The 72,089-nt window shown below is 38.2% G+C and overlaps 2 protein-coding genes across 2 annotated transcripts in view; one reads left to right on the forward strand and one right to left on the reverse strand.

Annotated features, from left to right (window-relative positions):
* Positions 1-16,918: 16,918 nt before the first annotated feature.
* hacd2 (3-hydroxyacyl-CoA dehydratase 2) lies at positions 16,919-54,530 on the reverse strand. Its single transcript, XM_030125725.1, has 7 exons — positions 54,321-54,530; positions 48,332-48,449; positions 39,588-39,606; positions 33,761-33,849; positions 33,119-33,240; positions 28,463-28,641; positions 16,919-17,693 (listed from the first exon to the last, which is right to left on the reverse strand). Exons 1-7 carry the CDS (start codon positions 54,443-54,445, stop codon positions 17,611-17,613), a joined length of 735 nt encoding a protein of 244 aa, XP_029981585.1. The 5' UTR covers positions 54,446-54,530; the 3' UTR covers positions 16,919-17,610.
* A 1,766-nt stretch (positions 54,531-56,296) lies between these two features.
* stam2 (signal transducing adaptor molecule (SH3 domain and ITAM motif) 2) overlaps positions 56,297-72,089 on the forward strand; it is a 46,542-nt gene continuing 30,749 nt past the window's right edge. Inside the window, exons 1-5 of the mRNA XM_030125216.1 lie at positions 56,297-56,474; positions 57,577-57,661; positions 59,060-59,135; positions 61,334-61,429; positions 62,132-62,278. Coding sequence (XP_029981076.1) covers positions 56,435-56,474; positions 57,577-57,661; positions 59,060-59,135; positions 61,334-61,429; positions 62,132-62,278 — 444 coding nt within the window. The 5' untranslated portion in view covers positions 56,297-56,434. The remainder of the gene's footprint in view (positions 56,475-57,576; positions 57,662-59,059; positions 59,136-61,333; positions 61,430-62,131; positions 62,279-72,089) is intronic.

Genomic DNA, 72,089 nt, shown 5'->3' on the forward strand with positions numbered 1-72,089 from the left:
GCGTGGGCTAGCTTTCAAGAGTGATAGCCACAGGTTTGGAGACACCAACAATGGAAATTATTTGGGCAGTATGGAACTGATCAGCCAGTTTGATCCTTTTTTAAAGGCTCATTTTGAAAAATATGGAAACGCTGGCAGAGGAACTCCATCCAACCTTTCTCTAAATGTGTGTGAGGATTTCATACAGCTGATGGCACAGAAGGTGCTGGATGAAAATATCAGTCGAGTGAAAGTTGCAAAGTATTTTGCTTTCAGTGTGGACCCCACACCAGATATTCCTCATTTGGACCAGCTGACTTTCATTCTGTGCTATGTATTGCCAGAGGGCTGTATAGAAGAGCACTTTGTAAAGTTGCTCCCCATTGAAAGCCATACAGGAGAAGCACTCTATCTCCATGTCACTGTCCATGGTGCTGTGTGTGTTTGTGTGAGCTGGGGGGGGGGTTGTGTTTACGCCTATGTGCAGGTGCATGGGTTCTCAGGCTTTATAGTTTGATCTGTTGCTGCTGTTAAATAATTGTTTTTCCTGACAGTTGATGGTTGGTGACAATAATTTTTATCATGAAGTCAAACTTCCATCCATCTTGGTTACAATCTACTCGCTGTTGTAGATTACCAAGATATTATATTTTATAATGAGGCTTGGTAATTTTGAAGGATGGGACAGGGGGGCCTACAACACCTCCCTCAGCCCCGGGGCCTACCATTAGGTTAAGGTGGCCCTGGCCATCAGACATTTCTGATGACTCCGGACATTCAAAACAGAGACTTTTTTTTGCTGAAATTAAAGTATTTTTGATCATGTAATGTTTGTTATACTATGTTGCAAATAAATGTTAATTTTAGACGACATTTAGGCTATATAATATATATTATCATGGACGGAGGCAGAAAAGCCAGGTGTAGATTACTGCACAAAGTGAGAATTTTATTTTCCTTGGTCAGGATATGTACAGTCAGTCCAGCTTGTATTTACAAGGCTGACAATTAATACTGAACAAACAATAACTCAAACTATAAATTATGAAAGAGCTGCAGCATCTTAAACTGACCACAATGAACATTTGATAGATGTTTATGCATTTGGCAGACAGATAAACAGTTCCACAATGCTTCAGTTTCAGCTTCACAGTTTGTCATGTCTTTTACGGATTCTGATTGTTTCTCTCAACTCACCATATATTTTTTATTAGTTAATTTTCATTTTTATTTTTATAAATTACTAGAAATTTCAGATGACCCCATTTGAATTCCAGACGACCCCACGTGGGGTCCTGACCCCAAGGTTGAAAAACACTGATTTAATCACATGGTTCTTTAAGGTCATATTTGAGTATTTTAAAATAGAAACACTACATATTACTCCTTTAAACTATGTAAAGCCTCTTTAGTGTTGCATGTAATTATTATCTAAGTATTAGTTCATACAAATTTCTTCCTTGCCAGACAAAAAAATGTTTTTGCCTTATCAATGTCAAACTGTAAATGTGACTCTATTAAGTTAAATTACACATTGTAATGTGACCAGGGCTACAACTAATGGCTTTATACGCCATTCTGTTCAACACATAATAAGCATTCTTAGATGTTTTTTGCTAGAGGCAGAGGCTTCTTGTGTTTTTTTTTTTTTTTTACCAATCAATAACATCTAGGCAGGAAATTAGACCCACACTAAACATGTCCAGGCAAAGTTGTCTATCCCATCTCCTCTGAGGAGACATGAGGTTAGTACAGGTCTTAAACCTCAAAGAATCTACAGCTGTTGAAGCTCTTCTGTGGAATATGTCTGTTATCTGACATGTCCAAAACACATACACATTATCTGTTTGTGTGAAGGTGTCTGGAGTCAAGGCGGTCAGTTTATGATACCGCTTTCATAGCAGAACAATGCTGCCATCATCTGAGTGGTACATGAACTTTCTCAACTCATCACATGTGTGAACATACACAGCCCAGCCCCCCCCCAAAAAAATCCTCTACCTGGATTTAGCAAAGGAGATAATTCAGATCCTTCTGATGGATAATAACTGTGGTGATCAATATGTTTGAGCTGCAAGAAGTTCTTTAATCCCAAGTGATGCAGTGCTTAAACAACCATCAGTTTGAGCGCGAGACATCATTTTCACACATGGATTGTCTGGACCTGAGTCCAGACCTGAACCACATTGAGAATCTTTGGGATGTGATGGAGCAGACTTTACACGATGGTCTGACTGTCCTGTCATCAATACAAAATCTTGGCCAAAAAATTAATGCAACTATGCACATAAATAAATGTTGCTACAGTTATTGCGATGTTGCATAAACATTACGTCCATTAAACAATGTCGCAGTGAATGCATCTTTTGATCAAAGCTAAAGGCGGTCCAGCAAAATATTGTGTAGAGCTTTTTTTTTTGGTGATCAGGCTGTGTATATGTCTAGATCAACACACATGTGCAGTTTCAATGACAAAACCAAACGCATGATGCAACATTCAAACACAACTTACATTTATCCACTTTATTACATATTCAATTTTCAATTAAATATAGACACTTAAAGGAGTGATATTTTGCTTTTTTAAAATGGAATTATGCATTTTAAAACATTTCCCTGTGGTCTACATAAACTGTAAATGTATTGCTTGGATCTGAATTCTTCATTAATTCAACTCCACAGGTCCATCTTCAACACTATTTCTGAGTAATGACACCAGAAAGGTTGTTTTGAGTGCTGGCCCTTTAAATGCAAATGAGCCACTTCACACCCCGACCCCCTCCAGGTTGTTGACTGTGCTGGTCTGTCCCACTCAACCAACAGCTGAACATTTTAGGTAATCGGCTTGAAGTTTGGACACATTTTCAGTTTTTACTACAACCGCTGTTGCTGATAAACAATTATGACGTAGTCGGAGAAATGTTCGTCAGAAGTTTTGACCTTATGTGCAAATGTCGTGATGTAACTGGTTATAAAATGTAATAAATTACGCAGAAATTTAAACAGGTTGTAGAAATCCACTCAATTTTTGCCGGAATGAATATACAGATAGCTTTGCAGCACCTGGAGGGTTCAAATTCAAACTTCTTGAACTATTAGGGTCCCCAAATACACAAATAAATGTACCAAAGACCACTAAAAGTGTGTTAGCAAAATATGACCCCTTTAAAGGGTACCTGTAGTGAATTTTCATTGCTAGCTATTTCAAAAGATCACATATAATACTAACGGTTCCGTTCAGTAACTTACATTATAGCCCATTGTTAAATATGTGCCAGTACTAAGTCACTGCTCCTTCAGTCAGACATGGTCAGTGACATGTGTCCTCCTTCATGGGCTGTTCCAGCACCAATAGTAACGCAGACCTGTATTATCTGGGCTGCGATGGACAAGTCACTGACCCCGTGCGGTAGACACCAGTCTAAGATAGCACATCATTGAATGGAACAGGTAATCATTTACACCAATTTCTTAAAAATTGCTAGCCATAATTTGCTTCTTGAACATGTGCTTTCCACTCAGTCTTGCTCACTGACTGCTGCTTGTTTACTCACACTTGATCACCTGGAATCAATGTGGGTATGTCACTTCTGGCCAGCAATGGCTGCTCCCCATAGGTTCTACCCCTGTGCAAAATTCACGTAATAAAAAGGTCCAGTGTGGTGCATTTATAGCCATTTTTACTGGATTTATGCCTCCCTTGCTTATAAATAACACACAAAGCACAATTAATGCCATAAGCATGATCAGTACAGGTACACTTTAAAGCATAATTTTCTCGCACACTTTGTTTGTCATGTAGCTGCAGAACATCTTCATCCTCCCAAATACAATGGAAGTAAAGGAAATATCAAGACTTTAAATGAGAAACACCAATGTTTTTTTCTTTTTAGACTATTTTCTTAAGAACTAAAAAACAAAGATAATAAAAACATGACAACAAACAGATAATATTACTGAGCAGATATAAAGTAAATTTAAAGGAAAATAATGACTGAAATGTACTGAGAGTTAATTTACAGCAGGTCACCTACATATTTAACATAACCAGATGCATTTAACATGTCAATGGGTAATTATAATCACAATTTGGTTTAAAAGCAGCATCCAGAAAATGTCCTTTAGGAGCAAAGATGTCAAGCTGTACAAGATGGTGTTACATCGACAAATGACAGTTCAACCCAAAATGAAGCATTATGTTACCTGTGTGCAGAAGTGCTCTGGACTTCTCTGGGTTCAGAGGCAGGGAATGGATGTCATGTGCTCCAGAGTAAAGAAAAGTACCATTCAGACTGTTACCACGTCCAGAAACCAAGGTTTGTCATGATCTGTGGGAGCTCTTTTAGAACAACACATACTGCCCTCAAGACTTCTCCAGGGATGTACAAGCATATTTCAACAAGATAATACAAAACCAGATATTTCACATACTCCAAAAGTCTGGTGTTGGACTACCTTGAGAATGTGTGAAACATCTTGAAACACACAATGCAACAGCAAAGACCCCACACTGTTGCACACCTCAACACTTGCTTCCGCGAAAAATGGAAACACAAATTATTCCTACTTGATATAGATTGTCCTTAATAATCGCACAAAGAAACTATATGATAAATATGATAAACATTTTTTTTTACATCACTAAATGTTACTTTTTTTTTTTTTTTTTTTTTTAATAATTCACCCTAATCTGCTTTCCTGCAGTGTATACACAGAGATTGTATGGGGAAGAATGCATCTGAGATGGGAAAAGAGGGAAAATGCATTTGTAAAGGACATGGTAATGTGAAGACTTTGAAGTAAGATGCACAAATACACCAGAGGCAATTTCTCAAAGACTGCAAGGGAAGCTCAGCTAAAATTACGAAAATTAAATGGTCAGATATGTACGGTTGTACGGACATTTCATTGACTACAAATGTGTTAGAACACGTTCATCTCAAAGATGAGTTCGTTCAGAATCAGCTTTATCACAAATCAATGGACTCGATGTTGTTAACTTCTCATTCTTTCCTGTTGCGCTGTTTTCTTATATGATCTATGGTAAATACATTTGCCCGTAGACGCTCAGCGTCCATGCACTTCAATGGGACTTCATGGAACAGTTTTTTTCATTGCCTCAAAACTGGACGGTAATTGGATAAATACCACGATGTTGTCCCAACCCCGGATGCTCAGTGTCTCTGAGGGTGAATGGAGCTGTGGATGGACCTCGGCTGGGCAGGACGCTGAGCTTCCACGTGCTGATTGGACGTGCTGAATTCCGTTTGATTGACAGCTATTTTGAGATATACTCCTTCACTTGACAGAGTTCAATTTAATACCATTGCGCATTCTGCTTGTGAAATCGAGAGAGAAACCACTACGAAATTACTTGTTCATTTCTTGCACTGTAAATAAAACACACTCATTGTACTTCCTTGTTTCAATTTAACATAATTTCAACATTTAAAGGTCCCGTAATATGCAAATCTCACTTTGTGAAAGTTTTCTTATAGTAGTGTGTGTTGCAGTAGCCTCATTATGAGGTTGGAATTTGAAAACTGTCTGTTTCCTCCCTGCCTTGCAACACCACATTTTGTGAAAATGCCTGCTCAAACGGCCGAGTTTGAGTTGGGTCCGCTTATGATGACATAAGCGGATTTAACTCCTCCCCCCTCTGACTGTGCCCCCACCCTGCATGAAAAGGTAAGCCCCACCCTGGCAAAGCAAGCCCCGCCCTGGCAAAGTACCTCTTGGACAACAAACATGGCGAAGGCGAGACAGGCGAGTTGTGGTGTTGTTGGCTGCACACGCCAACACGATAGTTTATTTTTGCTCCCCACTTCCGAGCCTCTCCGTAAAAAGTGGCTGGATTATATCTGTGATGGTCATATACCAAACAACATTCCCAAACGCTTGTATGTGTGTGCCCGGCATTTCACGGACGAGTGTTTTTTTAACATGGGCCCATACAGCTCCGGCTTAGCACAAAGACTCCGAATCAAGAAGGACGCAGTACCAACGCTTCGTGACCCAAGTACAAGTGTGGGAGATGTAAGTTTTGATCATGTTTTTGTATCTTTACTGCATAACCCTACATTACGGATAAGCTGGTGGTTGTTGATGTGTACGTCTAACGTTAGCATGGCAGCTAACATAGCTCGGTTACTGCTGCTAACGTTTGCGTCCCCGTTAACATGCAAGAGCTGATAATATCAAGAGACATTCAACATAACTACTTTGAACACGGGCCTTTTGTGGTTGGCATCAGTATAGTTAGCATCAAGCTTGTTAGTAGCTGCCTGCATTAGTGGCGGCAGGCGTCTTTCCGTGTCAGGTCCACGAACCCGACACAACACCGCCGTTTTCCGTCGGGGCTCAATCACGCCTCAAGGTAAAGAAAGCCAGTGTTTGGAAAGACGTTCTGTCTGAGACATGTGTATTGTAGATGAGAGAGGGGCATTTCAGACAGGTGACTTGTGTATTCAGAACAGATAAGTAGTACTGCTAGCGTAAGCCGCGTCCTCTCCCAGAGAGGGGAGGGGGAGTGGGCGTGGACAGATGCGTTCATTTGCATACCCGGAAGCAGGCCCAGAAACAGCCTGTTCTGAGGAGGGCTGGTGAGAGTGACTTTTTCGACTGCTGAAACTCCGAACAAAGGATGATTTTGGGGCGAACAAACTTAAATACAATGTTTTTGGGCTTCTGAGACCTATGTGACGTGACTGAAAAATAGCATAATACGGGGCCATTCAGAGGACACTGGTCAAGTCCCTGGAAAAGATGCCTACTTGGTCACAGACCATTTTCTTAAAAAGGAACGGAGGGCCAAATTTGTGTTTAAATAATTTGACAATTTTTTTGATGTAAGCCGACAATGAGCTTCCCCTCTCTGAAAGATGAGCAGCTGCCACTGAAATACACAATGCTCTGCACAGTACGCCAGCTCTGCACAATAGGACGTTTGATCCTCTCATGGTTTTATTTTCTGGTTCTTCTGAAATGGTTGCATATAAAAGAAGATAAAAGCAGAATATAATGCCCATACTGCTGCTGGTTTCCATAGAAATGGGAACACTGTGATGCATCAGCATGTATAGCACAGTTTACATTGAAACCCTCTTCAGTAACTTATTTACCTTAAAAGCAGGTCTTGTAGTCAAAGCACTTTGTAGTTTAATAACTTTGTTTATTTGTGTGATGGCTGCAATGATGTCTCTTGTCTCTCTCCAGTTGTCAGTGTCCCTGAGGGGCAGGACTGTAGGCCATGTGGTCTTATGGGTGTGGCTTACAATTATAAAATGGCCACCTCAACAGGTGTGCTATTATCTCCCTTCATCTGATTGGCTGAGATGCCTGTTGACTTCATGGCTGACATTTGAAATTGTTTGGTTGTTGCTGGAATCACATTTTAAGTGGATTTGGTTAAATAAAGCATTTTTTTTTGTTACCGGAGAGAGTTGTTTGGTCTTATGTTACAGTCTTTGAGCCATGTTTGTAACAATGCGCAATAACTAAATACCCACTACCTTAAAAGAAGTACAGTGCTTGAGTACCTGCATCAGCACTGATCCTGAGTGCAGCCCATACAAAGACATTTTGAACAGAATTCAACATTCATGTTTCTTTTAAGCTTAAAGTTTTTGTCTGTTTTATCTGTTTACCGGCTTTTTTAGTTTTTTTTTTCTCATGCCTATACTTTTTATTGCTTCCCTGCTGTAATGCTTTTAATGTTTTATGTAAAGTACTTTGAATTGTCTTGTACATGAAATGTGCTACATAAATAAAGCTGCCTTACCTTGTCTTCCATTAAACATACAGTGCATAAAAAGTAAAAGACATGAAGCCAACTTTCCTCTCTGTCACAGTGAAGTGATTTTGGGGATATTCTAAGTGATCTTTATGTCACTCTCACACTTAACAACCAGGAAGTGTCGAAGAACTGACTCAAACTGTGATATATGATATATACGTCTGTGGCAAGTGGCTGCACATTCCAAAGTTCTGCTCAAATTCTTACTGATCCTGGCCCAGGCAAGATCTATTTTAACTATTCACCATCACATATATCACCAGTATGACAATGTGAGTCAGTGAAGTGAAGGATGTCCTCACCCACAGCAGCCTGTGCACCACTGTGGAGACACAGAAGGAAAACAGCCCAGTCTACTGTCTAGCTCTATTCTCACCTTCTGATAAAGGAGACAGTCATGTACTGTATGTGGGCTACACTGCAGTCCTGTGACTCATCCTGCTGGAGAGGAGGGTTTAGACAACCTAACAAACAACCATACCATCATTTCATCATTCATAACCCAGCTATATATAAAGGCTGGGCCTGTATGCCCGAGCATACATCCAAGTAAAGCAAAAATACATCACCGTTTAGTCTTATTCTGATCCTGAAGACTCTTCTGGCCAAATAATAATAATAAAAAAAAACAACTCAGGAAATATTTTTAACACATTTCCTGAGTTGTGGCTCTGTTTTTTTTTTTTTTTTTTTTTTAAATTTTGTTTTGTTTTTTTATAAAATTACAAGGTTTTGTATAGTGGATACATAAGCTTTGAAGGGGCAGGAGGTGAACTTGCTAGGCTAGCTGCCACCTCAGGGCTGTCGGCAGTTGAATTCAAGTCCGTGACCATACTATCTCCAAAACCAAAAGTCAATTAATGTAAATTGTAGAAATCTAGAAAAATTGGAGTGAAGATAAGGGGAAGGGGAAGGGGAGGGGGGGGGGGTTTCTGTCACTATTATTGTATTTGGGATTAGTGATTTTGCTTGTTTTTTTTGTTTTTTTTTCCCCTAAGGTTCTTTCTATACTATTATTTAAAACCCTTCTCTGATTTCTCACTACTGTATACTCATAGCCTTTAACCCTTTTACTTATTAGACTGGCAATTTTGTTCCCATTCCCTCTTCTGTTTCCACCTGGATATGCACACCCTGCACAAAAAATCATAAATAATCACACATTTACCCCCCCCCCCCCCCCCCCCCCCACACACACACACACACACACACTTGTGCACTTGTAAATAGCCCTTTGTTTGCACCCATCTTTGTTTTACTTAATGTCTGTCTTATGAATTCTCTTTTGTTTGTTTGTTTATTTGTCTTTGTTACCCCTGTCACAATATTTTGTCTAGCACTAAATAAAAAAAAATAATTAAAAAAAAAGTGGATACATAAATTTTTTTTACAGTGCAAATCTACAAAAACACACCTGGTTACATCCGCACATTGAGAAAGTGCACATGCCTATGTGTGTTTTTTGTAATAGTTTTGTTTTTTAAAAAGCCAAAATTGCCTCCCCCCTCTCTCTCAAAATGTAATTGACCTGTGACGTTAAGGGGGGGTTGAACTTACCTCTGCTCGGGGGGACATGGCTAATGCTTGACTTGATCTCAGTGCTGTCTAGTATTGGTTAAACATACAGTGCATAAAAAGTAAAAGACATGAAGCCAACTTTCCTCTCCGTCACAGTGAAGTGATTTTGGGGATACTCTAAGTGATCTTTATGTCACTCTCCCACTTAACAACCAGGAAGTGTCGAAGAACTGACTCAAACTATGATATATGATATACACGTCTGTGGCAAGTGGCTGCACATTCCAAAGTCTCAGTTTAGGTGGTCTTGACCTTAGCCCACAGACCTGTAAGATGGATGAAGGCACCGTTACATCACCAGCTGGCCTCTGAATTGCTGTATCAAAGCTTATAGTGCTGACTGTTTCAGAGCTTGAAGTGATTATATTTGGACAAATAGGAGGAGCTTCAGGTCTGCAGGCATAAGGTTTTGGGGTAGCTAATGCTAACTTACTGACATTGCAAAGTAAATTTCATCAAGCATTTGTATCACAATGTCACTTTACAGTCTTATTAGAGCAAATTATCTACTAGAAACTAAAGTTCAAGTGTCTATCAAGAAAATTATATTTAATTCAATAAGAGCAAGCTGTTCTACAGACCTGTCAATCAGCACAGCACAGCAGACATCACAATCTTATATTTGACCCAAAAGCTTGTTACTGGAGAAATATTTCCACGAGGGAACAGAACGCTTATCAGAGGGTCCAAATACAATAAATAGAATGACTAATGGGAAAAAAAAAAATACTGATTCAGTATTTTTAGTAGGATGCTCAGTGTAAGTTTGTGGGAGCCGGGGTTTTTCAAGGCAAACATGTAGTCACTATATCATACTACTATAACTTAATGGTTTGTTTGCAATGACTTCATTTTGGAGCCAATGTCATTGCCTTTTTGTCTCGACTAGAACATTAGTATCTATTTGCTGTAATTTAAGTACTTTTAGATGTTTGAGTGTAATAGTTTGTCCTTGTCTGCCCATGTTTACAGAATGAGATATATTTTCTGTTAATGGCACCTGAGCCTGTGAAGTGTTTGCACTATGTAGGCTATAGGTGTGTTGGTACCTTCAATTAAAGCCCAGTGACATAATGATAAAAGACCCAGTGGGAGTGAGAAGTGTACATCATGACCTGAAACATGCACACCACATCTATTTTCATTCCAGTCCGAATACGTGTTACTAATGGATTTCGAGATGCTTTGGCAATGGCTTGTATTTCACTGGTAAAGCTTTACAGTGCAGCTAAATTGTACAACAGTGTTCCCACCCACATGGTGCATGAGGACATGAGTCATTGTGACAGTTTTGACACACACAGGGAAACCAGCCCTATTTGTGCCACATTTCTTTTTTGGTACACTCACAAAACCTTCAAAACTCTCCATTGGATGTCCACTTCAGTCAGCATCAGGGTTAAAGCTAATAAATAAATCATAAATGTACTTTCCATATTATAGGTTTATTGTAAATATATACTCATTATTCATACCGGTACAAAGTCTCCTGGCCCCATGCAAAATATTTGTATCAAAAACTTTATTCATTAGAACCAGTTCTGGAGTAACATATGCCATGCTTCTGTATTTTTTTCTTTTCTTTTTTTTGCTTTTATGTAAGTTATGTTGTAACACAGATCATCATTCCAGGCATCCAGGTTTTTCCTCTTTCATGCACTTCTGCAAGACAGTCTCTGACAAAGAAAAAAATAAAAACAACAACAAAACAGAATCATGCTCAAGAATCTAAAGGCAGAGGAAAGAGCATAAAGGAGGGATTTGACATTTTACAGCCACCTGGTCACCTTGCTACACAAGAAAGTGGAGGACAGGGTTTTAGTGTCGTGGCAGCTACAGCTGAAATGACATAAGACTTGAGACTGGGCTACAAATATGAAATTAACATGTTGAATCTAATTTAAAAAGTACATTTCAAATCAAGTGGGATGATGTTTGATGTTATCTCTTCTTGAAAGTGTTCAAAGAGAGAAATATTTGTGGAACTCACAGAATTAAAATTTAAGTGATGAGGAACTGATAAGGAACTGTTTCTTCAGTATAAAGTTCCGTTACAAATTCTCACAGATTAGAGCTCAGCAGGGTTATTATACTTAACGAAAACAAGACTTTAACAAAAAAATAGCAGTGAAAACAATAAAGGAGCTTCAACATGGGTTTGCATATGATGCTTGAAATGATTTGCATGCCCTTGTATGCTTTCGTGAGTTTACGTTAGCTGATAGCATTTCGAAGCTAACAGTAGCTAATGTTGCACACTGTTTCTGCCAAAGAGGCACAAGAAAGAAGCACTGAAGAACTTGAGAGCACATGCGAGGATTTTCTCTTAAAATGCAACCTGCGTCTTCTTAGTAGAAAGGCCACTATCATGGATGTAGGCAACTGAGGCACTAGTTAGCTAGAAATGGAATAAGCTAACGTTTTCAGCACAGATTCCAACATAAACTTCATAAAAGCGCACAAGCAAAGTGCAAATCTTATATACTGAACTTTTAGCCGAAATGATGAATAAAATTGTATTTATATGGTTAAAAATGAACTGAAATGAAAATGATAGTTTTCCAAAAAACAAACAAACAACTGCTGCGAACAACATAAAATTAACTAAAACTGAGTAAGACTGGAGGTAAAATCCATTTTTTGGTCTTCACTTCAATTTGATAAAAAAAAAAAATATTTGAAACTGTGTGATAATTTTAAATAACAGCTTTGGAGAAAAAAGTGAACTTTACTCAACAATGTAAACTCAAAATCACTTTTGATGTTATGCATTGTTTCTTAAGGCTTTCCATATAATACCCGAAAACCTACATAAAAAATTAACTAAACCTAGTCAGTCCCACATACTCAAAATAAAAAAAACAATCTAAAATAATAATAATGACAATAATAATAGTAAGAAGACCCATTTCTGTACTCAGAGCATTATTCTTACAGGGCCAGGTAATCTAATAGCAACAGTAACACTTTGAAAAGAAGTATCTGGTGTGAGCATATACTTTTTCTACTTCTGTTTCCCTCTAGTGGTCACTGTTCTCTCTGTGATGTAGTAATGGAAATATGGCCTTGGATGTATTTGAAGGTGTAGCAGGCTTCAGCATGTCAGTTCAGGTCAGTAAAACTGTACTTAGGCTTTAAACAGAGCAGCTTCCAACTTTGCACAACTAAACACTCCAGCGTTAAAGCTCCAACATATAACATGGGTGCAACATTGTCAGAACCAATTTGCTAACATTATGAACTGTTCAACTCTTTTCATCAAGTAGAGACCTGTATAATTACTGTATTTTGTGCTGTCTGTTCTTTTTTGCGTCATGTTGTAACTTTTAATAAAAGGTTTTTGGGTGATTAATGAAAAATAAACTAATGCTTATTCTAATGAGGAGAAAGACCAAAAGAAAACTGAAAGTAGGGCTGGGTATCATGGCCAATTTCCATGATCGATTCGATTTCGATTCATACGGTTCTGAATCGATTAATCACGATTCGATTCGATTCAGTATTAATTGATTGATTCAGAGTAATGTAGTGATACCAAAGTACAATTTTGAGTTGTAACCTGATTATTTGAGTATTTGAGTAACACATCAATACTGTTATCAATATTGATATTAGAAAGGAAATAAATATGACATTTCAACAGTGCATTGCTGAATGTGCTCTTAAATAATGAACAGGACAGAAACATTGCCATGTTTGTACAGTGGATCAGAACGGACTTCGTCATCGTTATTCTGTTTTATGGCTGGAGGCTTCTACTCACTGGCAAGGCCGCCTTAATGCACGGGCTAACCGGGGCTGAAGCCCAGGGGCCTACTGACTTAAGGGGCCTATCATTTTTACGTACTCCATAAGCATAAAAACTACCATCGATTTGTAATTTGTCAGTTTTCCTGTCTATCTTTTTATACATACTGCACGCACGTCTGAAGCTGCATATTGATCCCAATTGGTAAGCCCAGCCCCGCCCCCATGTGTCAAGAGGTCAGTTCAGTTACAAAATGTTGGGGAAGAAGAAATTTGAGAGCGGTGCCCATGAAAGAAAACTGGCACGAGAAAAGCATGATCGAGAGTCAGAATTATTAAAGACCATGTCGAAGCTGACAGGGTTCTTTAAATCAACCTCACATGACAGTGGAGAAAGGCCCCAAATGAAACCAGTGGAGGAAGCAGCTGAGCCAGGGCCCATGCAGGTGGAGTTAACAGCCACAGAGGGGGAGAAGGAGGGGGAGACAGAAGCATCAGGGCGGGGGAGGAGAGCCAGATGAGCCCTTCAGCAGTGACCCGGGTCGTTGGGGAAACAACTTTGACCAGCAACAGGTACACGCATACTGGGTGAAAATGGGACCAGAGACGAGCCAAAATCCAGACACTGTGTGCATCAGAGCGTGTATACAAGCATCAGAGACGGGATTGTTCTAGAACTCATTTCAGCCGCAAGCTAAATAACGGAGAGTGTGTTAGTAGAGAATGGCTGTTATTCACCATCAGCAGGCAGTGTGTTTTGTTTTGCATGCAAGATATTTGGTGAGAAAAATGAAAAGTCGGTATTTGTTAATGGGGGATATTCAGATTGGAAACATGCAGGTGATCGCACAGCAGAACACGAAACTGGTGACACCCACAGAAAGGCCATGATCGCTTATATCAATCAAGCAGCTGGCCGTGGGACAGTGGACTCAGAACTAAAAAAACAGTTGGATGAGGAGTGTGAGTATTGGACACAGGTTCTACAGAGGGTTGTCGCTGTTGTGAAGTATTTAGCTGAGCGTGGGCTAGCTTTCAAGAGTGATAGCCACAGGTTTGGAGACACCAACTATGGAAATGATTTGGGCAGTATGGAACTGATCAGCCAGTTTGATCATTTTTTAAAGGCTCATTTTGAAAAATATGGAAACACTGACAGAGGAACTCCATCCAACCTTTCTCTAAATGTGTGTGAGGAATTCATACAGCTGATGGCACAGAAGGTGCTGGATGAAAATATCAGTCGAGTGAAAGTTGCAAAGTATTTTGCTTTCAGTGTGGACCCCACACCAGATATTCCACATCTGGACCAGCTGACTTTCATTCTGTGCTATGTATCGCCAGAGGGCTGTATAGAAGAGCACTTTGTAAAGTTCCTCCCCATTGAAAGCCATACAGGAGAAGCACTTTATCTCCATGTCACTGTCCATGGTGCTGTGTGTGTTTGTGTGAGCTGGGGGGGGTTGTGTTTACACCTATGTGCAGGTGCATGGGTTCTCAGGCTTTATAGTTTGATCTGTTGCTGCTGTTAAATAATTGTTTTTCCTGACAGTTGATGGTTGGTGACAATAATTTTTATCATGAAGTCAAACTTCCATCCATCTTGGTTACAATCTACTCGCTGTTGTAGATTACCAAGATATTATATTTTATAATGAGGCTTGGTAATTTTGAAGGATGGGACAGGGGGGCCTACAACACCTCCCTCAGCCCCGGGGCCTACCATTAGGTTAAGGTGGCCCTGCTCACTGGGGGTGGGGGGTGCGCTCCATGATTGTTGGTCGGAGAGGAGCGGGTCTGGGGGGGTATGCACGTGCTCCGTGAATGTTGGGCGGGGCGAGGCGGGGGTTAGGGCCACGTTGTCGCTATACTCTTCCTCAAACTCCATACTCAGCCATAGGGGATAGTATGGATGCAAGTGATTATTCCAAGAACGACCGGCTTCCGCGACTCGCCAGACGGCCACTTCCTTCACACTGCGGGTTCGAGTTTTAGGCTGGAGGACCTCCAGCGGAGAGGTTTTCCTCACCGCGTCTTTTTTGCAAGCGAGACCAAGTTCTCCCCAGGGCTTCGCAAGACGGAGCCGCCCGCGGTTCCGCATACTCCCGGTCCTGCTCTTAAAAATCGATCTCATCCACTATTAATTGATTACGCAAAATTATAATGAGATCGATCTAAGATTGATTAAATCGATTTTTATACCCAGCCCTAACTGAAAGCATACTATTTCTGGAATTATTTTACACATTTCCCTTCACCCAAATACTACATCATCTACTTCAGGTATATGTATAAACCATCAAAACAATGACAAAACCTAACACAACTCACAATACTCATGAAATCTGTGAAGTTTAACTTAAAGGTTCAGTGCATAATATTTAGTGACATCTACTGGTGATGTTAGACTGAACACCACCTCACCCTCCCCTTTGGTGGCCACACAAATGAAAGTAGAAGTTCTTTGTTGAAGTCAGTAGGTGGGTTTCCAAGAAGGTATTTTAATGCAGTTTGAGTTTTGGATTGGAAAATGTTCATGGAGACAGCAAAATAAAAAAAAAAAAAATAAAAGTTTGTACACTCAATTGAGGTGTTTTTTAAAAAGAGATCATGTGTATAATGGAAAATGTTAACACTTCTTTTAAATAAGTTCTGATGTTATGTAAAGCTATGGTATATTTTTTCAATTTTTGTCTTAGTTGGAAATGAGTGTCTTTTCATTGAGGCATCCCGATCAAACCTTTCTCTAAACTCCTCCCTTACTCTGTCAAGATTGTTGTTTGTTCAGTGTACCTTTACACAATGAATTCTCTCTGAGCAGGATAAGTTGCTAACCAACCATACCGAATTTGCAGTTTGAGTATTGGATAGGTAAGAAAGTGAAATGTTTGTCAACAGCTGTTAGCTTCTTAGGGAACAAATGCAAAATGATAATTGAGAGATCAATACATCTTTCACCAACAAAACCTCACGAGTGCACACCATTGATATAATGTTATGCACAGAATTTGAATTTGTTAGTTGCTCTGCCAGTTGTGAGCAAAATATTTTCATTCATATGGATGCCAAGAGCATCCAAGTGCTAAACTTGGAAGAAATGAACCCATGACATGCTTTACAAAGATCCACATTTCTCCTTGACCATGGAACCAAATTAAATGTGGTTTTCTGTAAGAAGTAGGTAACAAGTTATAGTTTAATACCCTGAAAAAGCATTTAGATTAATTATTTTGAAAAGTATCAATGCAGGAAGTCTGATTTTCCTTTTTTTTTGGAACATACGTTAGTTTATTTGCTTCATCCTGTTTACAGGAAAAAATCATATTACTCAGATTTCTTTTAGTGTGATTTTTCAGAAGTTCACTTAGAATTTGCCTGATATTTTATGGAAATGGGGCTACTGTTTGTTCTGTCCAATCAGAGATTTGTAATAAAGGGGATAATGACTCTGGTCCCCATTAAAATGTAAAAGGTGATGGTAATGCACCTTAACACTGGACGCCACCTCCTATAAAATGGAAAAAGGAGAAAGGCAGAACAATATGGCGGACTTTGTAGATGGGAACTGCTCCCACTGTAGATCTAAACGACTCATTCTGAGTTATGAAAACACCATACTTCTCATTTTTGTTCCATTCGATACTAATCAAAACATAATTATGAACATTAGCTCCTATTTCTGTTATTAGATCCTTCTAAATCTTACATCCTGGACCTTCAAAATGCATATCAAACCACTACAAATGCACCTGAGGAAAAAAAAGGTCAAGCAGACACTGAAACTAACGCAAAAGAAAAACAGAAAGAAAGCCATGCAAATACAGAATGAAAAAAGGTTTATTGAACTAAGTAAGGAATGTTATCAACCTCTGAGTGTAATGGATGAAAGAACACAAAAAGACACTTCAAAAATCTGGACCACAGTTTGCACCAATGAACACAACCTAGTTTCAATTCTATAGCCATCTTCACGTTATTCTTTCTACACTGCAGTAAAAGGAAAGAGAATGTTTCTAACTAGAGGCCTATAACTGCGGATCAGCATGGTGAGGAATCTACTGGGGATGTTCTACTTGGTGTTGTTTAGTAAAAGGAGGTTGTTGATTGTATCAGTGCATCTTTCCAGTCAATGCACTGCTGTGTCGGAGTTCTGCTCACCACTCACACTGCAGCTCCATAAACCAAAATACAAGGTTTTTTTTGTTTATTCTGTTTGTTTTTTTTGTTTTTTGTTTTTTTACAGTTGCGGCCAAAGAAACTGCAGATTGTTCATAAATAAAACAATAACAACAACAAAAAAAGACAGTTTGTGGAGGTTTTGTGAGCATCTATAATCACCCAGACAACAGCTGGAAAAGGAAGTTAACTGGGATCAATTTGCCGGTGCAGTTCTGGCAGTTTGAGAACTGGTCGGGCTTTTGTGTTTACGCTAAGCAGACGTTGTTGTTGTTGAGTTGGAAATGCTCTCTCTTCTTTTGGCTGGTTGCTCTGCGTCTGAATGTTTGACCAGCTCACTCCACTTTGCTGTAGTCCTCTGCGTGGCCTAGAACCTTCTTCCTCTGACGGATCATGTGGAAGTAGAGCTGGGGGAACACTGGAGGGGTGATAACAACAAGGACAACATCAGACCAGCCTGTTTTCTCAGCTGGCTTTTCACTGACACATCGGTTATTAAATATTAAATGTGGGGTGCGAGATGTTTTCCTGGAGCATTTTTTACTATGTTGCTTAAAATCCCCTTCACACCCCAATTACAACCAATTAATTAAATGCTCTAACTCAAAAATACAAAAATGTTGACACCTGTGGAACAGACAGGATTGAAAAAACACCATCCAATCATTTTAAGCGCCCAATCGAAATGATTGAACGGTGATATGTCATAAAACTCAACTGCCATTTGTCCCTCCCCCTCCCCCCTCTGCGCATACCCCTCTTTGTGCATGAATCGAGCATTCTCAGAGGTTTGGAGCACTTGTACAGGAAACAAAGCCTGAGCCAGAGCTTGGTTATATTAGCTATATTAGAATGGAAAGTTCACCGGCAAACTGTTTTGTCACTAACATAAATCCCTAGGAAATGTAACGTTAGCCAGATAGGTATGAACGGGGGCTATTCTGTAAGAGCAGGGGTGTTGGAGGAGACTGAATGAGGTATGCATGGATCGGGGCCAGGGCTGCCGGAGCCGGGTGAATTGTTGCTGTGCAGTGCTCGTGAACCTTCGAGAACAAGCATTGCGCGTGCCAGTACTCTGGAGGCGTGGCTTTGGGGGGATGTCTAAAGAAAGGGGTTTGGACTTTTGAATTGAGTATTTTCAAAATGTAGCTTGCTTGAACCGTTTTTCTAAGATCTCATACCCCACCTTTAATTAATAAAGACATATAGCATTGGGATTAAACACACTGCCTGGCCAAAAAAAAAGTTGCACATGCAATATTTGACTGCACCACCTTTGGTTTTGATAACAGGAGACATTCACTGTGACATCTTTTTTGCCACATAATGCTTATGTCATGTCACAATAAGGTTAATAATATTTTTTCCATCCATAGTTGCATTAATTTTGATTATTGATGATGGAGAATCGGACCACTGCATCAAGTCTTCATCACATCTTAATTTAGAGTCTGGACTTTATGGAGGCTAATCTGTCTCATTCTCCCTGAACCCTTCTGTCACAAGCCTGATGATACTGATCAGTCCTGGTATTGTCCAGGCTTTATGACATTAACCCTTAGGGGTCTGAGCCTATTTTGGCCATTTTTGAGTACTTTTGATTTTGCCTTTATATACTACATAAAGAAATGTTTATTATACCCATGTTGGGTATCTTTTTTTTTCAGCACAACTTCATCTATCTCATCTGCCTATTATTTTTTTCACTTTAACCTACTATGTCAACACAAAAGGCCAAAAGACACACAAAAAATATAAAATCCGATTTGAAAAATGTATATAATTTATTGCATAAATAACACAAAGATGCTTAACGAACCTTTTCAAAGACTTTAAAAGTTAATGTTGGTTCCAAATATTAGGTCTATAAAATTAAAATTGTAATGAATTAAATCTATACTCAAATATTTGACATAAAAGCATATCTTTACATAGGCGTTTTCTCCGGTTTTCTGATTCAGGTGGGGGTCATTCACACCCTTACCTGTAATGCTAATGCAGTCATGGATGAAAATCAGCAGATTCAGCCAGTTTTTTTTTTATGTTTTGAAAAAGGACAAAAAACGACAAAGATATGGTCAGAAATACAACACACCCCCACCTCATTTTCATACTTTTATTCATGTTTGTTTGCTCCGAGTTCCAACTGTCATATCTCTGGTTGTATTTGCTCTATCAACATCAAATAAAAAATGGGAGAGTGTTTCAAGTCTGCACTTTTGAATGCAATTCTCTCCAGTGGTCTATGTGACTGACTTCTGACACTATGACATGTTGAATATGTCATGTAATTCAGTCACAGGGCCATGACCATGGACCCTTAAGGGTTAAAGACATGAGAGGACACTTACTGCGTCAGAGTTAAATGAACAGCCTAGACAAAAAAAGGAACTGTCTGGATTTAACGAAACAAATAGTTCAGATCCTTCCATGGGTAAGTACTGCAGTGGTTAATAATGTTTCAGCTGGAACAGGTTATTGAACTCTGACTGATGCAGTAAGTAGCCTCTCATGTATTTAATGTCAAAAAGATTGGACAATGCAACTATGGATGGAAAAAATTATTATGAAACTTACTGTGACACTACATAAGCATTATATGGCAAAAAAAGATGTCACAGTATTCGCTTTTCAATTGACCCTCAAACTGCGCCAATTTAACTTGCGCAAAAAATGTACCTAATGGAAAAATGACAATTTTGCCAAAACTCTTGTTTTTCAATGAAAAGTTTTTGTGCTGCCAAGAGGTGGTTTTTTGGGTGTAATGCAATTGGTACATCATGCAAAACTGCAATGGAAAGACCTTTTCCACAACTAGAGTCACTTGAATAAAAAAAAAAAAAAAAAAAAAAAACAGATGTTGATGGACGTTACCACAAGCAAAGAAGAAGAGTTTTAAAGGAAACATGGCGCGGTATGTGCGGACACACCAGGAAACTGGATCATTTTTTAATTTTGTACGGGATACCGGGGTAATATGTAATAATAATGAATATATCTGTAAATCAATACAATATTTATGTTCGTTGCCATGTTTATGGAATAACTTCTCATATCATCTCATGATAATAAACAAATCATCGCATTTGTGATTTAATGGAAGAACTGACATTACGCACTTCTGTTTTTTCGACATTTAGTAAATATTGGTAAAGTTTTACACATATGTCCAATGGAAAAGCGACAGTGAATGTCTCCTGTAATCAAAACCAAAAGGTGGTGCAGTAGAAAATTGCATGTGTGACTTCTTTTTAGCCTGACAATGTATGCACACTCATGCTGTTTAGAACTGGTTTGAACAGATTTAATCTCCCCACTTTATGAGCCATAAACAAGCTGAAAAAGTTTATAAGCTTTTTGTTTTTTTTGAAATGGATTGCCAGTTGTCAGAGGGAAATATACAGCAATAATATAAAATGTGAAATTGTTCTCCTATTTGAAATAAGAACAGCTGATCCGAGTAAAGCCATGGGAAATGTAGGGGAGGTACCACAGTTGTAAAAGACCAAAGATGAAAATGACAAAATAAAACTGGCATGACATGACAGACGTAACATGACAAAAACTAAGCATAAGATGCAAAAAGATCAAAACTTAAAGGTAGTGACAAGATGAAAATGAAAGAAAAGACAAAGACAAAAGTTATGTAAAAGATGAAATGATGTTAAAGACACAACAAGACAAAAACGATGTAAAGGACATGACAAGATGAACCCAACATGAAAGACATAAGAAGATGTAAATTATATAAAAAATGTAATAAAAAAATAATGAAGTAAAAGATACAACAATAAGAAAATGACACAAAAGCCGGTCTGATGGAAAAGATGCAAAAAGACAAAAACAGCATCAAGGACAGAAGATGAAAACCATATAAAAGACAGAAGACACAAAAGATGAATAAAAGAAAAACAAATGAGAATGAGAAAAAAAAGATTCAACAAGTTAAAAACAACATAAATATGTAATTTTAAAGAAGTCATAAACAAGGTGACACCATTTGCACATTAGCAATTCCATGCCATATGTTGTATGTTTGGCCCCTGAACGGACAGCAAATTACTCTTTTGGGCCTTGAGCTGAAAACATTTGGTAATCTCTGATCTAAAACATAGAGCATGTTTTAATTTTCTGATGTAACACTATCTGTCCTTTCAAAAACCTGTACCTTTAACTGACTTGAGCTGACACAGCCTGGTTTCCTTTGTTAGGTCATTTCAGACCAACAGCACTGCCGGAGGGTCTCAGACTGTGCACAAGTTTACAAGGAGATAAATAGTCTAAAATCTGATCTGGACCCAGGACATGAGGAGTTTTAAAAACAACAGATCTTTTTTTTAAATTCAACCTTGAAACAAACAGGGAGTGAAAGCAGTGGTATAGAGTTCATATCTCTTAGTGCTGTAGAGTTCTGTACAGTTCGCAAATGTTTTAAACAAAGAACCCATTTTACAGGAACCAACAAAAATGGTTTACTAGTACTACAAAAAAAAAAAAAAAAAAAAGAAGAAAGTTCATTAAATTGTACCTGTACTGGTCATGCTTACAACATTAATTGTGCTTTTTGTATTACTTATAAACAACAGAGGCACAAATTCAGTAAAAAAAACACCGTAAATGCACCACGCTGGACCTTTTTATTCCATGAATTATGTGCATGGGCAGAACCTATGGGCAGCAGCAAATTCAGTAAAAAAACACCGTAAATGCACCACACTGGACCTTTTTATTCCGTGAATTACGTGCGTGGGCAGAACCTATGGGGAGCAGCCACTGCTGGACGTAAGTGCCGTACCATTGTTGTTTCTGGGTGAGTGCGAGTAAAAGCACATGTCAGCGCTTGTTGTTTGTGCAGTTGTAACGTTTGCATTCCACCATTGTCCTAGAGACGTGACCCAGCACGGGACGATGATGTGTCATCTTAGACAAGTGTCTTCTGCACTGGGTCAGTGACCAGTCCATCACAGCCCAGGTAATTGGGAATAGCAACGAGGCTTATGCTGTTGGGGGTCGGCAGCAAGGGTATATCCCCGAAATCCTCTGCTATATATAAATCTATCTACAATAATTGTTAACCAATTTTTTCTCAAAAACTCCACCTAGTGAATGAAAACACCATATGAACTCTGGATGGTTGCACGAAAATGGACATTTGTAAAACAATCAATATAAACCAAATTTTACCTCAATCTGCTATTATTGCTAGATTTATACCCAAAAAACTGATTTTCAACTAAAGCGCCTCCATTTGGATGACTTATAGAATCAGAATCAGTTTATTTGCCATTTGCAGAAAAACTGTATTGGAAAACGAGTTGCAAGAGCTCAGCATAAAAATACAAGACAGTACAAGGTAAAAAAACTATGAAAAATTACATGAAAGAGTAATAAAAAGACAGGTGCCCCCGAAGATCAACCGACACTCACTTGGACAAAGTGCATGAATATAAAGTGCGTAATTTATACACAAATACAAAAATAAAACATACACCATACACTGTTAAGTATGTGATATGGAGTTGTTAAGACTACGCACAGCACTGGGAAAGAAACTGTTGGCAGACCAAGAGGTAGAATATTTGACAGAACATTAGCGCATCTGAACCATGTGGACAGGTCCTCACATACCTGAAGCCAAAACCTCTGGACAGGTGCACATTGCCACAAGGCATGTACGTAGTTATCAACAGAGTTATCTGTGCACTGTGAGCAGATGTGTGAGTGTGTGAGACCCATCTTGAACATCCTTTGTCCTGTATAATGAATTCTGTGAAGAATTTTGAACTGAATTAGTTGTAAATTCGAGTTTTTAGTCATTTTAAATGTATTTGAACATATTTGTGACCATGAGTTTTGATCAAACTCACTGGATAAATCTGTCTCCCATTTTGAGGTCGGTAGGTAGATTAAGTCGTCTGTTTCAGCATTAAGCCTATATATTTCGGATAGTAGCTTTGGGGTGCGGAGGTTCAAAAATTCTTCCACCTTGATTGGTAGTTGCAGGTTTAACTGGTTAGGGGTATATTTCTTACCTATAATAGATTTGATTTGGTGATATTCAAAAAATTTGGTGCTGCTAATCCCATGTTGCGAAGTAAGCGTGTCAAATGGTACAAAGTTTCCATCCACTATGATATTTTCTAAATATGTTATTCCTTTGTTCTTCCATTGAGTAAAGTTTATAATTCTTTTATTTTGCAGGATGTCAGGATTGTTCCAGATGGGTGTCTGCTTACATGGAATGAGTGAACATTTGTTTATTTTAAGAAATTCCCACCAGGCTGTCAGAGTGGAGCTGATGTTCACACTTTTATAACATTTATGATGCTTAATGGTTGAACTAATGAATGGTAAGTCAGAGATTGCTAGATCATCACACATTGCTTGCTCTATATCTAGCCATGGCTCATCTAGATAACTAGGTTTGAGCCATTTGGAGATATACTGCAGCTTATTGGCTTGGAAATATTGGCCAAAGTTGAGAAGGTCTAAACCGCCCCTGTCTTTGGTCTGTTGTAATGTATTTAGACTTATATGTGATGGTTTGTTTTCCCAAAGGAATTTAGATACATGTGAGTCCAGTGACTTAAACCAATTAGAGGATGGTTTGATGGGTATCATGGAAAATGAATAGTTAATTTTAGGTAAAATCATCATTTTGATGGTGGCAACCTGATAACTGTTAGTTATCAAGGACTAATAAATCCAACCAAATCTGTCCTAGTTATTGCATTCACAACAAGGATATCCGGCGGTGGCAGCGTTTGGGGTAAAACCATTACGTACTGTAAATATAATGAGTCTCTGCGTCACTACCAGTGCTGGAACAGCCTGTGAAGAAGGCAGTATGTTGCCAATCATGACTGATTGATGGAGCATCGACTTAATACTCATGTGTACTTGACAACAGGCTATTATGTAAGTTGTCAGGTGGAACCGCTAGTATTATATGTGATCTTTTGAAATAGCTAGCAATGAAAATACCCTACAGGTACCCTTTAATGTGTTTCATGTTATAAATTGACGTCACTTTGCAGTGAGCAAAATGACACACTTTCTCAATATCATACTGGAAATACTGTGTGCTGTAATTCTTATAATGCAATGAAGCTTCTGGACTGTGACTGGTAAGACTGTGTGTTTCTACAGTAAGTGGGTAGGTTAACAAGACACCAACAGGATGACGCAAGTGTTAAACTGGAGGTAATAACAGTAACAATCAGGCTAAGGTGAAGAGTCAGGAATATATGTGGAACCAATTAAAACCATGTACAGACATTCAGTGAGAGGTAACTGCACATCAAAATAATATAAATACACTATTTTCTTTTGTTCAGACAAGGTATAGTTTTTAGATGTTACCTGCTTGACAGTTTCGACTGTGACTCCAGTCTTCCTCAGAAGCGTCATCTGACGTGCTGCTGACGTGTCATTTATCAGCTGGTCAGCTTGACGGACCAATCAGAGCCCATCGAGCCGACCGCGCCTCCTCCGCCTTGGGTGGTCTCTGGAGGAGGGAATCCCAGGTGTGCAAGAGGGTGTATGCCCCCTCGTCCCGGTTGATGGTGCCGCTAGCCCGCTTCCTGATCTCTATTGCCTCCTTGATCCAACATTTGAGTTTGTTTGTCTCAGATGTTATGATTGTCCCCTTATCCCAGTCCATGATGTGGTTGTGTCTCCTGCAGTGGTCTGTGATGGCTGATTTTAGGTTCTCCTGTTCTGCTTTTTCCTTTTGAGTCCGTGTGAATCTCCCTGCTGTCAAAAACAAAATATACAGACAGAAAGAAGGCTTCGCTATGGGAGACCCACTATCTGTAATAATGAGCAGTTTTTTCATGGAGGACCTGGAAACCAAAGCCATCCACACAGCACCCACCCACTGCAAACCATCACTTTGGAAGAGATACGTTGATGACATCCTGGAAAAAATAAAAACCAGACACACACAAGAACTTACAGACCACTTAAAAAGCATTGACAAAACTGGTAACATACAATTCACCCACGAAGAAGAAACAAACCAGACCATATCATTCCTGGACATGAACATCCACCACAGAGAAGAAGGCAGTATTAAAATCCCAGTATACGGAAAACCCACTCACACCGACCAGTACCTCCTCTGGACATCAGAACACCCAACAGCGCACAAACCCTCAGTTGTCAGAACACTTTATGAACAGACCACCATCATAACTGATGAACAAGACAGACAGGAGGAGGAAAAACATATTCAACATGCACTTACACTCTGTCAATATCCCAAATGGGCCATCAACAAAGGCAAACAACAAGTCAAAAACAAAGAAAAGAAGAGCAAAGACAAAAAACCAAAACACACAAAAAAGACCGACGACAAACCAAAAGATTTCATAACTATACCATACATCCGGGGGATAACAGAACCAATACAGAGGGTCATGAAAAAACACCACATCAACATGGTCATAAAACCACACACAAAACTCCATCAACTACTCGTACACCCCAAGGACAAAATAGCACCGGACCAAAAGTGCAACATCATTTACGAGATACCATGCAAATCATGTAACAAAACATACATCGGGGAAACAGGACGATCTTTCAACACAAGGAAAAAAGAACACCAAAAAGAATGCGAAAAGGAGACAGCGGGGAGATTCACACGGACTCAAAAGGAAAAAGCAGAACAGGAGAACCTAAAATCAGCCATCACAGACCACTGTAGGAGACACAACCACATCATGGACTGGGATAAGGGGACAATCGTAACATCTGAGACAAACAAACTCAAATGTTGGATCAAGGAGGCAATAGAGATCAGGAAGCGGGCTAGTGGCACCATCAACTGGGACGAGGGGGCATACACCCTCAACGCACACCTGGGATTCCCTCCTCCAGAGACCATCCAAGGCGGAGGAGGCGCGGCCGGCTCGATGGGCTCTAATTGGTCTGTCGAGCTGACCAGCTGATAAATGACACGTCAGCAGCACAACGGATGACGCTTCTGAGGAAGACTGGAGTCACAGTCGAAACTGTCAAGCAGGTAACATCTAAAAACTATACCTTGTCTGAACAAAAGAAAATAGTATATTTACATAAAGAGAAGGCAAAATGAATGTCTTTAGCCACATCAAAATAATGCCTGATAGGGACAGGTTTGTGACAGGTTTCAGGTGTGAGTGTGAGTCAGAGAGGAAGTGAAACATCGACAGCTCCTGTGTTTGAAACAGAGACACAAGAACACATATGATTACATCACCTGGAACAGACCGAAAAAAGACTGGTAAAGTCCAGAGGTAGGTTCTCTCCCTTTTTCTAAAACTAAACCCCACTGACCAATTCATGTGTGGATGTAGAGGACTGGATGTCTCCTTGTGCTTTTTTTAAAACTTGATTCATGTTTATAAATTATTTAAATGCACCTGGTTGTGCATGTTATGATGATCCTGATGAAGACCACAGCTGAAACGTGTCAGTCAAGCTTTAAAAGGAGTGATACTTTTCTTTTTTTTTTTTTTTTTTTAAATGGAATTATGCATTTTAAAACATTTCCCTGTGGTCTACATAAACTGTAAATGCTATGCTTGGGTCTGAATTCTTCATTAATTCAACTCCACAGGTCCATCTTCAACCCTTTTAATTCAACCAACTAATGACACTAGAAGGGGGTTTTGAGCGCTGGCTCTTTAAATGCAAATGAGTCACCACCTCCTGGTTGTTGGCTGTGCTACTCTGTCACGTTCAACCAACAACTGAAGATTTTAGGTAATCAGCTCGAAGTTTGGACCAATTTTCAGTTTTTACTACAACCGCTGCTGCTGACAAACAATTATGTTGTATTCTGAGAAATGTTAATCGGAAGTGTTGACCTCATATGTGCAAATGTTGTGACGTAACTAGTTATAGACGTAACAAATTAAGCAGGAATCAAAACGGGTTGTAGAAATCCACTCGATTTTTGCAAAAATGAATACTAAGACAGCTTTGCAGCATCTGGAGGGTTCAAATTCAAAATTTTTGAACTATTAGGGTCCAAATACACAGATAAATGTACCAAAGACTAATAGAGGTGGGTTTAGCAAAATATGACCCCTTTAATAAAGTTGTTGTATCCAAAACTGCTGCTGCAGTTCTTGACCTGCTCTAAGCAATTTCAAGACTTGTTAGGATTTTTAAGATTACACTTCAGGTTTGTGAACCTCTCTTAGCACAAAACAACCTCTAAAAAAACCCTTAAAAAAGAAAAACATTTTTTAACAGCATTACAACCAAATTTTTAAGAAAAAAACAGCCTCTACCAACCAAAGTGCCAAGTAGTTAGTGCAACCTCTCCTTGCCCATAACATATTTGTAACTCTTTTGTTTAGACAATATGAGATTGAATGAATTAATGTTGTGGTGTTTTACACTAGTTTTCGTAACACATTTTGAACATTTCTTATAATTAATCTATGTTTTGCCACAGGGATGGATGTCACCCTCAATACTAAATTTAGACTGTAGGAGTTAGTTCTGATTCATAGTTCTCTGCTGCTATTTATTTACACATAATATTGTGGTCGACTGTACATACTCTCTTTACTTTTTTTTTTTTTTAAACATATAATAATAATAATAATAATAATAATAATAATAATAATACTTACATAGTGCTCTTTTGGACACTCAAAAATGCTTCACAAACAAAACAAAGCAAAAGGACAAAGGGGCTCAAGAAAATAAAAGTTAGTAGTAGTGATATGAAGTTTTGTATTGAGTCTGAGTTCCTGATGTTTTCATATGTGTGTTCCATAGGGTGGGGGCGGCTGCAGCGAAAGCTCCGTTTGGGATATGCTGGACATACTCATATAGTGTGTTTTATATTGTGTGTGTGCTCATATTGCATTTATACTGTTTTTATTTATTATCTGAGTATTTAAGTCTGCACCTTCTTACCCAAAAACTGTCTAAATTTTGTTGACAATACACATTCTTGAATAATTTGTGTGTTTATAATGCTGTGCACATATCTCTTGTACTTTCTTACATCTGAAGTAGACAATGAAAAATAAATATATATCCTCATTCAAACCAAATAAAAATAACAAAGATAAAGGTGAACCATGACTTTTCCACAGTACTGTACATCTCTACTTGACTGTCAGAGACATTGAGACATCATACAAGAACAATATTTAAAAAATGATGTACTTAGTGACTTACGGGGAATATAGGAGAACATGATGAGGATGAGGAAGGTGTAGTAGTCAAAGGAGAAGTTGTACTTGTTGGGCAGGGTGACAGAGTACAGGCCCGTCTTCTGCACGTACGGCAGCGCTGCATAGATAGTCAGCAGTTCTCCGGTGACTCCCATTGGGTAGAGCACGATGAAAAAGGTGTACCTGAGGCAATACCCATGTTTCATTAGGGACTGATTTGGCAACAAGAGGGAGGGGCTATGAAGCTGAAGCCAAAAAAAAAAAAGTAAATAAAAAATTTAAATGATTTTTCTGCTGGAGTGAGGTCAATGAAGAACAGACACATTTTGACACAGTTTGCTTTTTAAATTGTAAAAGTTAATTGTAGAGGTAGAAATACAAGAAATTTCCCATCCTTTGACTCTTCCAACAGAACCCCAGTAAAAGAGACAGCACTTTGACTTTCTGTTTAAAGACAGATACTTGTTAGTTTGGATAGGTATTATAAATTTACCAGACATGGAAGGAAGGTTGTTCCATCTACACTTACTCCAAGTAAGAAAATAAAAATAAAAATATGAAAGGAAATCTGGCTCCCTACAAATGCTTCAACATTTTTAATCATAGAACTGTTTTATGAGGAAAAAGAGGAGAATGCTTGCAATTAAATGTTGCGACATACACTGAACTCCTTTTCTTCTACAGAGAAACAAAACATCAAAGGGAGAAAAAAGTTGACTTTAACTAGTACTCCAACCCCCGTCACACCGTCTTCTCTGATCTGATGTTTCCACACATACACACACATAACGCACACAATCAATTTTTCTTTTACCTTGCAGGGTGCCACTCAAAATTGAATACAAATATAGCTATGCTCTTATTTGCTACCTAGCAACACAGACTGGAGGGAGGGAGGCACTTAACGACGGTTGCCTTGGCTGGAGATGCAGAGGAGTCCCATTAGGCAGACAGAGCAGTGCAGATTTTCACAGAGGAAATAGCACAAAATATCCTGGAGGTTAGAGTTTTTCAAAACATAACGATACAGTAAAGGGCGCTTATTTGACTTAGAGTGACTTGTTACTGTGATACCAGGGCTTTTATGTGTTGCAGTAATTTATTTTTCATCATTACAGTATGTACAGAAGAACAGATCACACCAAAGGGGCAACAATCACAGCTCAGAAGAATGATTCGGAGACGAATCATCAGTGGTATTCTACTTGAAGAGATTCGCTCATTGGATTTGTCTTGGCTTAAAAATGACTCCTATTACAAAACACAATCTCACGCTGAAAAAAGAAAAAAAAAATCAAATCAACCATGGTTTCTAGGCCTTTTGGAGCTCTTTTTTTCCTTTTCACAGAATAAAAAAGATTTTTCTTGACAGGCAGCTCTGCTGGAGTTGTGGTTAAGCCACACTGATGAGACTGGAGGAGGCATGGAGGCACAAATGTCTGCCTGTAGATGTGTTGTGGAACTCCTTTAAATACTTAAACTACTTCTTTACATTCATCATTTAATGCTTGCCTCATGTTCCATATGATGTCTGTGTATGTGTATTTGCATGTGTATGTGTATATGCATATGTATGTGTATATGTATGTGTATGTGTACATGTACGTGTGTTGGCTCCCTGTTGGCAACCATGTTAATTGTTACCAGTGTTGGCCAGGATGCTCTGGTTAATGAAGATTTTTTTTAATCTCTATGAGATTAGTTAAATAAGGTTAAAAATGAAAAAAAAGACAGATTTTGTAAAACCAAATGTTTCATGAAATCTAATGGTGTTAAATAAGGTTAAAAATGAAAAAAAAAGAAAGATTTTGTAAAACCAAATGTTTCATGAAGTCTAATGGTGTACATTGCTACATTAGTTAGCTAATTTACATACGGTTATAGTATTGATTAAAAAACAAAAAAAACATATTTTTGACAAATATCTGTCTTCATAACTTAGCCATGGAAGGACATGTTACCACTTTACATACTGTAAAAAATAGGAAATCAACATGTAATATAGAAGGAGAATATGGCTTTCTGTGAATGTTCATCAGTGGTGATTTCTCATAGACTGCAAGGGAAGCTCGGCTTCCCCTAAAATTAGGAAAATTAAATGGTTAAATATGTACGGTTGTGTTGACATTTCATTGACTACAAATGTGTTTGAACGCATTCATCTCAACGACGAGTTCGTTCAGAATCAGCTTTATTACAAATCAGCGGACTCGATGTTGTTAACTTCTCTTATATTCCCCTTGTGCTGTTTTCTCATATGATCTGTGGTCAATGCATTTGCCTGTAGATGCTCGGCATCCATGCACTTCAATAGGACTGAGTGGAACAGTTTTTTTCATTGCCTCAAAACTGGACAGTGATTGGATAAATGCCACGATGTTGTCCTGCCCGCGGACACCCAGCGTCTCTGGGGGTGAATGGAGCTGTGGGCGGTCGGCTGGGCTGGACGCTGGGCTTCCACATGCTGATTGGAGGATCAGTTGAAAGGCTGGCTCCCGTTTGATTGACAGCTATTTTGAGATACACCCCTTCACCTGACAGAGTTCAGTTTAATATCGTCGCGCATTCTGCTTGTGAAATCAAGAGAGAAACCACTACGAAATTACTTGTTCATTTCTTGCACTGTAAATAAAACACACTCATTGTACTTCCTTGTTTCAATTTAACAAAATTTCAGCGTTTTCTTGTTTACTTGGTACGATAAGGTCACTGACCATTTTCTTAAAAAGGAATGGAGGGCTGAATTTATGTTTAAGTAACTTGACCATTTTTTTAAGTAAGCTGACAATGAGCTTCCCCTCTCTGAAAGACGAGCAGCCTCCACTGATGTTCACACATCAGAATGTGAGAGCCAGTAATTTTTTGACACTGGGTCATTTTGTTACAAAGATGAAGGGCTCAGTTGGCAACATTCATGATAATAACTATGCACGTATTTCTATGTTCAGGTTTTATGTTTAATTTTCCACAAAAATCTCATCATTTACTCTTAAGGTCTTCATTGCTTCTCATTTCCTTGACAGCGACAACAGTGTCCCCCATTAGCAGACTCGGGTTTTTTCGGCATTTCCACACAGCCGCAGTGGCAAGAGGCAATGAAGCAATTTCCATGTTTGTTGCCACTCTGGCCATAATTCGGCTGCGTGGAAATGCCAAAAAAAAAAAAAAAACAAGCGAAGGTTTTGTTTACGTTTCGGTTTGGTATGTAAACAAATGAATTGTTTGTGGTGAGGTACACTTTGAAGTTGTTCACTGTGAGGGAAGTGATTCAGGTGCATAATCACGGAAAGACTAACAGATTCGTGACACTTAGGTTATCACTCGGGTTTTACAGATGTGATGAAAAATTGGTGACAAATGTCATACACAGCTTTAAGTGCATGGTATTTAATAACGAGGTCAGAGAGAAACAGTATTTCGATTCTCTGTATGTCCCGTGCATCTAGTGAATTGACAATAAAAAAAATCTTTGAATAAACGGATAATGCACTTTATCCTTGTAGAAAAGTAGCTGTTTAGATTCTGTGACTGTGTAGATTAATGGTAGCTAATGGTAACCTATAGACTACAAGCTGCATGTTTGGGCACTTTTATTACACAAAGCTCAGAAACAGGATGACACAGGCATTTTAATAAGTCTTAATTTATGTTTGGTCCAAATTATTGATACTGACATCATTGTACTGTTAGTGGAGAACTGAATTAATGTGTCCAAATATGGACACTTGTGTAGAGACAGGAATCAAGAACCGGTTCTTTTTAAGAACTGGTTCCCAGTAGCTTGATTCCTTGGAATCATTTGTCTGCCTGCTTAACAATTCTGCTTATCGATTCCGCCTTCGTTGCGCATGTGTGATGACATCACACGTACGCTGCATTGTTTTGGTCAGAACGTAGCCAACATGGTGTTGAGGCAGACACGGTCCAAAAAGATGAAAAAAAAAAAAGCTTCCATTTCTTCAAAAGGGTGAAATCCCTCCAATATGCTCAAACACACACAGCATGTGATTCATTTACAGGAATGTCATGTATTTGATAAGCTACTTAGCGGCGCTTGTGAATCTAGCAGCAGCGTGAACACCAGGCAGTCATCCGGGCCCGGTTCCGGTGCGGGCAACAAACGTCCTGCCCCTTCAAATAAAAGATTCCAAAGGTAGGGGAACGGAAATGAGGTGCAGAACAACGGGAGACATAGAGGAATTAGTAGAGCGTCTTAAGTTTCGCTTTCACTGTACAGTGGCCCCCCTGCCTGAACCAGGCCCAGCGTCATCTGTTATTATTATTTGTGCATGCTGTATATGTTATATTTTCTGTGCAGAGATGGAAATATAAAAGACAGTTAATGGAAACACACCTGTTTGTACTCTTTTATTCCCTCACCCAATGAGAATCGATAAGAGAATCAATAAGGAATCGGGTCAATAAGCAAAATCAATAATGGAATCGGAATTGTTAAATTCTTATTGATTCCCATCCCTACGCTTGTGGCTCCAAAAAGCCTTTGTCAGGGTAGTTGTACCTTATTCATTTAAACGGTCTATGATGATACCTGTTGACCTCTGCATTTGCTTTTGGTGTGTCACAGAGTAGAGCTCTAAGTGCTGCTGCTATCATAACAGTCTGTCATGCTTTGACACCACTCTGCATCTCATTGTCCTACCTGGCCCATTTGATGAGATATGGCAAGTGATTGAGCAGGCTGAAGGTGTAGAATGAGTAGCGGATGATCTCGGTGACAGTCCAGGCTGTGACAAACAGCAGCACGCTATCCTCGCTCTGCACCTGTGGAAGTGGATGCAAAAAAAAAAAAAAAAAGGATGGTGGGAGGAGAACAAAGTAAAGGTCAAGTGTGTCCTCATGCCACCGTTGTTCTTCTACTGTATGCTGATCATGCTGCTTGTTTCAGATGCTCACAGATCAGATCACACTGCAGACTACACGGCAGATTCCACAGATTTCATGTCCAAACACACATATATGCAGTGTTAAGGGCATACTTCACATCACACACACTCACAAACTACACACACTTTGCGCACACTTTCAGAAAAAAGGAGTATGCGGAGAGAAATGTCAGTACAGAAACAAAGAAGACAAAACATTCTGAAAATATTCATGTTATTATTCAGATTCATTCCTGTAAAGACCATCTGACATTACTTACATGTTTCCTCCTCTCCCATCTATCAACAGGGCAAACAGTACATCAACCGGTCACTACACAATTTGGACAATACAATATGAGGGCGATTCAGGTGTGTATGTTAAAAAAAAAAAACCTGTAAAGTGAAACCAGTCTTACCTCTCTGACACTGTGTGTGACGGCCCAGGTGAGGAAGACACGGGACATGACCTGAAATCCAGTCAGGACCACAGAGGACGGCACGATTCCTGAGAAAGCACACGAAACACCATCATGTGTGACAGTGCACACAAGGAAAAGACTACTGCCACTATATAACCTAAGCACATTTTGGTCACGACATTACCAGGACACTTCTACATCTAACTTATGTTTTTAGACACTGAAGAGTCTGAATACAATTAACTAATAATTAGCAGAGAAAATAATGTCTTAACAATCAACAATTTTGCTGAACTCATTATCCAGTAATCCAGTAAATCTTTAAAAAAGGACCAGACCAGTGATTTACATTCAAAGGAGTAATGTATAATGGACAGCTTTCAATTTTGCACATTATATATGATATTATAATATTACACCTTTATTCATGGAACAGTTGATTATAAAATTAAAAAAACTACCTGCTCACAATGTAGACAATGATATCCGTTTCAATATATTAATAGATTTGGTCAAATATAACAGATTAAAGGACCCGTATGGATAATTTACATGCAACTGTATGCTTGTTTGTGTTGGCTTTTGTTTTGAACTCAATTTCTACACTAACAGCTGTCAGACTACGTTCAGACAGCAGGTCTTAATGCACAATTCAGACTTTTGGTTAAAATCCAATTTTTTTGGGTGCTTGTTCATATTACACATTAAATGTGACTTCTATTAGTTTTGGGTATGAACTGAATGTGACCCTGAAGTGACCCACATGTACAAAAGAGGTCCTGATGTAATAATAGGCATATATTAAGTAAATATATTTTTCTCACTGCTCCTCCTCCTGGAACGCAGAATTGTGACGTTTGTCGCATTTCAATGACGTAAAGGTCGGATAAATGCGACCTGGTCGTTCAGACTGAAGTCGCATTGCAAAATATCACATATGTATCAGATTTAGGACCACATATGAAAGTGGCCTGGGTCAGATTTGAAAAAATCGTTTTTTGCTCAGGGAACATACTGAAGAAACACAATTTGGCATTGATAACCACCATTCACACCTACAGAGATTAGCATCTATGTTTCTCAAAATTAGGCTGCACCACTCTGACTATAACAATGACTTCAGGAATCAACTTATTGAACAACTTCAATGATGAATTGAAGGACGTTACATCAAATAACACATTTAAAAAGGTCAATCAAAAAAAAATGTTAAGAAAATATGACAAAAGTATTAGTTAAAATGTGTTACAGTATGATCAGTTTGACGTATAACACTGTCATGAAATGGACAGAGTTTATTTTTGATGTGAGTAGCATTTTGTGTTTTGTGCAGGCTTAGTCAGAATTTATTTTGATATGTATAATGTTTGTTAGGCTTATGGAAGCTGACATGGGAATGTATGGTCAGTAAAAATATAAGGTAAGGGGGAGGGACTAAATAAGTTGATCTTCATCCTGCTCCTTTTCAAATATGTTTTTTTTTTTTTAATTGATTTTTCTTGTACTGGTTTTAAATGTTGATATTTGAAATAAACGATCAATCAATCAAATCTGTGCAAAACAGTTCTCTGCTTTCAGGGGTTTTAGCTTCCATAGGCCTGATTAATGAAAGGCAGCTCTTGTAAATATTCTTGTAAATTTGTAAATATTTTTCTAGGGGGATTCTTTATGTTCTTGCACTTATCTCAAATATTTCAAAGTTATAATAATAATGATAATATGGCAGTGATAATAGCCATATTAATTATGATTATGGTTGTTATAATAATAGTCAAATTATAATAGTGTTATTTATGATAGTGATAATAATAGTATTTTTATGATAATAATAATGAAATGCAATATATACCCTTCAAGCTATTTTTTAAAATAAAGACCTGAACACACGTTGACATTTTCTGAGTTCCTTTTGTTCTATTTATGTCTGTATCTGTCTGTCTATCTGTCCTCCATGTCTAATGTTTGTAACAAACAACCCATGTAAATATATGCAAACAATTGAGCGACTTGCGATCACTTTAATAGTGCAAACGAACACCTCTTTCCTCTATAGACTTAATGCGCAGTAGCAGTGAGTAGCACTGTGCTAGCTTGGCTGCACTGTAGTCCGATGGGTGCCCTGTAGGCACATCACTCTAATGGGCAGCAGCAGTGCATATAATATGTCTATGGCGCCACCATCTGAGTGTCACATGATAGCCGGCATGACACATGATTGGGTGAAAGTTGGATCAAGTGGCTTGGTACTCCATTGGTTTTGCCTTGCCAAGATGTACGTGATATATTGATTTTTTTTAGATTGAATTTGAAATGCATTGTATTTGATAACATTGAATTAAAAAAGTTTTTTTTGAATAATTGAATTCAGATTATTAAACTATATGTGTAAAAATTCAACTATTCAAAAAAAAATCAACTACAAAAATTCAAATTGTGAAATACAACCATTCAAAAAAAAACCCCATTCAACTATAAAAAAATTCAAATGATGAAATACAACCAAGGGTTTTTCTTAACCGGGGAACAGGGGCACTGCGTTCTCATACTTTCGGCTAGCACCCCCTTACCGAAATTTACAACATTATTACACTTCTAACAGAAGAATAAGTTACCCTTCGATTGGTTGTAGGGGTGAAACGATTCCTTGAGTTATTCGAGTACCTCGATTACAAAAAATGATCGAGGAATATTCTCTGCCTCGAGGAATCGCTTATTTAATTGTAAAGCTCAAAGCACGGCATTTCGCACGGACTATTTAATATGTCACAACGCGCTTACGTTACTCACGCAAAGGAAGATGACAGAGGACGCAGAAGCATTCGGATGAAGCAGTGGGAAGATAGAAGAAGCGAGCATAGACAGGCGAGTCAATACAGCAATGATGACGAAAGACAAAAAAACACAATAAAAGACAGAAAATGTTGTTAGTGTGGAAGCATTTCAGACTGAACAGCAGGGTAAACACCGTGTCATGTATCCTTTGTAACACGGCCCTTCCATAAAACAACGTCACATCTCCGATGTAGCATCTTCTCATAAAACACCCAGAATGGAGCGGAGGACCCCAGATAAAATAGAATTAATGTAGCGCAAATCAATGAGATTAACGACAATGTATCTTACTAACATAATGTTAGCCCTGCAGAGGGATAGGTTTCTGTTAATTATGGCTACTGTCGAATGTGTGGCTAGTTTATTACGATTGTGACAAGCAGAGATTTAGGCAGTGCACGGTTAATTTCCCAAAAGCATGGCCAAAATGTTGCACAGCTTGCTAAAAGCTTTCTCTTACCTTGTCACAGCTGAATTTTGGCAAAATCCAACTACTTTTTGCTAAAATGAAGCGGGGGTTATAGGTTATGAGACAGACAGAAAAGGTGGGGTGGCCATTGCCTTGATTCTCCTGAATATAGCAGACATGTGTAAAACTGTTCATGCGTGGACTCGTTCCAAGTTCCTGTTCAAATGTTCTTCCCTCTTTTATGCCACAACACATTCCTGTTAAGTCTAAAGTGTAAATTCTGAAACTTACAGCTGCCAAAGTTAAGTTGCACATTAAAAAGGCAATGTTTATGCTTTTTTTTTATTTATTAATGCCTTATATGTTTGATACTTACAAGAAATACTAAGTTGAAAGTAATTAAATTTTATTTATTTTTATTTGTATTTGCAGTTGCCTCTCTGAAAATGTTTCTAGTCAAGAAAATACATTTTGTTGCGCATGCACAATATGAATGTAACAAATAAAACTGTTAATTATCAAAAAATAAATAAATAAAAAGGAAACCAATTGGTCCTTCATTATTAAGTGAAACACCTTATTTCCTCTTGTGTATTTATAATTGCTCTTTAACCAAGCAAAAATAAGTTTTATCCGATTGCTTGATTAATCAAAGGAATTTTCAGTAGAATACTCAAATACTAAAATATTTGATAGCTGCGGCCCTAATTGGTTGCTTTAAAAATTGCAGGAGGGCCACTAGAGTTGTAATATTCCTCTCAGATAGCCTCAGAATGTTCCATTTTTACCTCAATTTTTCAAAAGGGAACCCCCCCCCCCCCCTTGGTCGCTTTGCTCCCTCGCCTACCTGTACTAATTTTTTCTAGAAAAACCCATGAAAACTATTTTTTAAAAAATTCAACTATAAAAAATTCAAATGATGAAATACAACTATTAAAAAAAAAAAAAAATCAACTATAAAAAAAAATTCAAATTATGAAATATAACTATTAAAAAAAAATTGCAAAATACAATCATTCAATATCTGATGGCACACATTTGCTTCCACAGATAAGGGCTTTGTTCAAATGTAGATAAACTACACACCAATTAGTCAAGACCATGCAGTACATACTACCAGCCAGTAGGGGGGAGTCTGAAGTCGTGTGTGTGCTTAAGTGTGTGTGTGTGTGTGTGTGTGCGTGTGTGTGTGTGTGTGTGTGTATGGCAGCTCCAGGGAGCCTGTTTGCAGTGGGAAAGGTCAGCTTGCTTTAGCTTCAAATCCCAGATAATGAAGAGAATGGACTGTGAACTGCAGTGAGGCAGTCAGGCCAGAGCCAGCTACTCCTCGTCACATTAACAGTTTCTCAGCTCGCTCTTTGGCAAACACTTAAGGATTTGTGAACGTTGTTATCTGAGATCTACAACTACAATCAGTTTCACTACTATGACCCTGTTTACAGTCACTCTGTTATTTCACTATTATTCTAATTATGGCAGATGTCAATATTAACAACATATATCTATTCAGAATTTTTCAAATATTCACAATTAGACCTTTTACCAATGGAGCATTTTCTGTTTAAGACATGGGATATGCTGATATTCCATATGAGGATTCTTCAGAAACAGTGCATACAGTGCTTTAGGAAAATCTATCTAACTTGCATTTTAAAGCAGGAGACAAAGCCCCTGTTTACGTTTGCTAAACTAAGACAAAGATCCTCTCTTGTAAAGATGGTTGAATCAAAAAAAAAAGTCCACATTTCTGATCGGTCGGAGAAACATACCGACGGGTAAACATTATGAGGATATCAACACACTCATGGATATGAACAAATATTGAAAAGCTGACCTTCCTCAGATGGAATTTGAAGTAATGAAAGAGGGAGGGAGGCTGTAGAACATCTGCCCCCAGTGGAAAATGTTGACCAAACACTATTATTAATGGAGTAATTTTCAACTGCATGTAAACAGTGGACTTATTTTCATTAGCCATATAAAGTGCTTATTAGGAATTTGCCTTTTTCAGAATAAAAACAAACGTAATATTAACCTTTTAAGTGCTGAAGTTTGCAATAAACAACAGAAGTGTTTGAAACAGACAGCTTTTTGAAATCTTGATATCAAAATTTAATATATTTTATATATATAAAAAACCTCTGCCACCTAAAGGGTTAATATTGCACCCACGTATACAGAAATAAGTCACTTCTATTGGCAGCCATGATCCTGTCATTAAAATTTATTATTATTATTATTATTATTATTATTATTATTATTATTATTATTAATAATAATAATAATAACAATAATAATAATAATAATAATAATAATAATAATAATAATAATAATAATAATATAGCGCTTTTTTGGACAATCAAAGACGCTTTTTACTTGTGATTTACTTAATTTCTAAAGTCATCAACCATTCAGATAAGCCCTCATGCTGCATAGAGACACATAAAGGAGTCTTGTGCTTTTTAACATGTCTAAAACTACTGAATCCAGGCATATCTATAATAGTTCCAACGATCCTTTCTGTGACCGTTTCCTTGTAAAGCAGAACAGTGGGTGTAGAACGAAGCCTGAAGACAAACTCACCTACAGCACAGTGCAATATCTGCAAAAGGAAAAGAGAAAATAATATTAGCCGACACACATCAGGGAATGGAGAACAGGACAGCTTACTTTAACTCGGTCTGTCACATTATAGTCCATAATAATCAATGCATTCATCCATTCATTATCTCCATCCATAACAAATCAACTCATACTGTGAAGACACGATAGAAGGGATCCATGTTATGTGGGCAGCCTTAGTGAAATACAATTGCAGAAAAAATTATTAGACCATCAAAAGTCATCAAAAACAATGGTTATGCAATCAAGTACTAACTCCTGTGGGTCATGTGACTAAAACAGACGGAAAAGAAAACATGGAATGCCTAAAAGCACTGTTTTTGGCAGTACAATGCCACAGCTATTGATGTAAGAACTGAAGTGATTTTGGTTATTATCAAGAAAACATGGAAAATGGCTAGCTATCAGCTCTGAAATTAAACTCTAATGAGCTATTTTTGTTATCATTATTGTAGCCGGATGACGGTGGAGTGAGTGAACAGACTCAAAAACAGAATTATAAATTATATTATCTTCCTCTCCGTGTCAAACCAAATTCCTGAACAACCATGCTGATTGGTTGTTTAGCAGGTCAATGCCCGGACATCCTTTGCAAATGACATTTACGAAGACAGATGATCTTAAGGAATGAGCCTAATGGAACTTGCTTACACTTAGTGACTGTTGTCCTCTCAACATCTGTGTTTCATTATGTGCTCATCCAGAGGTGAAGATGAACCCAGAAACGAACAAAGGACTGAATGATAAAATCCCTATATGTGCCATGTTAATAATGTATTACATTATGTGTTAATGTTGATTAACTCAGCACGTTAACTCTTTTATGCATGTAATACTTAAGCCATTTGCCTGACCTGTGGTTTCACATATGTGTGTCCTGATCATGTTCACGGTAAATTATGTGAAAGTAAGAGTATCACTGCTTATAGCATGTCTGAATAATCATGCTATTATTTTACTGATGCTTAAGTGAGGTTACAGGTGATGTACAAAGTTTAAGGATCTTATTTCAGGATCTTATTTAAGGTTGGGAGAAGTTTTCTTACAAGTCTGCATGAGGTCCTCTCTCCCTCTCCTAAGGGGGGGAGAGAGAGATGATACTCTGAAATATGTAAATGACCGGCAAAAGGAGGCGTTTTCCCGCCGAAAACAGACAAAGAAGGCAACACCCCAAGGCATCGATAACTCATCTATATGCACGAGGAAGGCGTGGCAAGCTGGTTTTTGGACAAACTATAAAAGTAAATGAAACCAACTTTTCAGCAGAGCTTTTTCCACCCTCGCTGCTCTCACCTAAGCAAGGAGTCTTTTCCATCTTGGGAGTCTTTTCCACCTCTCCCAGGCTCTCACAGAGAAGAGCTTTTTCCACCCTCGCTGCTCTCACCTACGCAAAGAGCTTTCTCCACCTCTTCTGAGCTCTCACCTAAGAGCAAAGAGCTTTCTCCAAGGAGTCTTGACCATCTCCTTGGCTCTCAGAGCTGTTCCATCTTCTCCTGGCGAGCTTTCCAGAACCAGCCGCCAGAGCCAGCTGTGAACCTCCTCCAGCCAGCAGAACTTCAGAACTTCAGAGCTTCAGAACTTCAGAACTCCAGACCTTCAGGCCTCCAGCGCAAGCACGTCGCTTCACAGCCTGTTCCTGCTTCGAACTACGTCAGAAGACTTCATCCATCCGCCGTCAAGGCCGTGCCAGTTGCTGCATCCACACCGCAACAACTTGTAAGAAAACTTGCTCCTGATTTATCTGAGTTGGTGTTATTCCAATTTAAGTAGGTTTACCTCAATGTAACCTCACTAACATTATAATATCTTGAATATAGCTGTCTGCCAGCTTAATCTACATATTCTCCTGTCCATAATCTCCTGCTCCTTTTGTTGTATTTGTCTCTTGTCTTTATGTTATTTGTGTGTCTTAGTTTAGTTAATAAAGTATTTATATGTATATAAATCCATTGCCTCAGTTGTGCTTTGTGTACTATTATTCACACATGGGTTCATCTGTGCAGTCAACGAACTATCAACCTATGCAAGATTTCCAAATTATTGTTTTGAGTTGATTTAAGTTTAAGTTTGGTTATAAATCTATAATTAAATTAATCAATAAATCAACACTCAATTAATCAATAAATTGGTATCCTATTCTTGCTACATTATATTTGTCCAAACAAATCTACCTTTAGTTGTACCATTAAAATGAACAAGAAATAGAAGAAAACAAAGGTGGTCTAATAATTTTTCCATGACTGTATAACAACAATACAACAAGTGGAAGAGGTCTTGTGTGTCAACTTTAATAGAGTCTAGATTAGGGGTGTCAAACATGTGGCCCGTGGGCCAAAACCGGCCCGCCAAGGGCTCCAATCTGGCCCATGGGATGAATTTGCAAAGTACAAAAAATTACATATTACATATTAAGTAAGATATTAACAGTCAAGGGTGTTGAGCTCATTTTAGTTCAGGTTCCACATTCCGCCCAATATGATCTAAAGTAAAATTAACCTATAAATAATGACTCTAAATTTTCTTCTTGGTTTAATGCAAAAAAATAATATAACATTATGCCTATAAATAACGACAACTCCAAATTCTTTGTTTTAGTTAGGGATGCACCGGTACCACTTTTTTCCAGACCGAGTATGAGTACTTACATTTGAGTACTTGCCGATACCGAGTACCGATACAAGTACTTAATAATCCCATTCCAGTTCTTAGTTCCTTGTGTAAATGTGCTTTATTGTCGTTGTCATTAGTCTGACTGGAAAAAAAGTGCTGCTACTGACATTTAATGTGTTGGAATGAGCATTTCTCAATTAATCCACCAGGGGGCGCCGCTCTGAATTAACCATACTGGACAAATACCATGAAGAAGAGTACAGTTTTTTTTTTAAGAAGAAGAAGAAGAAAGTCAGTAATAACAAACATGGAGACGACAGAGGTAACACTAATGTGATACTAATATTGCAGCGTTTTCGCTGGTAAGGCTTAAAAGCTTAGCTTCAGCAGGTAGAGAAATGAGTGATAAGTTTCGTTTTCACTTCCGCTAGCGGCAGTCTGCACCGCTCCGTACTCCCGGTGGTATTCTCTGTCTCCACCAGCACCTGGAAAACGGATGGAATGTACGCAGAGGACGGACAGAACGCTGTGTCTCTATCTGTCTGTGTCTTTAACGTTACTTGCAGTTAGCGTTACTTTTATCACCATCACTTATTTCCAAAAATCTCCACACTCTTCACACTCCCCACACATTATTCCTCCTCCTCGTACCTGCTGCACTGAACTGTGAATGTCACACGGCCGTAAGTGGTATCGGTGCATTTGTATCAGATTACTTTTATTAGTACGAGTACACACACTGAGTATCGGAGCCGATGCCCGATACTGGTATCGGTATCGGAGCATCCCTAGTTTTAATGCCAAAAAATTTGATTAAATTATGAAATTATTTACATTTACAAACTATCCTTTCACAATAAAATGCGAATAACCTGAAGAAATATGAACAACATGAAAAGCCTAAAGACAATTACGTTCAATTTGAACAATATTCTGCCTGTTACTAAATGTTTTGTGCCTTTGGATATCTGATCCATAATGCACCTGGGTCCAATCAAGTGGTAACACGTGGACACATTTTGTATTCAACAGTCTCTGAGATGTCAGCAGAGTAACTTATATGTACATATTATACATATTTGAGTAAGTATTTATAAGCACTTTAACATTATGTACAACTAAATTTGGGGAGATAAATTTTTTTAGGTGAAAAATGTCAAATTACTGCTCGGTAACATGTGGACTTGAAACAGACATCAATTTTTTTTTAAGCTTTTACGCAAACATTCAAAACATGCGGTTCTCGACAGAAATTGATATCAAGTAGGACAAAACCTTTTAGATATTTTGGAGTAAAATATTGAAAAGTCTGTTTTATTGACATGAGAATGTGGACAGGCTGCCATACTAACACATGGACGACTCTTTACCATTGCATGCATCACCTAAAATGTTGACTTATTTTTCAAAACAACAAGCCAGATATAATCACAATGCTTTATTTAAGGCATTTAATATGAACACAGTGTTATTTACAACTTGTGGTGGTCCATACTGATATAGGTAAATTACAAATAAAGAGTAATCTCTCAGTAACAGTTCACAGATAGTCTTTTTAAATGTGACACATTGAATAACTTTAAAAAAATTTTAGATATAATTTTTTCCATCAAATTTGAGCTATATTTTTATGTCTGAGGCATGGATATGGTGTAAAAAGTACAACCAATAAAATCGGTTGTAACTTTTTTCTACAAGTGGTATTTAAAAAAAAAAAAACAGTTTAATAAAATAGAAATCTTTAGCTAAAAAATGAGCCCACTTGATAAATGATGTGTGCAAATTTACTTTTTCATGTTGATGTTCACTTCCACTTGATCGGACCCACATGTATAAATGATACCTTGAGGCATAATATTGTTAAAACTGCACTTATTTTTCATGATAAATTTCAGGGTTTTTTTTTCAGGTTATTCACATACTTTTTGTTTGGATAGTTTGTAAATGTAAATATTTTTATAACTTAATGTTATGTTTTGCGCTAAAATTTAATCATGTTATTATTTTACTGGTCCGGCCCACTCTAGGTCAAATTGGGCTGAATGTGGCCCTTGAAAGAAAATGAGTGTGGCATCCCTGATCTAGATTAAGTGGCTGTAGTGTTTAGTCTTTACAGAGATCATATTCTGAATGGAAGACATAAATGACACAGCAGTCTACCACTGAGCTTCAGACTGTCTGGACAAGATTGTTAAAACACCTTCTACTGCTGCCCTGTACATACAATATGTGTGTGTCGCGGTGTGTATATGAGCATGTGTGCGTTTAACAAAGGTAAGAAAAACAGTGCTGTGTTAGATGGTTTATAAAACTGTCTTCATACAGCTGTATTACTTCACTGTCATTTAGTGCATACATAAACATCTCACCCACTTGTTAAGCTTTGACCTTCCATGCAGTCATGTGTGTCAGGTTAGCGTGGTGACACACTACAGGGGACATACCAGACACTGTCCAGATAACAAGGCCAGTGCCACCATATGTCCAAATCTAAAGGAGCTATGCATCCATAAAAGACTTCCTTATAATGACAACACTGCAGCACATAAGTCAAATGAAAAAAACAAAAAATATACAGAGTTCTCTGCATTTGCGGTTACACAAAATGCAGTTCAGATCCTTTCAATATTGTTTAACCAAATTTATTTTGTGGTTACTATTGTTTACTCACACTCAAAGTGTAAATAACTAGTTCAGGACATTGTGATTACCTCGTCAGCAGTATATTTTTTCAGTTTTTTCTTTACAAGTGACTGAGTGTAATGTCAAGATGTACAATCTACATGATTAAAATAAATACTAATGTGATAAAAGTCAAATGTTGTGTTAAAATGCAGAGTTTTCAGGCAAAAATCCCCAAACAACCCCATCTCCAACCCCTAAATTCCAATAACCTGGACTCCCTGAAACCTAGATTAAACCCTGTTTAAATAGTAAACACAAACACCAAAAAACCAACCATCATTTCCTCTAAACTGTTAATAAGTATTAGGGCTGTGTGATATGATGATATACTATTTAAACTTTTTGTGACAATCATGTTATGGTCTATTGATTATTTTGTGGCTCTAATCACACTGAAATACTGCAATATGGTTTTCTTGATTGGGTGTTTTGTCTAAAAAAACACAAGAACTATTCAAAGTGAGTAAACCTTAGGCTGAATCCCAATTCACCCCTTGGCCCTCCCCCTTACCCCTACCCCTCTGTTTTATGTGTACATGTGAAGGGGTAGAGTTCTCCCAGTCCTCAATTAGATGAAGGGGAAGGGCTAAGGCGGAAGACTGTATAATCCACAAAACGGAGATATTTCAGGACCACACTACAAACGAAGGGGTAGTAGAAATTTCCCATAATTCTGTTTGAATCATTGGCAAGATGAAGGTAAACAGAGCCAAAAAGTGCAGCAGTGTGATGAAAGAAACACAAAAATGTATGTATTTTCTTTGTAAACAACTTTATCATTTGATCGACCGTTTAATGCTGTTTCAATGTTATAGACCACATTTCTGCAGTACATAGTTGATAGTCACAAAAAGATGCCCAAAGTTCATGCAACAGAGATGGTTACAGCTGCTGACGGCATGGTGAATACTTTCAGAAACAAAGTTGTCGCATCTGTTATTAGCAGCATCGATGACTGCTGATGATGTAACAGTTCTCAAAGGGTTGTCCCATTTCATAGGGGAATGTTTCAACCACTACCACTTGCAGCTCCATTTCAAGGGATAGTGCTAAGTACAAGGGCCAAGGGGTAGGGGTAAGGGTTAGGGCTAAGGGGTGAATTGGGATTGGGCCTTAGTATCAGTAGTAAAACTGACTTACAGATCAGTTAAAATAATCATCCATTCACAGTGATCCATTTTACCTGAACAGTCTGATCACTAAGAGCAGTTTCCACTGTATTTACATTCTCTCATTTTGGTGAAACAGATTTAACATTTAGTGGTGTTGCTTTTAGCTGTTTTAAATCTATGATGGTACACACACAGAACACACAGTTTAAAGAAAGGTTCTTGAGCCATTTTCCCAGGGTTCAGTTTTTTGCAGTTTTCCTCCTTACGAACAGCTACTGTTATTAATGAAAGCACCCTGTAGAGTCTAACATTTACTGATTACAGTGATGGTAAATGACTCAAATCAGAGCCACTTTGTCAGTCTTTTCTACATACTTTCACTTCCTTGCCTCATTTCATAGTCCATGCCACAGCAACACAGTGACCTAACATCATTAGCAAACAATATACCGGGTTATTCAAAAAGAATGAACCGATTTCATGATGCATTGCTTCAATTCTCAAGCATCATCATGGAATGAGTCAGTGACCATTTGAAAGAGGAGTTCTCTAAGTTTGAGCTTTTCTAAATGAAAAAGTGCCCCAGCAATGGATTGGTTGGAAGGGGGCCCAAGACCTTGCTCTTTGTGCTTGGCCTGCGAGATCCCCAGAACACACCGTGTGTGATTTTTTCTCATGGGGATACATAAAAGATAGCGTTTATGTTCCACCGCTACCCACTAACCTCGATAACCTTGAACATTGAATAACAACAGCGATCAACTCAGTGGATTGTGATATGCTGATACGCGCCTTGGAGGAATTCTCTTATGACACTAATGTTGTCCATGCTGCAGGTGGTGGCCACATTGAACACTTGTAAGACAGGAAAGAAAAGTTGACTGTGAGTAGAATACTGGCCGGATTTTTCTATTGCTTTTCCGTATTAAAATATTGCGTAATGAAATCGGTTCATTCTTTTTGAATAACCCTGTATTATAGTGATTTAAAATGATTTCTTCATGTGTACCTGTACTGGTCATGCTTACGGCATTAATTGTGTTTGGCGTATTACTTATAAGCCAGAAAGGCGTAAATTCAGTTTTAAAAAAATCACCATAAATGTGCCGCACTGGACCTTTTTATTACATGAATTATAGGCAAGGGCAGAACCTATGGGGAGCAGGCATTGCTGGACAGAAGTGACATACCATCATTGACTCTGGGTGATGGAATGCAAGTAAAAAGCAGCAGTCAGTGAGCGAGACTGAGTTGAAAGCACATGTTCATGCTTGTTTGTGTAGCTGTAAGCTTTGCACTCCACCATTTTCCTAAAGACGTGACCCAGCACTGATTGATGTAATGTGCAATGTGTTGTCTTAGACTGGTGTCTGCTGCATGGGGTCAATGACCAGACCATCGTAGTCCAGGTAATCGAAAAATACAATAAGTCTGTGTCACTACCGATGCTGGAACAGCCCATGAAGGAGGAAACATGTCACTAGAGCTGCACAATATATTGTTTGAGCACTGTCATCACAATGTACGTGTGTGCAATATTCACATCACAGGTCCAGCAATATAGGAGGCAAATGAACTCAACGTGTTCTCATCTAATTTCAACCTGGGTACCTGACACACAATCACAATCGTTCTTAATCAGTTTGCCGAAGCAGACCATGCCCCTGCGCCTAGAGTAAGTCGCTGGTAACAACATTGAAAAATGAGCAACGAACAACAGAAAATCACCAAAAACTAAGACTTGGTGCCCAAAAGAAAAGCAACTTCAGTTATCTGGAATTATTTTGGCTACAAGAAGGATGATATTGAAACACATGTTCTGTGTCGACACTGCCTTCCACCTGTTGTCACAACACGAGGTAACAGCTAATTTGTTTGACCATTTACGTCAGCACCACACAGATATTATATTCTCCTGAGTAGTTTTTCATATTGCAATATATATCGCAGGGTTAAAAAAAAATCGCAATGTCAGTTTTTTCCAATATCATGCAGCCCTACAGGTCACTGACCATGACTGACTAATGGAGCAGTGACTTAGTACCCTTTAATTGAATTCACAGAACAATTCTTATATAAAAGATAGAAAACAACAGATGAGAGAAGATTCAGGCCTTACTGCCCAACTGAAAGTGGCGTACAAACAAATCAGTCACCATGGTGGTTGGTTTAGAATTGTGTACAAGAAACCCCTGAAAGCTCTGTCTGTCCCCCAAATGAACTATTGTGACATCAAATAAACAATATTTGGTCCAAACTGGACTCATTTGTGTGTTTTGGACACTTGTGTTTCCTCACCTCTAGGATGGCTCCGGTCTGAAAGAACTTGAGAGGCTTCTCTATGGAATAGTATAGGCCATGGTAGCTTCCTCTGGCCAGGTAAGCTCTGACCAGACCCACAGCGATCACCAGCCACCTGAGAACCACACACACAAAATACACAGCACACAGTGAGCAGAATCACAGCTAGGGGTGGGCCACAAAGTAATGTCATTTTATAATTCAAATAGTAATAGGATGATCAGGTTTTTTTCCTTTAGGGTTTGTTTTGTTTGCATTGTCATATAAAACACTGAGAATATTTTCCAATGCTGTGTTGTTACCTCTGCTAGGAGGTATTGTGATCACTTTGCTTTGTGTGCATGCGTGATTGTTAGCAAGATGACTCAAAAAGTTATGGACGGATTTTCATGGAATTTTCAGGAAATGTTTATACTGGCACAAGGAAGAAATTATTACATTTTGGTGATGATCGGGGGGGTGGGGGGCAGATCTGTCTTGGCAGAGGTCTGCGCTATACGAGTGCTTTTCTTGTTTTACTTTAATTTTACTCATGTGTATTCTGACATTGAAATAAGATTTGACATTATAATTGGTCTGAATGTTCCACCACTAAACAAGGTGTCTGCAAAATCTCTTTATAGTTTAAAAAATGTTTTACAAAAGCAATTGATGAGATATGTTAATCAGACTGGTTCTATGTACTCAGTGGTGATCATAGTTTTTAATCCCATAGCTGAATCATGCGCAGTCGAATCATTGGTCGATTTTCCTTCAACGATAGATCAATTACTGCAAATGTTGACCTTGACCTTTGGACTACATATGTGTCACCACAACTGGATGACCTTACACCAACCATCATTTTCCAGGTATATGGTGTACCACCACATTGGGGACTACATGTTGGGGGGTTCTAAATCAAACATTTCAAGGATTGGAAGGGATGGTCCAATTCCCTGGACACCTCCAATCACTAGATATCACTCCCCTGGATTTCTTTCTATGGGGTTACGTTAAAGATATCATGTATTGAACAAAGATACAGGACATCAATGACCTGAAGTAAAAGATCACTAGTCGCTTTTCCATTGACCCTCAAATTGCGCGAATATAACCTGCAGAAAAAATTTGCTTAATGGCAAAATGCCAGTTTCACCAAAACTCTCATTTTTAGTTTAAAAGTTTTTGTGCTGGTAAGAGGTGGTTTTTCGGGTGTAGCGCAATTAGTATATCAAGCAAAACTGCAATGGAAAGACCTTTTTCCTCAACCACAGCCATATGAATAAAAAAAAAACGGATGTTGACGGACGTTACAACAAGCAAAGAAGAAGAGTTTTAAAAGAAACATGGCGCAGTATGTGTGGACACACCAGGAAACTGAATAATTTTTTAATTTAGTATGGGATAGCGGGGTAATACATAATAATAATGAATATATCTGTAAATCAACAAGATATTTATGTTTGTCGCCATGTTTATGGCATGACTTCTGGTGTCATCTCGTGATAATAAATAAACAAATCATCGTATTTGGGATTTAATGGAAAAACCAACATTACACAGTTCTGTTTTTTCGACATTTAGTAAATATTGGTGAAGTTTTGCACAGATATCCCATGGAAAAGTGATTACTGATACCGTTGACACCACTGATGAGGCTATGATACAGCCAACATGGAAACAAATCCAGTACCATCTGGATGTAATTTGATGGAAAAACGTTCTACGTGTCACATGCTGAATGACAATAAATGAATCTTGAATAGACTTCGTCCAACTAATGGTGCCCATATGTATTAAATGAGGCAAAAAAAAAAAAAAAAAATCCCTACTTTCACTTTGTAATCATTTCCACATATTTGTCTATTGATTTGCTTTTGTAATAAATTTGTTAAATTGTGAAGAGAATTTATGGACACCCTGTACTTCTGAAATGTTCTGCTGCTGGGTCGGTGAGGGATGCTTATAAATCCCTCCCTCTTCCTCCTTTGGGATCTGCTGACCACAACTGTGTGCATCTCCTGCCCACCTATAAGACTGTTTTAAAACGAGAGAAAATAAGGACTAAGGACACTGAGTTGTGGTCAGAGGAATCTGTGCTCTCCCTGCAGGAATGTTTTAAATGTACAGATTGGGACGTTTTTATTCAGTCTTGTGGGGATGATCTGGATGCTCTGGTGGATGTCACCAGCTCTTATGCTGTTTTCTGTAAAGATATGATTATACCCCGTAAGCGTGTTAAAGTGTACCCCAACAACAAGCCATGGGTCACAAAAAATGTTAAAACCTGTCTGAGGAACAAGAAATTGGCTTTCAAAGAAGGGGCTGTCTCTGACCTTCAGTCAGCCACCAAAGACTTGAAAATTGAGATTTTGAAAGCAAAACAACACTATAAAACCGCTCTTGAAAATAAGATGGCTGCAAACAATCTTGGCTCTGCCTGGAGATGTATGAAAACCATCGCAGGCCTTCAAAACCCCCAGAGCAGCAGGCAGACCATTTTAGACGGTTTTAATTCAGACAGAGATTTTGCGAATGCTCTTAACAGTTTTTATGTTCGTTCTAATTCTTTTGATTTTAGTAAAGACATTTTAGAGCTGAAACAGGACCTGAAGGACACACAGCACTTTACCATTAAACTGGGTGATGTCAGAAAGGCCTTCAGTACTGTAAAGATGAACAAGAGCCAGGGTCCTGACAACATCAGCGGTCGTCTTATTAAATCCTGTGCTGATGAACTCAGTCCTGTATTTCAGTTTATTTTTAATAAATCCTTGCAGACACAGCATGTGCCCACTCTCTGGAAGGATGCTGTCGTGGTCCCTGTCCCTAAATCCAGCTGTCCAAAAACTTAAAATGACTTCAGGCCTGTCACTCTCACCTCAATTGTTATGAAAGTCTTTGAGAAACTGGTTAAGACAGTAATTTTAAAGGAGACTGAACATGAGCTGGATCCTATGCAGTTTGCATACAGGCCCAACAGAGGAGTGGAAGACGCCACACTGACTCTTTTAAACATGATTTTTAAACATGTGGAGGGTAAAGAGGCATGTGCAAGGCTTTTATTTATAGACTTCTCCTCCGCTTTTAATACAATCCAGCCCCACATTTTAATTAAAAGGCTTTTAGAACAGTTTAAGATCAGTAAAAATCTGATAGGCTGGATTTTAGATTTTTTAACAGACAGGTACCAAAAGTGAGGATGAATGGGGTTCTGTCCAACCCAGTGTTCTCCTCCACTGGTTCTCCTCAAGGCTGTGTCCTGTCACCATTATTATACATTCTCTACACAAATATGTGCCAGAGTGAATATGATAACAGGACCATCATTAAGTATGCTGATGACTCAGTCATTGTCAGCCTGCTCAAAGAGGGGGAGACCTGTCACGGCCCTATCATTGATGACTTTGTCCAGTGGTGTGAGGAGTCCTACCTTCACGTGAACATATCTAAAACAAAAGATATGATCATTGATTTTAGAAAAAAAAACAGGACAGGCACGGAGTCACTTTAATTAAAGGTCAGACTATAGAGCAAGTGCAATCATACAAATACCTTGGGACGATATTGATTTCTTTAACCCTTTATAAATCAAACTGCCTTCAATGAACTGCCAGCATGTCCAGGGTGAACTCCACCTTTGCCAATAGGTAGGCGGGTAATAGAATAGAATAGAATAGAATAGAATAGAATAGAATAGAATAGAATAGAATAGAATGACCTTTATTGCCATTATGTGTTCAATGAAATTAGGAGTCCTACTATGCTCCAGAAACACTGACACCCTTACAAGGAATCCTTGCTTGATGAATATTTCATTGAATATAATCATGCTGTGACTGCAGTGATGCAATCCTGTCACAGAGAGGTCAGAGGTCAGATGCAGGGTACACAGCCGAGCTCTGTCACTGTCTAAAGGTGGTTTCAGTTCACACTTTTGCAGACTACAAGGTGTGACTTATGTGCATATGGCCTCATTGTTAGCCAGGGGCAAGTTAGGCTGAAACTGGACAGGCCTGCTTCACTGCCACGACAGCAACTGAATACAGACACTGGGAAATGTCTCTCTGTGTGTGTGTGTGTGTGTGTGTGTGTGTGTGTGTGTGTGCGTGCGTGCCTACCACACTATAACTGACGTTTAATACAAAGCATGGCCTGTACCGCCCGTCAGCAAAGAGAGAACCACAATGTGATCTAACTGGTTGGAACAGAGAGCTAACAACACCCACTATTCAGTTGTGCAACACATGCTAAAAACCAACGCAATAAAATGAACAGAGACATTTTCTCAGTTCATGGTTCAAGATAAGTGGCAGTTCAATCTATCTGCAGAATGTGGGCTAGGCACCACAGGTCATAAAAATGGCAAACAGCAAATGCCCAGCCTGTCTAACACAAATACTGCCACGTTTCAAATACATACAAAAACATTTCAGAGGCAAATCAACAAAGAAAAAATATGGCTCAGACAAATTACCAATATTATTGTCATTATCCATGCAGTTAGGGGCTGCAAATTTGGTTAACATCATATTTTTTTTTATTATTGTGGACTGTAATTGCGATTTGAGTCTGTCAGAAAAATTAAGGGAAATGCACTTATGATTCATTTAGAAACGTATATAGTTCCCATCTCAAACCTGCAGAACTGAACTAGCATTAAAAATACATCACTGGCAATACTTTTTAATGCTGCAGTATATCTCTCTACCCAGTGTCAGTGAAAATATCGCCAAGCACAGAAACTAGACCTTTAAAGTACAGTCTTTGTGATTATATAACTGCACAGACTGACATTACAATTTGATTATATGTGAAGCTTTACATCCACCAACTACCATCCTGAATATTTAATTAATAGTACATTTGAACTGTGAATGTAAATATTATCATGGCCAAAATACTGCAAATTGTGGCCATGCAGTATCAAAATAACAGGAGCTACAGATTAGGATAAGTTGCATAAATTCCATATACCAACAAAAACACACATTGCAAGAATGCCAGAGCACATTATTTGTTAAAACATACAAATAACATTAAAGAAAATCAAAATACAAAATTATACACAGCAGATGTATTTTTTAATTTTCAGTGAGGAATAAAGGTCTCCAGAGTAAACGCTAATCTTGATTTTATAATTTAGGTATTAGTAATATTTACTGAATAGCAATATTAACAGACTGACTGGATCATTTTGATATATTGATAAACCATGCATACTTAAATGTCCTTGACAAGTGCTTTATTCTATTTAAACAATAAATCCCAACATCTAAGCAGCCTGAACCAGCTAATATTTGACATTTTGTTTATTTTAACAACCAATTACAACCACAATTCTTAACTGATAATACACGATTAAGTATCTGTTTAGTTAAGAATTTGTTTCAGCTTATGTTTACATTAAATTCCTACAGAACAGTTTTAAAATAATCTTTTACATATAAAGCTTATTTTAGGACACAATACTGTGTATAAAATAGTTTAGTTCATATAATATTAAAAATGCATATGCTACTTGTTTAATTTGAATTCTTGAATGTTGATCAATACAACAGAAGTCATCCGTTATCTCTAGACAACAACACAACCGAGCAATACGCAGCTCCATATGGTTCTTGTGGTTCTAGACAATAACTCATATGTTGTGTTATTGTGAGTGTATTGTGTGTGTGTGTGTGTGTGTGTGTGTGAGTGTGAGAGAGAGAGAGAGAGAGAGAGAGAGAGAGCGCAGAGCCGTCAGTCATATAGACGCCAGCTGGCTGTCTATGGCTACCCCAACGTTAATCTGTCTAAGCCGGCGACCGTGGACAAATTCAGTTATTCACCACGCTAACATTATCTGCCACATCTACGCAAAAATCAGAGATTCGTTATTGAAATGAGGCGGAATGTGAGCAGAGGGAACCCATGCTCCCATTATTATCAGTCCCGTCTTGCTCCGCCGCTCTCACACACAGTTGATCACAGCAGCATTAGCACGAGGAAACACGCTACATACCCCGCTGTCATAACAACGTTGTAAATGACCAGATAGGCCGTAGCCAGGGCGCCGGGGCCCTTCTTTTTCTTCGGAGCCACATCACCGTGAGCCGCTTTGCTGGTCCCCGGAGCAGCTGCCGACATGTCTGCAACCCTCAACTGGTTTTGGTCCTGGACGACAGCGGCTGTCAGGTTCACCGACTCAGGAAACGAAAGGGGGCCACACCAGGAAGTGTAGCTGTGAATTGAGACGGTACACCTCCTCACACTTCCGGAAACGCTCAGATGAAGTAAAATGAATGGAAATATACCCAAAAAGAAACTTAAAACGACTACGCTGTCCCCCACCCCCCATCAGTCAGTCATTAACTTGCAGCTCCTGGCCTAATAATTATCTTGCATTATGTTCGAATCTTTGGCAGGTTGTCCAAATCTAGATAAACTGCGGGACATTGGTGTCCCGCCTGATCCCCTAAATCTGGGGTTCCCAAATGCTTGTACATGGGGCAGCAACTACCAATTTGTGTCTGTCCTTTTTTTGTACATACACATTGTTGTTTAGGTGCTAGTGTTTTCCGTCTGTGGTGAGCTGTGTGCTTTGTTTTTCACTGATATAGTACCTGTAATCCGCTTAAAATACTATCATATTCATGCAGTCTCTGGATATATGAACATGTACAACATAATAGTAGCAGTAATCCAACAATATTTTTGCACAATAATATTTGCAAAATATTAATATTTTTTCACGTTTTAATAATTCAGTAGGAATAGTGCCATGTTTAACTTTTATGGACACATACTGGCACAGCTTGGGTAGAAATAATATGAATAATTATCAAACAATTAAGACTGAAAGAACAAAAAGACAGTATCTGAGTTCCCAATGCGTATGTATTCCTGTCAGTTCTATGACAGCTCCTACTCTGTTATATTAATCTGAGGTAAATCAGATCAGATTTATATCTATTAATGAGTGAATCTTTTGCAAAAAAAAAAAAGAACGTTTATCTATCTTACATATCCTTCATTCTGGATAAAATGTCCAATTAACCTGAACAGTGTGATGAGCAATGAATGACAGTTGAAGTTTAGTTTCCTGGAATGTGAGAAAGTAAACACTAACAAAATGGTAGATGGCTTGACATAGAATTTCACTTGATTAAATAAATAGTAATGAATTAAATGACATTTTTGAAGTAAAAAAAAAAAAGAAAAAAAAATTTAATCATTCACAGCTTTTGTGGAAGATGATTACCAAGTACTGAGGATATGGTAGCACTGCAAGCGCATATAAATCAAATGGCGTGAAAAATAGGTTTATTATCTTCTTTGTTTGTATCTTTGCTTGTACATACAAGTTTTTTTCATGGAAGTTCATTCATATGTGTGACTTGTCATGGTAGTCTTATGCTGGGACAATGTTAGGATTGTCTTTTAAATCACTTTTAAAGCAAATACCATTTTAACGGGATCCATCTCATGAGTTTCACATAGTGCGCCATGACAATTCCAACTATGTAAGTACTGCTGCAGTGATACTGAACATTTTCTGTATGGCCCTTCATGTTGTACTGTGAATATCTTCTCCTGTCAAAAGGTAAGGGAGTTCCAATACTATATCCGCAACAATGATCTATATGTAATAATATACATGTCTATTCAACAAGTGATGCACACATGTTTAACTGGAAGCTTAGAAGCCTTAGTAAGCAGTTTAGGCCACTGGTTTAGAGGGGTATTTTTACTGTGTACATGGTATTAAGTTCACGTTTGTCTGTGCACCACTAGAGGTCAGTATTGTACTAGTATTTATCGGGCATTTAATTTACAGAGGCTTTAAATTATTAACAATTGTGCTTGGTTTTCTTTTCGAACATTTCAGCCAATGTAATATTTTTCCAGGAATATAAAACCGAACATAAAAATCTATAAGCACCACAATATTGTTTTGAGCAATTTTCATAATTAAAAAAAAAAAAAAATCAGGCAATATCGAAGACAGCCAAGTTTCCGGAAGAGCAACTGGTGTTAGTTTAATGGACAAGGAAGAGATATTTGTATAGGTTTAGTCTCGAGAAGACATAACCCTTTGTTTCTTCTACTACCTGGAATTGTTTTTAAATCGTTAGAATGCCTTTATTTGCCCCAAACCCATTTGACCAAGATGTTGGTAAGTGAACCGCTGTTTCTTTTTTGTTTTGAGTAAGTCAGAGCTAGCTTACGATGGACCAACAGGGCTTAAAGCTAACACTAGCTTAGCTAGAGTTGGGTCGTTCGTAGAGTTTAGTAAGAATTGCCAGTTTGGCAACATGTCACGTCTAGATTTGTCTGTAGCCGAGAAGTGTAATGGTTAAAAATAACTTCCATTAGATTAATTCATCACCATCAATTGATTTGTCAGAATGACCAGATGATTATTAAGTAACGCTATATGAACTTTGGGCCAGTGACTGGCTAATGATAGCTACCTTATATATCACTTGACCCGAATTAAAGTGGTTTTGTTTTTCTCGTTTCGGTATTAGTGATGCCATCATGTAATAATCATAATGACTTGAGCACTACTGCCGAAATTACCAAACCAATAAGAGAGTGTATTAGAGGAGATGGACCATCGTATTTTAGTGTTACATTTACAGTAATCTATGTAAATCATACATTTTTATTTAGGGAAGAAATAGACATACTGCGGTGCTGTGTACATGTCTTTGGTCATCGTGTGGTTTGTCGTTTCAACTAAGTTATAGTGACCTAGTAGGTTTCTCAGTCCCTGTAGCAAGAGACAACTGGAATATAATGAAATATATAACTAAAAACATCTTTTTTTACTGATCAAAGTAATAATTCTTGTCCTGCATTAAATACATTTCCTTCGCTTTCTTGTTTTGTGTCTTCATTGACATAAAACCACTCTTACAACCCTTTGAAAACAGCAAAGCTAAGATGACCTAAGACTTGAGTATGATACTGTATGTCAAACAGGAAATGATGTGTAATTAGTGAGTGTGACTATCATCCTCTGACTAGTTTTTCATAAGGTCAAATGACTGACCTTCCTGTAACTCCATAAACTTCCATTCTCCATAAACATGTGCAACTTAAGCATCCCATTAAGGAATCTTTAAGGCTGTAACTTGAAAGTGGTTGCTTTATTTATTTTGTCCAACAAAATTTGCCCATTTCCCATCACATACAGTCTCATGAATATAGGCAAGAAGCTTTGATTCCAGGAAAGAACCTTTCTCACTTGACAAAATATGTTACTGTTCCAGAGAAGGCAACCAATGAAACCAACACAACAGATGACTGGGGGCTTATTATGGACATCTGCGATCGGATTGGGACAACATCCAATGGGTAAGCGACAGTATGCACTAAGACTTGGTGATAAAACAAAAACAGTATTTATTGTCAGTTTAAAACTATATTGTGTGCACATATTTCTTTTGTCTGTAGGATTTATTTTGTTTACATTGTCAGCTTTAACACAATGTTTCATTGTTTTGTTTTGCTTAGTTTTATGTATGCATATTGTATTACTTTTTAATGTTCTACCTCTGTCTTAGGGTTTAAATACCATATGACAATTTCACCTTCTTGTATATTTTATGGTCTTTACTTCTTGTATCTTCTCTGCCAATGTCATCTCATTAACTTTTGCAGGTTAAAATACATGTCTTGTTATAAATTAAATGTTGTTTTTGTTTGGGTGTTGTTTTGTCACATCTTAGTAGTCTTTTATGTTTTGTTGAGTCTTGTAATTCTTTTACATTTTAGAGCCTGTTTTACTTCATATTCATCTTATTATGTATGTATAATTTTCATTTTGTTTAGGGCCGAAAAGTAACGGAGTGAGAAAGCACTGAGCACTAAACACTAATCATTCCATGTCTGTTTTTAAACATTTATTTAGCAGCAACTGTAATACCTCAAATTGTAGGTCTTAGCAAGTTCTTTAACATGTCATTAAGGAATAATGACCAAATATTTAATAAAAACATGAATTTATCATCATTGACAAAGTAACGGAGTGAAGAAAAATATACAGCAGTTATTCAAGGTTTGGAAAAAATGCCAAAAAGTGCTGTTCTTCAAGAAAAGTGCAAATATGTAGCATACCACACTTTTCTTAATAAATGAGAGTACATTATATCCAAAAATGAAACTGTTATCATTTTTTATTTTTGTTTTAAAAGACATTAGTTCATAGTAATGGAGTGAGATTCCAAAACAGTAACGGAGTGGGGTGTTCAGTGTGATGCACCATAATAAGAATCAAAGATTTTATTAAGATACTGATGAAATTATCAGTCTTTGGTGACATATGTTTCATTACTATATTTAATACACATCTTTCTGCTGTGTTTTTTTAATAATAACATTCAGAATCATTATAGTGTTTGATTATTATGGAATATAAGATTAGAAAGGCATATATTTTAAAAATATTTATTTACACATTGCGAGTTCCGTTCTGAATTTATGCTGTATACATTCATTTAAAACCTTTACTGTTCTTAATTTACACTGTATTCTAATATATTTTCTTATATATCCAGTTGTAATTGAGGTACAAATTAAATAAACACAATTTTATAAACTAGAGATATATGTCTTTCATGCTGAGTAATCAAAAATATTGTTATAGAGAAAAAAGAAATTGACCCTGATATTCACTTTGACTTGGCCAGGCCCTTTTACAGATATAGCATGTGTTATTGTTGATTTTTGTGCTTGTGTACTGTTGTGTTGCAGACCAAAGGAGAGCCTGAGGTCAATTATGAAGAGAGTCAACCACAAAGTGCCTCATGTTGCCATGCAGGCCCTCAATGTGAGTTTGTTATATGGTCTCAAAAACCTTCACTCCTAGCTTCTTACATTTAAAGAGCTACATTTTCATGTCCATAACTATAATTATGTCAGTGAATCAGTGAACCTAAAACTCCAGTCTTTGGATACTTTATTGTGTGTGTGTGTGAATCAATCAATCAATCAATCAATCAATCAATCTATCTATCTATCTATCTATCTATCTATCTATCTATCTATCTATCTATCTATCTATCTATCTATCTATCTATCTATCTATCTATCTATCTATCTATCTATCTATCTATCTATCTATCTGTCGCAGCTGCTCGTCTTTCAGAGAGGGGAAGCTCATTGTCGGCTTACATCAAAAAAATTGTCATGTTATTTAAACATAAATTCGGCCCTCCGTTCCTTTTTAAGAAAATGGTCAGTGACCTTATTGTACCAAGTAAACAAGAAAACGTTGAAATTATGTTAAATTGAAACAAGGAAGTACAATGAGTGTGTTTTATTTACAGTGTACAGGGTGGGGAAGCAAAATTTACAATATTTTGAGGCAGGGATTGAAAGACAGTGTATGACCAATTAGTTTATTGAAAGTCATGAGAATTTATTTGCCACAAGAAAATTTACATAATCGAAAATGTTTTTATTCTGTGTCCTCCTTCTTTCTCAATAACTGCCTTTACATGCTTCCTGAAACTTGCACAAGTGTTCCTCAAATATTCGGGTGACAACTTCTCCCATTCTTCTTTAATAGTATCTTCCAGACTTTCTCGTAATAGTTTTGCTCATAGTCATTCTCTTCTTTACAGTATAAACAGTCTTTATGGACACTCCAACTATTTTTGAAATCTCCTTTGGTGTGACGAGTGCATTCAGCAAATCACACACTCTTTGACGTTTGCTTTCCTGATTACTCATATGGGCAAAAGTTTCTGAAAAGGTATGGATAATAGTGTTAGGTATGATTATGACATCAATATATGTTTGGTTTCAAAACAATTGACGTAGTGCCTGCTGAGAAAAAATAACTAAATGTTCATTGTAAATTTTGCTTCCCCACCCTGTAAGAAATGAACAAGTAATTTCGTAGTGGTTTCTCTCTCAATTTCACAAGCAGAATGCACGACGGTATTAAACTGAACTCTGTCAATTGAAGGAGTATATCTCAAAATAGCTGTCAATCAAATGGGATTCAGCCTTTCGACTGATCCTCCAATCAGCACATGGAAGCCCGGCGTCCAGCCCAGCCGAGGTCCACCCACAGCTCTATTCACCCCCAGAGACGCTGAGCGTCCAGGGGCGGGACAACATCGTGGCATTTATCCAATTACTGTCCAGTTTTGAGGCAATGAAAAAACTGTTCCATTAAGTCCCATTGAAGTGCATGGACGCTGAGCATCTATGGGCAAATGCATTGACCATAGATCGTATGAGAAAACAGCGCAACGGGAATGTATGAGAAGTTAACAACATTGAGTCCGTTGATTTGTGATAAAGCTGATTCGGAATGAACTCGTCTTTGAGATGAATGTGTTCTAACACATTTGTAGTCAATGGAATGTCAACACAACCATACATATTGACCATTTAATTTTCATAATTTTAGGGGAAGCTGAGCTTCGCATATATATATATATATATATATATATATATATATATATATATATATATATACACACACGCTCACAAAGCCACAAGGACAGTATTATAAAGCTGGTTAATTGGAAGTGCTTCATTTACGGGGAAACTGCATTAAATGTCAGGGGTAGGAAGTGAGTGACAGTTTTTGTTTACTAGGTCAAATAAAAAACACAAATAAAACTTAGCTTTACAACATTGTTTTAATGTAGAAGGTAAAGTCCAGTTATTAATTTTAACTGCTTTTGAGCTGTCATCGAGTTAATGTGCCTAGGAAACTCAGTGATTTTCACTGCAGGGAACTCCTTACTCAGCCAAGTAATGACATCTCTTTTTCTGAGCAAACACATTCACATGTCATGACCCCATCATATTGTGGAGACCATGTTATAATACATGTTTAATAATTAAGTAGCTTCAGGCATGCAAAAACAAATCTCCCTCTCTCCACCTGAGTTTAAAACTATGGAAAATGTGAATTTTTTAGGAGTTTTACTTTCATTTTACTTTGTAAATACCATCTGTTTAATGTCATTTTGCCTTTTTTTAATAATGATTTGAATTGCCTTGCAGTTGTTGGGGGCCTGTGTATCAAACTGTGGCAAAATATTCCACTTGGAAATCTGCTCTCGAGAGTTTGCCAGTGAAGTGCGGAATGTTCTGAGCAAGGTATGTAATTGATCTCTGTTTTTTCTACTCATATCCCTTTGCTCAGACAGAAAGTCACAGACAGAGTTGTAACCCATGAGTATTTGTGTAACCTACAAGTCCTACCTGTATTGTACAAAATATATTACTTCACCACGGACATGATGATGATAGTTTATCTATATTTCTGTGTAGTAGTGATATAGTAGTATCTAGTTGTTTTACAGATATTCTTTTATTTTTCCATGGATACACCTGGGCAATATAACAGATCAGTTTTTTCACTTGTTGCTTTAGTTTATTTTGAATTATTAGTATTCTTTTTTTTAATTAAATAATGTTGTCTCCTTTCCTGACTGAGGGAAGTTTGTTGAATTCAGAATACAATATTTGAAAGCAGTTTGGAGAAATCAAAACATAATGTACTTCAATTAATGTTCTGTGTAATTGTTTGGATGCTCATAGACAATTTTGTTCAATAAAAACATGTTAAAAATATATGTATGTGTGTGTATATATTTATTTATTTATTTCACTATTTAGGCATAGTCTGTTCAGCATTTGGGTATGTGTTAGCAGGGAACACACTTGACCTGTGTAGCTTTTATGCAAGTTTATGCAGTGGTCGTCTCAAGTCATACTGACATCGAAGTATTGACCAGTGTTAGTGCATATCACAGGTTTTCCTTAAATTGTGCATGGCTTTGTTTTGTTTCTCTGCAGTCCCATCCTAAGGTGAATGAGAAGCTGAAAGCTCTCATGGTGGAGTGGGCAGAGGACTTCCAGAAGGATCCCCAGCTCAGTCTGGTCGGGGCCACAATCAAGTCCCTGAAAGAAGAAGGTGTCACTTTTCCCTCACCTTCCTCACAGGTATGTGAGCATCTACAGTATCTTTATGCAGATGATGATGTTTACCTCTGCATCTCCATCTTTCTTGTTGCACAAGCCATGATTTTCTTTGGCGACCTTTAAACTAAAATTTACTCTCTTAGTTTTACAAAGACCAAATATCTATGAGCTTCTCTAAATAAATAACCACCGTCCTTCTTTGAATCTAAGTGTAACTATAATTCTAAGCATCTCACGCCTGTCTTGCTTACTGTGGAATTGAATTGTATGTTCAACAGATGTAATCATCCACTGGCTACCATCATGACTTCCATTTTTGTTTATGCCCTCCATCCCTATTACATACTGAGGCGGTCAAACTGTTTTAAAGGTCCAGTCTGATACATAGTGACATTTAGCAGTGAAGTTGCGGATTGAAAACAACTGAAAACCCTCCTGCCCTGACCTACAGCGACAGCAAACCATGTGGAAGCCCCTCATTGGAGTCAGTTTGTGTTGGCCATTCTGGGTTTAATTAAGGGAATAAAAGGTCTGGTTCCTTCTCAGACAAAGAAAACGATACTAATGTTCCCTTAACGGCGACATGGTGGTACAGTGGTTAGCACTCGTGCCTCACAGCAAGAAGTTCCTGGGTTCGATTCCAACACCAGTCGACGGGGGGTGGGACCTTTCTGTGTGGAGTTTGCATGTCCTCCCCGTGTCTGCGTGGGTTCTCTCCGGGTACTCCGGCTTCCTCCCACCATCCAAAGACATGCACTAATAGGTTAATTGGTTAATCTAAATTGCCCATAGGTGTGAATGTGAGAGTGATTGTTTGTCTCTATATGTCAGCCCTGCGATGAACTGGCGACTTGTCCAGGGTGTACCCTGCCTTCGCCCCTATGTAGCTGGGATAGGCTCCAAGCGACCCCCGTGACCCTAGTGAGGATAAAGCAGGTTCAGAAAATGAATGAATGAATGTATGTTCCCTTAACACTGAACGTCACCACTATAAAATGGTAAACAGAAGATGAGAAAGTCTGTTCTGGGGTGTTGTTTTTCTATTTCTGCAATTAGATCCCCCTCAATTCTCCTAAATCAAACACATTAGACCCTTAATTGAATTGTATTTTCACTTGTCATTTGAGGCTATTCCCATATTACAATGTTTGGTGTTCCAATTGTATTTAATATTCTATTTGGCCAGTATTTGTGAAATAGATCTTAGAATGCATTCATGTTTGGCTTTGAAAGTTCTTAAATGTAACTTGTTACAATCTCTACCAACTCCATTTTAATACTTTCTTTTTTCAACTACCAACCTTGAACTCCTGCAACCCCCTAAATATACCTATATCTGCTTTTACAACCATGATTTAACCCTGATTTTCAAACAGGAAGTATCATTTGGCTGCTTGCCAAAAAGGCTGAGAAAAAAAAGCATTTTATTAAACCACTGTACAAGCTGATACCTTAATGCTTTGTCTGTAAATAGGATAAACAAAACCAATCTGTTGACAGCTGTCACTCTGCTCACACTTATCTGACAGTGAGTTTTTCTGTATATCTTCCTAATTGGTTCCAACCCGCTGACCACAATAACAGAATCTCTGTGTGTTTTGTGTAGCCTTAGGCTGTGTTTAAGGCTGTAGTTTTAAATGCAGACCTGTGTGTTGTCAGTGGGAAGCGTTTGGTTGGGTGGTGCTTGTCTCACTGCATTTGTATGATAGGAGCTTACAATGGAATTTCCTCTTCACATATTTCACATCATTCTCATGTGCGTGTGGATCTCGAAGGATTAGGGCTGTCTGTGGCTTTGGTGGATGGACCAACTCAAGTCTTTGTGTTTTCTTTATAGGTTGTTGTCTGCATGTTATGACTTGTTATGCAACAGCCTTATATGGGTCAGGACCTGAGTTGTAGGGCTGTGCAGTTAATCGAAATTCAATTACGATTTCGATTATTACACTCAGTGATTACAAAAATTATGTAATCAAGAAAAAACGATTATTAATTTTGAATTGTTTTCATTCACGCGCATGCAAGCTACCATGAGCTGCTCCGCCCTGCCCCCCTCTAAGCTACAGCTGCCAGCTAGCCAGCAGGTCCACCCCACCAAGACAGCAGTACCCAGCAGTCTTGAAAAATGGCAGGAGAATCACAGCAGAAGTGCTTGGTAAACAAAAAAAGGCAAGTCAAATTCAACTGTATGGAATCACTTTGGGTTTGATGAAGAAGACGAAGAGCAAAAACACATCACGTACAAAAAGTGTTTCGTAGTTGTGTCCGCACCGACCGGTAACACAACAAACCTTTTTAACCATCTAAAGTTTAACCAACGCGACCTTTATGATAATCTTATGAAAAACCAAAACAAAAAAAACAACTCTGTCTACCAGGGCCGTGCAGAGAGCTATAAAGGGGCAGGGGCTCAAACTTCCAAAAGGGCACATGAAAACGAATAACCACCAATTACAAAGTTCACATTTAGCAACAAGCAACATTATTAATCCACAGCAAGTCAAAGATTGACCAAATGGTCCAGATCAATGTCCTCAGTACTGGGTGTGTCCTCCTTGAGCCCTAACACAGGCTGTGCACCTTCTGCACATACTCTGGATCCACCTCCTGATCCTATCTTGGGGGATGTTGTCCCACTCTTCCTGAAGGGCCTGTATGAGCATCTGGCGGTTGCCAGGTGCTGGATGCCTAGCATACACGGATCTACCAAGAATATCCCACAGATGTTCAATGGGATTGAGATCTTTGACGTGCTGTGGATTAATAATGTTGTTTGTTGCTAAATGTGAACTTTGTTGAACTACCCTTTGTCATATTTTACATTATCCTTTGGATACTCATCCACTGTTTTGTTTGTTGTATTTTGTTATTTAATTCAATGTTTTTTTTAAAAAACAAGAAAGAATTTGTTTTCATATTTAATAAAATGGTGTGAAATGGCATCACATAGAATATGTGATAAGTTTCTTTTGATGTTCAGTTTATATATAAGTGGAAATAAAGATGTGATGTGTAGAAGTTTTTGTGTGTTAATACCCTGCAAAAATCTAAATCTTACCAGGTGTATTTTTCTCATTTCTAGTCCAAATATCTCATCACACTTAAAATAAGACAAAATCACCTAAAGAGTAACTTTTCAGTGAGATATAAGAACTTGGTTTGAGACAATAGATCTGGAAAATCTTATTTCAAGAAAGCTTAGTAAGATAATTTTCACTTGTTCCACTGGCAGATTTTTTGCTTAATTCAAGATTTTTTTTTTTGCTCAATTCACCAAAAAAATCTCCCAATCAAAACTATGAATGAACACATGTGGAATTATGTACTTAACAAAAAGTGTGAAATAACTGAAAACATATCTTATATTCTAGTTTCTTCAAAGTAGCCACCCTTAGCTCTGATGGCTGCCTTGCACACCCTTGGCATTCACTTGATGAGCATCAAGAGGTAGTCACCTGAAATGGTTTTCACTTCATAGGTGTGCCTTGTCAGGGTTACATAGTGGAATTTCTTGCCTTATTGATGGGGTTGGGACCATCAGTTGTGTTGTGCAGAAGTCAGGTTGATGCACAGCTGACAGCCCTATTGGACAACTGTTAGAATACATATTATGGCGAGAACCAATCAGCTAAGTAAAGAGAAACGAGTGGCCATCATTACTTTAAGAAATGAAGGTCAGTCAGTCTAGAAAATTTCAAAAACTTTGAATGTGTCCCCAAGTGCAGTCGCAAAAACCATCAAGCGCTACAACGAAACTGGCTCACATGAGGACCGCCCCAGGAAAGGAAGACCAAGAGTCACCTCTGATGCTGAAGATAAGTTCATCTGAGTCACCAGCCTCAGAAATCGCAAATTAACAGCAGCTCAGATTAGAGACCAGATGAATGCCACACAGAGCTCTTGCAGCAGACACATCTCTACAACAACTGTTAAGAGGAGACTGCGTGAATCAGGCCTTCATGGTCAAATAGCTGCTAGGAAACCACTGCTCAGGAGAGGCAACAAACAGAAGAGATTTATTTGGGCCAAGAAACCCAAGGAATGGACATTAGACCAGTGGAAATCTGTGCTTTGGTCTGATGAGTCCAAATTTCAGATCTTTGGATCCAACCGTCGTGTCTTTGTGCGACGCAGAAAAGGTGAACGGATGGATGCTACATGCCTGGTTCCCACCGTGAAGCATGGAGGAGGAGGTGTGATGGTGTGGGGGTGCTTTGCTGGTGACGCTGTTGGGGATTTATTCAAGATTGAAGGCAACCTGAATCAGCATGGCTACCACAGCATCCTGAAGTGACATGCCATTCCATCCGGTTTGCGTTTAGTTGGACCATCATTTATGTTTCAACAGGACAATGACCCCAAACACACCTCCAGGCTGTGTGAGGGATATTTGACCAAGAAGGAGAGTGATGGAGTGCTGCGCCAGATGACCTGGCCTCCACAGTCACCAGACCTGAACCCAATCGAGATGGTTTGGGGTGAGCGGGACCGCAGAGTGAAGGCAAAAGGGCCAACAAGTGCTAAGCATCTCTGGGAACTTCTTCAAGACTGTTAGGAAACCATTTCAGGTGACTACCTCTTGATGCTCATCAAGAGAATGGCAAGTGTGCAAAGCAGTCATCAGAGCTAAGGGTGGCTACTTTGAAGAGACTAGAATATAAGATATGTTTTCAGTTATTTCACACTTTTTTGTTAAGTACATAATTCCACATGTGTTCATTCATAGTTTTGATGCCTTCAGTGAGAATCTACAATGTAAATAGTCATGAAAATGAAGAAAATGCAAAGAATGAGAAGGTGTGTCCAAACTTTTGGCCTGTACTGTATGTGTAAGTGCTTCAGCAGGACTCAGACTCAGGTGGGCACCCAGCTGTTGCAGAGTGGGCTAGTCTGGGAGCTCACACCATGATGTGACGGTGATATTGAATTATTTACTCACGATCGGTTTTTGGCCCCAAAACTATAGTTGTTGAAGAATAGGATCAGGACCAAAAGCGAAAAGTGAATGTTTTGGGCAGATAGTGGGGTGGACTCTCACGTACCTCGAATCGCGGCGCTTTCCTCCTCCTCATTCATTCTCCAGACCGCATGACACGTGCGCGTGTGTGTGCGTGCGCGCGTGTGTCTGTGTGTGTGTGTGCGGTGTGACAGAGATGAAAGGGCACCATGACCAGGTCCAGTGACAGCCAAATTAAACCACTCTGAACATTTATTATCATTAATCAAAATTTTAGTCACGAAAATTTTAGTCATGCAGTTTTCTGCGCAAAAAAAACAAAACAAAAAAAAAACAAAACAAAAAGGGCACTTGTAGGCAAAGGATCAAAGCGGCAGGGACTCAAGCCCCCCTGGCCCCCTGCTTTGCACGTGCCAGCTGTCTACAACTTCGTCCGCCATGCAATCTTCAATCTCCAAATCTCTTTACGCTACACCTTCCTACTCATCAACATCAGAGAGAAAAGATAACAGAATCCACTGGCCATTACCTGGTCAAAGGTATGTGCTCCATTAACACCACTGACAACTGGGGCTTCAGACAAATGGTGAATACACTGGACAAACGCTATGTTTTGCCTTCAAGACATCATTTTACACGAGCTGCTACTACACTGAACATACTTGAATTTATAATTTGCACTTTACGTGAGGTTTTTTTTATTTCTACAGTTCTATGGCAAGTCTATAGCAGTTTGATCACAGTGCACAATCCCACAATTTGGGATGCTTATTTATTTGAATGCCTTATAATCAACACTAAAACATTTCTACCCTGGAGTTAACAGTCCAATCCTTCAATAAATGTCGATATGATGTATGAGATGATTTTTTTTTTTTTTCGCATAAATCCTCATGATTTCTTACTGTTATATGGAAAGTGAACCTACCCTCAAACAAAACAAAAAAATCTCACAGGAAGCAAGTAGTAGCTAGTTTTTATTTTGACACGAGGTTGATTTTTATGGACCGAGGTGAAAGGTGAGGCCCTCTCACTCTGTGAGTGAGTCAAAAACTAACCACCTATGTAAAAAAAAACAAAAAACAAACGAAACAGCCCTAGTGACCAATAGGAATATTGTACCGACATGAAACCAACGACATAAGTTTTGTTTGATGATACACTACAAATGATACACTCGTACCCATGAGCTAACTCCAACAGGGAGTTCGCAATTTGCCTTTCAAAATAAAATTTCTAAAACTAACTTGTATGACACAGTTTGTCGTAGTGACTTCTAAATAGCACCAAAAAATAGAGTAAACCTTTCTCAAAAAGTGATCTCATAACTTTGTTTTAACTGCCTTAGTTTTTTTTTTTTAATAACCCTGGAAAAATGCAAAGTCTGGAACTAATTTTTCACTTTGGACTTTTTCCCCATATGTTATACATCTATACATTCACAAGACTTACCACAACTCTCACATGCAAAATTTTTTGCGATAGGAAGTATGGTTATGGATTTATTAAAATTTGTTTATTTTCATACTTTTTTCAATTTAAACTGCCATTTGACCCCCTTAACATGCTCAAAAACTCACCAAATTTGGCATGCATGTCATGGCTGGCAAACAGTTTGATACAATATCAAAATTAACCCCTTGGATGCCAAAATGGACTCTGTAGCACTACCTACGTACTCAAAAACACACCAAAACACACAAAAACTGCCCTAGCGGCCAGTAGGAATGACACAGACACATGAAACAAATGTCAAAATCTTGGTCTCATCGAGCCAGACAAATCATACACTGACACCCATGATCTAACTCCCAACAGGAAGTTGGTAATCTGCCTTTCAATGTGACTTCACGTTCCCGCGATAACTGCTTCCTCATTTCGGACTTTTTTTCACTCATGTTACACATCATTACATTCACACAAGTCTGCAGAATCCACAAGTGAAATAATTTTTGAGATTGGACCTATGGTTATGGAATACTCGCGATTTGTTGGAAGAGTACTTTTACTTTCGATTTTAACTTTGACAAATTCACATCTCTTTTAAAAGGCCTGATCAGCCGGTGGTAGTCTGACTGGATAGTGTAATGGTTAGTGAATAGGGCTGTCACGCAGAGGACTGGGGTTCGAATCCTGGTTAAGTTGTTTCCCTTTATATATATTCATAAACTGTGTTTTGCTGCATTTCATTGTGGGTATGTGACAATTTGCACTCAGAGGAAAGAGTACACACAGTACTTTTTTTTCAAAATAAAAGCCTTATTGTAAATACTAAATAATGACCATTAAATAACTTCTTATCATTTTTATGACCAAATGCTTGGCTGTCTATACAGTTTTTCTTCATTAAAAAGTATTCTTTCCCATAAACACACACATGCACACACAATAGGGGTTTTCAAAATAAAAGCCTTGAATGTGGTAAATCATTACTTTTATGTTCAATTATTCATACAATTTCAATTCATTATTCAAACCGATTCTGTCTCACACACACGGACATACACACAGTAGGGTTTTTCAAAATAAAAGCCTCATTAAAAGGTGATGGTAGTTTCAGCAAAGGACCACTGGTGTTCTGTAGGGATGTAAGAAGGACGGGCACAAAAGGGTGGGAGCTGGTATCGGGACGGAGAGGTGTGAGTGGAGCTGAGGTGTTGATGGTAGCGGGAGGTGGAACACGCAGTGCGAGGTCCCGCCCAATGCTGTTTGCAGCTTTAATTATTAATGTTTTGCTTGTTTTGCAACCTCAGGACCCGAGCACCTTCCAGTCACTGAATCGACCTTTTACTCCTCTGTACACCAGCATTCTAGACTCAAATGTGACAACTTCTGTCTGACAGATACAGCTTGGCCGACATTGAATCATGCAGCATCGTTTATATTGTTGGTTTACCAACAGATAGGCCATGAGCTACTGTGAAGGTTGTGTTCGGTGTCTTTGTCTTCGTCGTTGTCTTCCTCTTGCAATTTCTTCAAACATTTTCTCTGATGAAACTACTGGTTGGATTTAGTTCACATTTTTATGTAGCTTCCTTGGGACAATGCCTACAAATTTTGCTAACAGTTTGGAGAAATGTAGATGTTTGCATTTTTAAGACTTTTTGAAACATTAAACTTTTGCCTTTACTTATAATGGTTCATATTTTGATGGTTTATAACATGGAAATGGTGACAGATATCAATATAGTTACTATTGAGCACTGATAGGAACTCATATATGGACTTTCATTTAATTAGTTGAGTTCTCCTCCAGTGAAAGTACCACTCACTTCTATTGGAAGATTGATCTCCTGCATCAAGACCATTATTGATTCTTGATAGAACATACTGGTGAGATACAGGGACATTTGTCCTATTTTTTGTCTTGTTATGTTCTTTTTCTTTTTATGTCGCTGGTATTCTTCTTTTCTTGTCTATTGTTGCATTGTTCATGCTGATTACATCTTGCCACACCCTTTTCTTTATTTGCATTGTCATTATTACATAATTTTTGCCTGTTATTTTAATTCAACTTGTTATTGATTCTTGCTAGAACATGCCAGTCAGACACAGGGACATTGGTCCTATTTTTGTTGGAGTTGTGTGTAACAAGATAGGATAAGATAAGATAAAATAAAATAAGATAAAACAAGATAAGACTTTATTGATCCCACCATGGGAAAATTTCACAGTTGACAGCAGCAACACACACCACACCCGTGCAAGAGAAAGACAGGTAGAAAAAAAACACAAGTGATAGTGAACTATAAAGGAAAAAAATTAGAAATTTGGTATTTATATAAATATTTATATAAATAGAGAATTTGAATTAAACATTCTTAAGATGTAAAATTTAAGTGGCATTTATATTATTCACGTAGCCTGTGCTGCCACCTTCTGACAGTATTATGCAGCCTAATTTATAGTCATACACCTAATTTGTTTTTTGTTTGTTTTGCTTTGGGCGTCAGGGTGCGTCAGAACATAAAATAATCTCAGAGGAAAGTAAGGAAACAAATTTCCTGGTTTATCTAGATAGATGGTAGCACACATAACTGGTTCAACGACTGTTGGAAGAGAAGGTGGGATTACAGTTGGAATCATGTGAACTCTCTGAAATACAGACACATAAGTCAGTTGAGTCAATAATTTTCAGCTCTGATTACTTAATAATCTGGAATTAATTTGCCTGAAATGTGGAAGACTGTTCATCGGAGGGATGTGATCCACTGCCATCTGTCCGTCAGATCACTGAGAACACACATGTGAAAGCCATGGTGCAGTAGCTGTGGATTTTATTTACCCTGTCATCAGCTTGTTGCCACTGGCTGTGCTCCAGTTGGTGCGGTGCATTATTGGGAAGGGCAGCGAAACCTGCTTAAATGGAGAGCAGGTGACTTATGAGGCAAGCACGTATGACATTTAATCTGTGTGAGCTCATGAGCAAACAGCAGCAGGTAGACTGAATCCTGCTGCGCTGATGCTGCCCAGTGTTCACCTGCTTTTAATCATTTACTGCAAACAGATGTTTATGACTGAAAGTGTCACATATCCAACTATTCTGCTATTGTGAACCACTAGAGAAGATGCTAAATTCCCTTTTTTTCTTCTTTGATTTAACCCCTGAGACATTATTTCAAAGAAACATGCTGCTTTGAATTGCCGTCTGTTTCAGTGTCATAAACGCTGCTGTTAGTATGTGCTTGTGTTCCTTTTCTTCAGCGGCTTTGTTTTACTGTTTATTTTAAGGGCAAAACAGGGATAACAGAAAAAGGCAAAGAGAGGAACTGAAATTTGACAGGTTTTTACTAAATAAGGCACTCAGAATGTATGTCAGTAAGAGGTTTAGGATGCTGAACATGAACTGTGAATTGGGATACACTGAACAACAAG

Source organism: Sphaeramia orbicularis, chromosome 21 (genome assembly GCF_902148855.1).
Source record: "Sphaeramia orbicularis chromosome 21, fSphaOr1.1, whole genome shotgun sequence".
Lineage (NCBI taxonomy): Eukaryota > Metazoa > Chordata > Actinopteri > Kurtiformes > Apogonidae > Sphaeramia > Sphaeramia orbicularis.

Excerpts from the sequence above, each read along its gene's own strand:
- hacd2 (XM_030125725.1), bottom strand. The coding sequence starts at position 54,445 with ATGTCGGCAGCTGCTCCGGGGACCAGCAAAGCGGCTCACGGTGATGTG. Across the intron at positions 28,642-33,118 it reads TATCTCATCAAATGGGCCAG|GTACACCTTTTTCATCGTGC; the intron begins GTAGGACAATGA and ends GTATTGCCTCAG. Across the intron at positions 17,694-28,462 it reads CATGTTCTCCTATATTCCCC|TGTTCCCCCAGCTCTACTTC; the intron begins GTAAGTCACTAA and ends TCACCCCTCCAG.